Source organism: Mesoplodon densirostris, chromosome 13 (assembly GCF_025265405.1).
Source record: "Mesoplodon densirostris isolate mMesDen1 chromosome 13, mMesDen1 primary haplotype, whole genome shotgun sequence".
Taxonomy (NCBI): Eukaryota; Metazoa; Chordata; class Mammalia; order Artiodactyla; family Ziphiidae; genus Mesoplodon; species Mesoplodon densirostris.
In genome coordinates, this window is record NC_082673.1 from 32,470,854 (window position 1) to 32,542,942 (window position 72,089).

The window sequence follows — 72,089 nt, forward strand, 5'->3', positions numbered from 1 at the left end:
TATTTTAAAGTTTCATCATATCAAGTTAATGTTCTTGCTGACAAATTTTTCAACAGGAATGATAAGAACTTATTTGACTTATAGTAAACCTAGGTACCATAAAAGTATTGATATTACACTTAATGTTGATGACTCTAAAGACACGTCTATATTAATTAAAACAACACACTTAAACTTGATTTCATTCATTAAAGTTAATCTTAGATCATGTGATACTGAAATTCATTTGGATTAGTTTCTTTTATATTTGAGTTTTTATATAAGCACTTAATTTCCTTTCAGCCAAGTAAATAGAGTTATTTTATAAATTAATTTTAGCAATACCATATATCTAAAACACACCTATGTGGATACATACAAACACACAGACACAGAGACCCCATAGTTCCTATAACAAAATTTCAGCCATGAATCAGGTACAATAATATAAAACCCATCAGTTACAAAAGAGATTGGATTCAAATTGGGTTTCTGGCAGATGGAACAAATCAAGGTCATTTGTTTAGATGGCTAAATCCTTTTAACTATTATTTATTGAGAAGACACTTAAGATGTGTATTTGTTCTTGACAAGTCAAGTTCCAAATTAACTATCTATCTCTCTTTTGTTTTTTTCTTTCCCTAAGAGTTACCTTCCTGAAATTTGCATTTTAAAAAGATGGCCTACATAAGAGTTCCTAGAGAAGACCAGATATATGACTTTATATCTCAAAGGCATAAGAGGAGAAATGCAAGTTCCCCTTAGGAGGAAATTTTGTTCCCTTAAAGCCAGAATTTATTTTTTCAATACTTACAAGCCACTTAAGACAAATAGGGGAGGTTTGTGGAGTAGTAAAAGGATTGGTGGGCTTTGGATTGTTTCTGGAGACACACATATGGTCCTGTAAAGACTAGACTTATAAAACAAGGACAGCTGTTTTTTGTTGTTGTTGTTTGTTTGTTTTGTTTGTTTTGTTTTATTGCAGTACACGGGCCTCTCACTGTTGTGGCCTCTCCCGTTGCGGAGCACAGGCTCCGGACGCACAGGCTCAGCGGCCATGGCTCACGGGCCTAGCCGCTCCGCGGCATGTGGGATCTTTCCAGACCGGGGCACGAACCCGTGTCCCCTGTATCGGCAGGCGGACTCTCAACCACTGCGTCACCAGGGAAGCCCCAAGGACATCTGTTTTTAATTCCTCAAAGGATTGAGTGGCCACTTAAATGATATCGAAGGGCTGACTTACTTTTTCAGCTATGTTGGATTGTTTTCATTTCCCTCCTTTAGCTTAAGGGAGAAAGCCAAAGGAAAAAAAAGAAATCCAATCAGGCCCTCAACATTAGTTATGGTTCTGTTAGACTGGTAGCCTCCCCTCTTGGTAATCCATTTACAAAAACATTCGAGGATTCTCCCTGGGTTTAAAAAATTCTTTAACTATGGCCCTCAGTTTGGCCTTTGATCTGAAGAGGCTCACCTAGAGCCTCAGGTGGTCCCATTCTTAAAGGTAACCATTCAATAGTCTCTTCATAGTGGAACGGCAATTCAGAGGATTACTAGAATGGGTACTCAAATAAAGGGGGACAGAGGGGAACAGTACTTACATCAGTCTTGAAGTCTTTTGTTTTAGGTACCTTTTATATCAATCTTTCATTAGCCTTCTACAACAAATCCTTCAGTGAAGCCACATTGGAATTCTGAAACCTTTTGGGGCTTCTGCACACCAATTAAAATAAATACAATGTTTTATAAGATGAGAGGTATCTAAAATTTTAACAGTTTAGAAGTCTTTCCAATTCAAAGAATCCAAGGAGCTAACCCTACACATATTTTCTCCTGCTATTCTAATTTTAGAAAAGAGAAAAACTATTACCACTCTTATTTCCAGTAGATCCTGCAGACAGAGATCCAGCAGACTGGTTGCCATGGTAAGAACTTACCTTCCACTGGCTTTCTTTAACCGTGAACACAAAGTTCAGTTTTGGAGTGCCTAAAGAACCCTATCTTGGCCATTTCAGGGTGGGATTTCCTTTAATACCCAAATAAGTAAGTACTTGCAAGTATACATAAACCCAGCTGGTATTCCCCTGGGTGGCTATCTTCCCAGGAACTGTTTGGCCTTTGAGAAACAATTTTACATTAATAATTTGGTAATCTAATTCAGATATTAAATCTCATCTGAACAACTTTCTGAGGACAGTGTGGTAGATTGGATGTGTGCTTCTTCTGAGTCTAGCTCCCCAAGGAGTTGCCTTTGGGTTGGTTCAAGTGTCTCAGTTTCTCCCTCTGACAGTCTGAAACCACTGTGGGTGCTTCCAGCACTGGATGATCAGTCCTTATCTCGTGCATCTCTGGAAGAGCAGTATTTGCTTAATGATTATAGTGGGGTTCTCTGTGGGGACCTCACTGCATATCATGAGGATTGACCCTCAGATACTTCCACTACGTTCTTAGTCACCTAAGAACACCTTGTGGCTGGAAGGAACAAATACCCGTTGTTCTTCAGAGCTGAATGATTCAATCTTTCTTACCACTAACAAAAGTTTTGTTCTGAACATATATCAAATTGTTTTGTCAATTTAAGCCAAATTTAAAAAACCCAGCCACCTATGATTCCCTGAATCTCCTGCCCAGATCCCCCTAGGTTCCTGCCTAAGAAATGCACTGGTGCCCCTTAAGATTCCAAGTCTTAAGTAAAATAAAATAAAATAAAAATTTAGAATCATCACTTAAAAGCAATGAGATCCAGATATCAGGAGAACTCACCAGAACACCTGAGGAGTACTGAGAAACTGGTGGGGCTCAATGGGCCTATGCTGGTACCAAGTGACAGTTTGGGGTAGACTCCAGGTGTCCTCTGGTGGGTATCTCTGATATCCTGCCAACCATACCATGCATATGTCAATGAAAAAATTAATCAGTAGCTGATCTAAGAAAGAAAGGGAAATTTTTATTTGAGCCAACCTGAGGATTATAACCCAGGAGACAGTCTTTCAAACATCTCTGAGGACTATTCTACTCATTAGAGATCAAAGCACAGTTATATAAGTTTTTGAGACAAAGGGTTATATGTCAAATTACATATTGACCATTTCCACAATCCAGATCTAAATGTACAAAACAAGTAGTGGGCCATGATAACCCCTTACAAGATTAAGAAGGAAGGTTATCTCCTGCGGAGTTATTGAGTAGTAGATCATCCTGACCCTTTACAAGATTGAGAAGGAATGTTGGGGATTCCCTGGTGGTCCAGTGGTTAAGAACCCACCTTCCAATGTAGGGGACGTGGGTTTGATCCCTGGTTGGGGAGCTAAGATCCTACATGCTGTGGGGCAACTAAGCCCGCTTGCTCTAGAGCAGGGGTCCCCACCCCCCGGGCTGTGGACTACTACCAGTCCATGGCCTATTAGGAAGCGGGCTGCACAGCAGGAGATGAACAGTGGGCAAGCAAGCAAAGCTTCATCGCTTCATGTGTCGCTCCGCATTGCTTGCATTACCGCCTGAACCATTCTCCCCATCGCTCCCGTTACTGCCTGATCCATCCCCCCACAATCTGTGGAAAAATTGCCTTCTATGAAACCAGTCCCTGGTGCCAAAAACGTTGGGGACCGCTGCTCTAGAGCCCGTGCACCACAACTAGAGAGCCCATGTGCTGCAACTACTGAGCCCACGTGCCACAACTAGAGAGCTCACATGCCCTGGAGCCTGTGTGCTGTGGAGCCCATGCACCACAACTAGAGAGAAGCCTGTGTGCTGCAACGAAGAGTCTGCCAGCTGCAACTAAGACCCAATGCAGCTAAAAATAAACAAATAAATACTTAAAAGAATATATATATGGGGCTTCCCTGGTGGCGCAGTGGTTGGGAGTCTGCCTGCCGATGCAGGGGACATGGGTTCGTGCCCTGGTCCGGGAAGATCTCACGTGCCACAGAGCGGCTGGGCCCGTGGGCCATGGTCGCTGAGCCTGTGCGTCCGGAGCCTGTGCTCCACAACGGGAGAGGCCACAACAGTGAGAGGCCCGCATACTGCCAAAAAAAAAAAAAAAAATATATATATATATATATATATATATATATATATATATATATAGGGTTAGAAAAAAAGACAGAATGTTATCTCCTAAGGAGGTCTGGTTAATGCAGATACACAATACACATTAAAGGGGAGGGAGGAGGCTCATATAGGCAGATAAAAATTTTATGTTTAAATTTTTCTTGCCTTGCCATAAAATATTAATTTTATTTCACCAATAGCCAAGCAGATATAACCTATCCCATGCATGTTCTCAAGATAAAAAATTACTGGTCTTCAAGTAAGGAGGACTTGACAGCACTGTTTGTCACATTTTGTTCATCCTAAGTTTACGTGGTAATTGGAGTGACCATCTGTGTTAACTAATTGGTTTTATCCAAAGGACAAGTAAACTTCTCATATCTTTATGACGGGAGGTAATTTTGCAAGTTGGAGCTGGAGGTCCTCCGAAGTTAGGCTCCAACCTTCCCACAGAAACTAGAAGATGGGGTACTCTCTTTCTTGATAATTACATTTCTAAGAAATGGCCCCCAGGTCTCTGAGAAAGACATTGCTGGATTGTAAAGCTATCAAGAAGTTTAGTTAGCTTTATAAAAAAGATTTACATTCATTTCAAAGAGAAAGAGAAAGAATTTACAATTAAAACTTTTCTAAAGTTAATGCTCTAAAAAAAGGGAGATAACGGAGTTTTTCCCCTTAGTTTCAACAGGGAGAATTGTCTATTATTTTTAATTTGTATCCCCATTACTGTACCAAACTAAGTGGGACTGATCACCCTCTTCAACCTCTTCCCCTTGAGCAGAAGCTGTGAGGCATAATTTTGTACAAACAGAACTTGGTAAACTTATTTTGGACACTATATGTCAGGTTTTTGTAAAACTCTCTAACAAAAGTTTAAATAGCATTGAATGTAATTTCTAGACAATAATGCTTGAGCAGGAATTTTGTAAGTTTTTTCCCTTTTTTTTTTCTCCCTTGGAGTAGTTTATCTTCTATAATAATCTTGTTGAACTTGCTTAATAGTAAGAGACTGTGATTGCATGGGAAAAGAAAAAATCATTATATAGTGATGGCGGGGGGGGGGGGTTCCCCCTAATCCTGGGTTAACAATTGCCTTTCTCCATGTGCATGATAACAGTGAGCGTTTACTGGCTCTTTTCTATATGCCAGGCCCTATTCTAAGTGCTTTAAATATGTTATTTCATTTAAACCTGTATAGAACCTTACAAAGTAAACACTCTTCTTATCTGTACTTTACAGATAAGAAAATCAAACAGAGTTCATAACTTGCTGCACATTAGGCATCTAGTGAGACCTGTAGCTTGGCTTGAACCTCAGCAGTCTGACTCCCATATTTACACCCTACTAGCAATGGCTGCGAGCTGGGCCCCAGAGCCAGACAGCTCTGGGCTCACATACTATCACTGTTAGCTGGGAAGTTTGCCTAGTTGTTCTGTGCCTCAGTTTTTCAAATGGGGATAATAATAGTATAAACCTGTGAATGAAGAATGTTGCCTGCCATATCAGTAAACAAAGGATGTTACAGCCATAAAGCCATCACATTACAGCCACCCCTTACAGTGAGCCCTGAGGGAACTCAGGATGGAAACAGGCTGCCCACTGCCCAGCCCTCAGCTGCTGTAACCACCCCTGACAGTGCACCCTGAGAGGACTCAGGATGGGGAAGAACAGGATACTGACCCTGGTTGGTTACGGCACATATCAAAGGAATGATTTCAGTGAGCCCAGACTCTTGCATCTTCTCATACATAGAAAAGTGCTAAATTCCTTAACTTGAGATGTCTGGTTTTCTTTAATTAACAGCAATCTTTTGAAGTTCCTACTACCTGGTCTTTGTTGCAAAAACTCCTGTATATCCTGGCTCCTCCTTTACCCTTTTGGAGCAGTCTCTCAGAGCTATATGAGAGGCTGTGTCCTGGCTTAAGTCCTCAGTTTTGTCTGCCAAATAAAACATAATTCTCAACTTTTAGGTTTTGTGTTTTGTTTTGTTTTGTTTTTTTCAGTCGACAACCTCATGAAACCTCATGAGGATTACTGATATGTGTGCACAGGATGCTGAAGAGTTTGACAAAGAGAAAAAAGTTGAGAGATATTAGCTTTCATTAATAATATATCCTCAGTCCTTGAAGTCAAACCTCATGGCTCCAGCCTAACTGAAATAACTCACTGCATTTGGAAAGGTCTCTTTCTTTCATGCCCCCAGTCTATTCCTTGGTAGTGACTGTCAATGCTATAAGTTCTCTAAATTATATTTATGGTACTGGCTTTAGAAATGGCAACAGTCTCAGTGCTTACAAATTCATGCAACAAATGTTTCTTGAGGGCTCACTATGCTACCAGTCATTTGCTAGATATGGGAGATAGAAAGATAGTAAATAAAAGACACTCACCCCCACACTTCCCCTCTAATACAAAAAAGAGAGATGCAACTGCAACTGTGACAAGAGCTACAAAAGGGAAATTCAGGGCTCTATGAAAATGTAGAACAAGGTGGATTTACCTGAAGCTAGTAAACTTCAGGTCCCCTCACTTGCACAATCCTTCCAAGGACACAGAGCCATTTATTTTTTAGTAAAAGTTGCAAGATATCTTAACACTTGTGGTTAAAATAACTTTTCATTCCACTTCTGTTTGTCAAAACTCCTCTCCTGTTGGATGATGTTGGGGTGACCACCAGCAGTTGGGGGATTTGCTAAGAGGAAGTTGAATTGGGGATAGCTTAGACTAAATGAGAAATATTTTGTGATTAGTTGTCTCTTCTGTATAGGCGTAAGTAAATTTTAGTTGTACTGCTATAGGACTATCTTCCAGAAATATACTTTCTCTGTACCCTGTGACATCCATGTCTAGGCCAGAGGTGGTATTGAGATATAGATATGTCCCAACGTGTCCAGTCCTGGAAGAATATGAGGATTGAAGGAGAAGCAAAGTTTGAAATGTTTGAAGTGTATGGAATAAGAAGTTAGTATCAATTGTGTAAAATTGTAAGCAGAGGATATGGTTTCATGGATGCATAGTCATAATGGAAGTTTTCCTTTGTCAGAAATATTCAGCAATATAGTACTTACTGTTATGATGCACCATACTTTTTGTGTGTGTATGATGGGAATTGGACACAACAGAATTTATCAGAATTTCTGCCTATGCAGGATACAAATCTGTAGCAGTCCTATAAATAGCAAGTCTGTATACGTGTGCGGTCACATGATTTAGCACCCGAACTTTCTACTCCCTCTATAGAAAATGTGCTTACAAAATCTTTGATATATGAGGAGGTGATCAAAGACAATGCAGCCAAAAAAATGTAGGGGAAAAGTGTAAATAGTGGTATGGTAATTAAGCACTTAAGTAATTAAACATATTACCTTACTTTTCTGGATTGTATGAAATGTGTGATATTACAGATTTTTTTGACATTTGTAATTCGTTATGATTTCTTCTTACATTCTAAATTAATATTCATTTTTGTACCTAATTTGGTATTTTTTTTTCCTAAAGAAGGCTCCCAAAAGTGTGTAAGTATCAGATATCACCAAACTTGGATGCAACTCTAGCAGGGAGACCTAAACTAGTCCAGAAGTCAAGGTAACTTTCTGAGAAAATGACACTGAAGCTGACTCTTGATGTTGGAGGTCAGAGGCAGCCGCACTAAGATGGTAGTGTATTTATGTGTGTGTATGTGGGATGGGGATGGGAGGGAGAAAGTGTGAGGAACTGGGGTGCAGACGCTAAGGCTGAACCATGAGGAAGGATGGCAGAAGTCATGGTGTGTTCTTAGGCCCTGCAATTTCAAGAAAAGTTAAAAATTAAAAAAAATTAATATGATCATTTCTTTCGTGTCACATGCAAGACAGGTACAGTATATATGAATTTTCAACCCCATATTCAGGAGTGAAAGTAATATCATTTTACTTTATTTAAGTCCCATTCTTAGTCCTCATCCATCCGTCCATGATTGTGGGAAATTCAACCTTAGTCATCCTTAGAGTCCTGTTCTTTTCCTTCACTCTCAAGATCATGAGAAGGTGGGCTTTCTCTGAGGTATGTGTGTTAGTCCGTTCATGCTGCTATAACAAAATACCATCGACTGGGTGGTTTATAAACAACAGAAATGTATTTATTGCTCGCAGCTCTGGAGGCTGGAAGTCCAAGATCAGTGTGCCAACAGAGAGTCCCCTTCTGGTTTGCAACTGCTGACTTCTCATTGTAATACCATCGCTTTGGGGGTCATGATTGCAACATATGAATTTGGGGGGAACACTGATATTCACTTCATAGCAGCATGTGCTCTCCATCTTCTCCCAGAGTTTCCCTGTGGCATTGGTCTAACTGCCTACATTGTTAGTTAACTGGATAACTCACCCTGTATTGTCTGCCTCCCTTTCTTACTGGTATTCCAAAGTTCCCCAGTGAGTCAGTTGTAGTGGATCCTCCTCTCAGGATCTGCTTTGGAGGAACCCAACCTGAGACAATGAGTTAATACTGTAAGGACACTGTCAATGCCCTCCAGCCAAAGACCACCAGGGACACATCTATAGTTGAACCAGTTGGGTTTATTTATTTTTTTGCATCAAAGTAGGACACACACCATGGGATATCATGGGGTGTCTCTGAAAAAGTGTGTCAGAAAGGACCTATTATAGTATTTGGACTTGGCTGGATGGTTTGGGAGATGGTCTAAGGAAGCGGGGATTGGATACTGTCAGAAAGCACAGGCGATTCTATGAAGGAGAATCTCAATAAATCTTACCTATAGTGAGGGGAGACTAAAATGAAGTTAAAGTTGCAACTGGAAAAGAAATAGCCACTCATCTGGGCCAAGAGCTGGGCTGTCAGGTACTTGTGGGTGACAACCGGGAACTTGTTTTTGTCTGTGCTTAGACAAAATTGTGAAGTGGACTTGCTTTGTCTCACCTTCTGATCTCAGAGTAAACTTGTCTGAGGTTGGTATTCTGTGAGATGGTTTATGTCTAATAGATTAGCATGGTCTACCTGTGAATGCCAGGCCAGGTTCCGAAAGTCCAGTCCTGGTCTGCTTTTTAAATTTCTCAGCACTTAGAAAATGCAAGGCACTTAGTAAACTCTCAATGTCACATACCAGTCACCAGTCTGAAGTTAGGGCTTCACAAGCATCCTCTTTTAATCTTAACAATAATCTTGAGTTAGGTATGAATTATATTCACATTTTAGAAGCACGGAAGAAATGTGATCTGTGCTTATGCAGAATGTCAACAGGTACATTACATTAAGATGAAGAATGATAAACCAGAGATCTGCCCTTAATTCTGAAGTGAATATTATTAATCCCTTAGAGAGAAAAAGCAAAAGCAGGAGGGTCAGAGGCCCGCTGTCTCTCGGCAATAAGATAAAAGTCGATGTGTCCTTGGAAAAATCAAAGCTGCCCGGAATCTGCAACTTCTATTAGATTTCAGCCACTTCCCCTTAGGAATATGGAGGCTGTCTTAAATATATTATTATTCTGATGATGTGTGGTTCAGCTTGGACTTAAACATGCACTTCAGGAATAAACCTAAATTACTGAAAAAGCATTAGCCCTCCGGCAGTGTATACATGCCTTTTGTTTCTGCAGTCTTCAAACTTTTCTGGCACAGTAATTCGTCCACCAACACAAGGACATATAAACCGCCATTACCAGCCCTAGAAAAAACAATCCGGACAACAAAGGGAAAGACAGCAAGAAAAAGCGTGAGAGAGGCCAAGCGAGGCAGCGCCCTGGGGTTCAGACCCGGGTGCAAGGGCGCGAGGCGCCTCGGCCGCTAGGGCCTGCCCGCTCCCAGCCCAGCCCTCATAGCTCTAGGATTTCTGGCCCGCCCCCTGCGCCGCCCGCTTTTCCGGCCAGATGTTGGGAGGCTCTACATGGCGATGCTAGGCCGTGTCCTCTTTGCTTGGGGCCGCGGTCCTCGGCGGGTAAGGCGGCGCTGGACGGGCCGAGGGCCCTGCGCTTTCCCCGCAAACGCCCTGTCCGGGGGGCTAGCGGAACGAAGCGCAGAGCGTGGAGTCGCGTTACCGGGACGCTGGGAGCGAGGACAGGGTATCTCGCGGAGAGAGGACAGAGGACTGGGGTTTCTGGGGAATCTCGCGAGGAGCGGGAACCCGGGGACTGGGATTAAGTGGGAAGGTCGCTTTGTGGTGCTGTCGGAGGAAGTCCTGGTATATGTTTGTGTTTGGGGTGGGGGTGGGGGTGGGGGTGGGGTGGGGTGGGGTGGGGTGGGGGTGGGGTGGGGGTGGGGAGGGCACGCCGTGGTTCTCGCTGGTTCCCATTCCTAGTAGTTTCAAAGTTGTGTGTAAGTAGAAAGAGAGGACACTGTACACACCGGCCTTTAGAGGAGTGGGAGAGGGACGGGGTGGGGAGTGGGGGCCCAGAGGGAGCATTGGCCTTCTCTGTAGTTTTTTTTTTTTTTTAATGAAGGAATTCTTTCAAGTGTTAGTTGTTCAGTTAAACATTAATACAAACATATTCACATAAAAAACTTCCCTTCCTAGAGATAATGCTGGGCGAGCTGCATCTCAGGCTGGCTTCCACCACTTCCACTCTCATAATTTTGTTTTGTTTTGTCAATATCTCTCCACTAGACCAATAATCAAAATAAAGTGTGCAAGAGAAGACAGCTAGAAGGGGGAAGAAAGAGAAAGGAAAATAAAAAAGTCATATCCAAGACAGCCCCTTCCCCCAACTAAATTAAAAAAAAAATCTTAGTGAGCTAAACTAAACTAAACCAGAGTTCACAATTTCCTTAGCCAGGTAGAAAAATTAATCTGCCAACTGTGAAAAAACTTTTTTTTCAGTTAGAATGGGCAGCCATGGTTTTCTTTTTTGAAAAACATGGACAAATTCCAAATGTGAACACAAGGAAATGGTATAATGAGTCTCTGAAGTAAGAAAGAAATTCCTTTTAAAAAGTGAAATTTGTTCAAGGTTAGGGTTTTGTTGATACTGTTTTCTCTTATAAAGATTTAGGTTATAGGTTATTGTAAAAGAAAGCTACATTTTCAGATCCCTTCATAAAGAACTCTCTCATTTGAATCCTACCATGGCTCTGTAAAGAAGAAAAGTCTTCAGAGAATTTTTTTTTTATTAGTCTCTGCTTTACAACAAAGTGAATCAGTCATACATATACATCTGTTCCCACATCCCCTCCCTCCTGCGGCTCCCTCCCTCCCACCCTCCCCATCCCACCCCTCCAGGCGGCCACAAAGCACCGAGCCGATCCCCCCGCGCCACGTGGCCACCCCCCCACCATCCATCCACCCCACGCCCGGCAGTGTATACAAGTCCATGCCTCTCCCCCGCCCCGTCACAGCCCCCCGACCATATCCCAAGCCCACCCCCAGTAGGTCTGTGTCTCTATTCCTGTTTTACCCCTAAGTTCTTCATGACATTTTTTTTTCTTAAATTCCATATATATGTGCTAGCATACGGTATTTGTCTTTCTCTTTCTGACTTACTTCACTCTGTATGACAGACTCTAGGTCTATCCACCTCATTACAAATAGCTCAGTTTCGTTTCTTTTTATGGCTGAGTAATATTCCATTGTATATATGTGCCACATCTTCTTTATCCATTCATTTTTTTTTTTAAAACACAAATCATTAGGATTGTAGTAATAAGGTCACACAGACCGTATCCCAGCTCTTCTGACACCATTAGACAATACAGCATGAGAGGGAGAAAATGAACTCATTTAAAAATTAACTGTAATCTGACAGTTGTGAAATTCCTTTGCTTAAGAAAAATGGAAGTTTTGAGGCTGGGGGTTTGAAGGCAAGAGAGGCCCTTATAGGTGGTGTTTCTCTCCTTCCTGGCACATGCAGGCTTGGGTGTGAATTACTGGGAAAGGAAAAGTCTTCACATCTGTTAAGTGGGAGATTGTTCCAGGCAGCATAATGTTTCTGTGAGCAAATACAAGTTTTTTCAGTTAAAGCCCCTGATTTGAATATTTTAGTTACCAAGAAACTGAGAAATGTTTCCTTTGTCATACATCCTATTTATGAAGTGCTGTATTGTGCTGTTAGCTAGTAGGGTTCAGTTCAGTGTAGCGTTTAATGAGAACTGGCTCTGTGCCTGCCCTGGGGATGCAAAGGTTAAAAAAAAGTATGAAACTTGCTCTCAAGTTGCTCTCAGTTTTTTTTTAAAATAAATAAATAAATATATTTATTTATTTATTTATTTATTTATTTATGACTGCGTTGGGTCTTCCTTGTGGTGCGAGGGCTTCTTATTGCAGTGGCTTCTCTTGTTGTGGAGCACAGGCTCTAGGCACACGGGCTTCGGTAATTGTGGCACATGGGCTCAGTAGTTGTGGCTCGTGGGCTCTGGAGTGCAGGCTCAGTAGTTGTGGCGCACGGGTTTTTTGCTCCATGGCACGTGGGATCTTCCCGGACCAGGGCTCAAACCCATGTACCCTGCCTTGGCAGGCGATTCTTAACCACTGCACCACCAGGGAAGTCCCGCTTTCAGTTTTAATGAGGAAAACATTCACTCATTCAGAAGTTTATCAAGAAATGCTAATTAAGTGCCTACAAAGTGTTGGGCATTCTTTGGCGATCCTTACTTGAAAAGTATCTCTACCATCCTTGAGCTAATAGCCTCATATGTATTTTTCAAGTTATGGATAATAACTCATGAATGGACCTTGAAATAATTTAGTGGAACAAAATGAGTTTAAGAAAAATAAAGTGGAATGGAGTAGAAAATAAAATGGAATAGAGTAGAAAACCTAATGTAGTAAGGTTAAGTTTACTTTGTGAAACTTTTTTTTTTTTAATTTACTATTCTTCCCTTCATAAATTCATTCTTTGATATCTGTGGTGCACATTGCTTTTTCTTTTTCCTTTTTTTTAATCAAGAGTAATAACTACTATTTTTATAAAAATGATACCCGGCCAATATGAATTCAAGTAATATAGTTAAATTAAAACAAGCAAAGTAACACATGTTCCCAAACTGGCCACCCAGAAATAACTGGGGTTAACATTTGGCTAACATCATTCCAGGCACCTGTTTGTGCTGGTAAAAGGATGGGTAGATAGGCATAATTTTGCTTGGATGTATCACATTTATTTTTCCCATTGAACTTCATCAACATTGTTTCATTGTCTTCTGATGCTGATTATTGTCAAGAAGAAGTGTAAGGCCAGCTGGGTTTTTTTTTCCTCTTGTTTGTGTTTTGAGTTTTCTTTCTTTCCTCCCTCCCTCCCTCTTCCCCCCCTTTCTTTCCTTTCCTTTCCTTTCTTTTATTTCTCTCTTTCATTTTTCTATAGAGAAAGCCTAAGAAATCTTTCTTTACCCATCTCAGAATTTCGGAATATAAGCTTCCTGGAGGCAAGGATTTTCGTGTGATTTGTTCACTGTTGTATGCCCAGAGAGCACAGAGTAAATATGGAATATCTGTCACACGACTGAATGCATGTACTGTGTGGTGTATAAGGCATATTTCTTACTAGATCCTCATTCAGAATATGTCTGAAAAATGATATTCTAGTGGGTCATCACCAGACATCAACAGAGTGTGAAAATGCAGATGTTTATTAGAATGCATATATGAACAAAGCAGTGTGTGCCTAGAGGAGGCAGGGAAGGCTTCATGGAGGAGGTGGGCTCCTAGAGCTCACTTTTGAAGGAGTTGCAGTGTACAGGATCCCAAAGATAATCTAGATGTAAGGAATTGCATGTATCAAGAAGTGAAGAAGCATGACCTATTTTTAAAAATTCAAGTGTTTTGGCATTGTGGACTTTGCAAAGTATTGGAGTCAGAGAGAAGTTCATGGAGATGAGACGGGACAGGTTGCTGGGGGACCAGGGCATGGTGGGCTTCACTTATTTATGTGGCAAATTGAGCATTTACTATATGTTAAGCACTGTACTAGGGATATGAGCATGAGAAAAAGAGCTGATTCCTGCTCTCAGGAAGCTTAAGAATCTAGTAACATTATAGTATATTATGGTATGTGTTATGATGAGTGTTCTTGATCTTAGAGGGGGTACAAATAAATAACATCCCTCTTCTCCCGTCTGAAAAAACAGAGTAAAGATGGAGGCCAAAGTACCACTTGTTACAGTTTGGTATTAGAGCCAATTCTAACTGGATTTCCTGAATTAGGCAGACTTATCATCTGAGGAGGAACATTTGCTTTCTGAGGGCAGCTAGCTCCCAAGAGGGAGAAGGTTTAAGAAGGACTACTCATGCCCAATTATTCTCTCAAAATTTGCTGGTCAGATAAACCATTTCCAGGGGGACAGGGTGACTAAGGGGGCAAAAAGAAGCCTGGAGTTAAACTAACTCAGCTCCCCTCCTGGAGGGAAATGAAACATCAGGATTAGGGAAGAAACATTTCCCATCCACAGTGGGAGAAGTGTACAGTTTTAAGGAGTATAGGGGCTTCCCTGGTGGTGCAGTGGTTAAGAGTCCACCCGCCAATGCAGGGAACACAGGTTCGAGCCCTGGTCCGGGAAGATTGCACATGCCACGGAGCAACTAAGCCCGCGCGCCACAGCTACTGATCCTGTGCTCTAGAGCCCGTGAGCCACAACCACTGAAGCCCACGCACCTAGAGCCCGTGTTCTGCATCAAGAGAAGCCACCGCAATGAGAAGCCCATGCACTGCACCAAAGAGTAGACCCCACTTGCCGCAACTAGAGAAAGCCCGTGTGCAGCAATGAAGACCCAGTGCAGCCAAAAATAAAATAAATAAAATAAGTAAATTAAAAAAAATCACTTTAAGGAGTATAATTTTGGGGTTTTACATATAAGCTGGGACCTGAAGGATTAGTAGAAGTTAGTCAGGGGGAGGAGTAAGAGTAAGAAAGTTCTAGGCAGGAGAGTGGCCTATGTGAAGGCACAGACTAGATTATAGGTAGCAAGTAAGGAGGCAGGTGGTGAGAGACAGGCCAGGGAGCAGCCTGTGAGCCACATTAAGGAGTGAGAGCTTTGTCCTGAAGGCCTGGGAATAGGGGTGAGAATGGAAGCAACCTGGGTAATCTCTCCAGATGAGAGGCCATGGTGGCTTCAACTAAGGAATGGCAGTACATGAGAGACTTGAAGTCTGGTGATATTTAAAAGAGATATATTGAGAGGTCTTGATGATTGGTGGTAGGGGGTGAGGAAGGAAGATTGGGCCATGCTGAGGAGGTGAATGGCACCATCAGAATTGTGAGCAGGAAAGTATTATCATCAGGTGAGACTTGAGATGGGGATACTAGAGTGCAAGTATAAGTGATAAGGGTCTGAACTAAGGGCAGTTGTTGGAGCTATTTAGGACTAAAATGAACCGAACTTAGTGGTTTGGGTATGTGGTGTAAGATGAAGCCCAGATTTCTATTTTTGATCCCTGAGCTAAGGGAAATGCTACTCTCTGAGAGAGAGCATTTATGAGAGGGAGCCAGAGGGAAGAGAGGGGTAAGTGATATATCTTGAACATGTTAAAGGGCCTCTAGGACTTCCAAGCTGGTATACAGATAATTTGATTAAGTTATAGAGGTGGTGGTGAGAATGATAATTCTGTTGGGAGTATTTGGGAAGCCTCAGCCTTGAATGATGACTGTTGAGTGATGGTGGGGATCAATTTGTTGTTGTTGTTGTTGTTTTTTTTTTGGTGGGGATCAATTTGTATAAAGGTAAAAAGGTAGAAACAATTTGTGTTTGGGGAACCCTGCATATTTTGGTTTTTTGAGTATAAATTTCAAGGTGGAAAAGCAGAGGGAGATGAGGCTGGAGAGATGGACAAGAGCCAGGTCATAATGACTTGCTGTGCTGGGTGAAGCTAAAGAATCTGGACTTTATGCAGGGAGTCACTGAAGGATCTTAAGGGTAGAAGTACCATGAGCAGGTTTGCAGTACTCTGGAGCGCAGCATTGCAGATATGTTGGGGTAAAGGGAGACTGGAGGACAGAGACCACATAATGGATGATGTAGCATAGGCCCTTAGTATTTGTGAATGATGGAAGATAGGGACCTTTGAACTCAGGCAGTGGACGGAGAGTAAAGATACTGACAGGGGAGGTAAAATACATGGGACTTGGAGAGGAATGGAATATATTAGGTGAAGAGAAAGAGGATGTGAAGGAGTCCCTAGAGGGAATCACTTGGATGAATGGTAGCCTCAGAGCTCAAATATTAATGTGAAGAAATTTCAAAACAAACTCCCTTCCAAAACTATAAAGCTAACTTCGTAATGTTAAAAAAAATCTAGATCTCAGATTATTCCCCACAGGTCATTATAAAGCACATCAAAAAAAGGAGGGGAATTCTAAAGTTAGCCAGGGTTTCCTAGAGCTCATATTAGAAGGCATTTCATTGGTGTTTGGCAAACCTTAGTTTTTAAAGAAAATTCCAGGTAGAAAATAATCAGCAATCTTAGCTGTCCTATATTCTCTTCCTAAGATGATAACTTACTTTGAGATTAGAAATGCCTGTGTAAATATAAGTAAGTTAAGAGTAAGGGGACAGCTATACTTTGATCCCTTCCAGCATGGGGAAGCTCCCACATTGCCTTGCATCTAAAACAGTGATAGAAATGTAGGCTTTCACAGTTTGTGAAATGATGTTGCCGTTTACCTTTAGCCCTGATTTATTTTATTCTCTGTGCTTCAAAATTGTATTTCCAACTGCAGATTAGATATCTACACCAGAATAGTCCACAGGCATCCGAGGTGGAGCATTTCTAATACAGAACTGGTTATCTTCAGTTCTCCACCTTGAATCTTTTCGTGTCAGCCCAATCATTTCAGTAACAGCATCACTCTACATGCAGCTATTTAAACTAGAAAACTCTGTCATCTTCAGCTCTTCCCTTCTTGCTCACCATTTCCAGCTGGTTGGCTTCTGAGTTCAGGCTAATCAGCATGTTAAATATGTGTGGTAAATGTTGTCTTGATTTCTGCTGTCATTATTTCTCACTTAGACTAATGCCTTTTGTCTGACTCATATCTATTTCCTTCTAGCTCACAGTTAAATCTTATTCTTTCCAAAACACAAAGGCAATGCAAAAAGTAGCAGAGGTATTGAGGTGAAGCTGAGAGAAGTGGAAAAGGTTCTATCCACCAAATGGCCTTGATCAAAGGGAGAGACCTCTTTGTCTGCTTTTAGTGAAATAGGTCAATGTGTGCTGAGGTTGGACTTTGAGGCAAGAAGAAATAATTGGATCAGGCAATATTATGTACAATAGTAATTCACTATATCCTCATTTTCTGGGACCTTCCCATCTGCAAGTAATCTTATTTGCTAACTTCTTACCCCTTCTATGATGGCATCCAGTCTAAATCATCATCTCTTACCTGGCCTGGTATAAAAATATTATACTTACTCTCCCTGCTTTTAGTTTTGCCTCCTGCATTCCATTCTCAACTTAGTAGCCAGAACAATTCTCTAAAAACTTAAGGCAGCTCATGTCAGTCCGCTGCTCAAAACTTTGGAGAGTTTCCCACTTGACTTGAGTATAATTGTAAGTCCACGTAGTGGTTGACTCAGCCTGTGTGATCCAGTCCCCTTTACCTCATTGACCTCACCTCCTGTCCCTCTTTCTCTTCCCTCCTTCTACTTCAGCCACACTGGCCCTCCGATTCTTCCTAATGTGCTAGTCATGCTTCCTTCTCAGGGCCTTTGCTTTTAGTTTTCCCTCTGCCTGAAAGGACCATGCGACTCATCCCCTCACTCCCTTTAGGTCTTTGCTCAGATGTCACCTCGATGAGACCTTTGCTGACCACTCTATTTAAAATAGCAACACTCTACCCATATCCTATGCCTTATCTTTCCCCACAGCAACATATTAACTTTTAATATACTCTATATTTCACTTAATTTATCTTCCCTCCCGCCCAAAGATAATCTCTCTTAGGGTAGAATATTGTATCTGTTTTGCTCACTGCTGTATTGCCATTGCCTAGAACAGTGTCTGGGGCATAGCAAATGCTCAGTAAAAACATGCTAAAGATAAATAAAATGAGTTAACACTATAATCATAATATCATGTTTATCTCTAATACTTTTTCATACAAGCAAATTCCCAAATCAGAACAAACTCTTTTCAAGGGTTTGTTATGCTATGTTGTAAACTGTTACATTGTAGACACTTATTAGGAATTTCTATTTCAAATGCGATTATTTATACCTTTATAACCTTTCCTCTGTGAGGTTGAGAAAATGTTTTAAAATAATAAGAAAAGAAAGTTTATATGCAAATATCTTGCTTAATTTATCTTTCATAAAGTACCAGTTAAAATTCCCTATACAAATCAATACTAAATAAATAAAAATTCATCTTAGCGCTTTTGGGAAATTAGAACACATTTTTTCATTATTACTAGGTAATGATAAACTCACCAGCCTACTTGTGCAAATTTCCTGATTCATCATCTTAATGTAATAGTTCTGGAGTTGGTGGCAGCCTTAAGTAAAACTGCCATTTATGCAGATAAAGATTATTGTAAGTTGCTTGGATTATCATGCTTTGTCAAAAGGATACCAAAAAATGCATTGTCAACATGAAGGTAAACAAAATATAATGACTGGCACGGAGGATTACCAGATTTGCAAATTTATCTTTCACAATTATTTTATACATGTTTTCAAATTTTATCTTTCACTAACTTTTTTCCCTGGTTAAAAAATCAAATCATATTTATTGAATAGATTTTGAAATTACTAAGAACCAATCAAACTAACAAAAAGAACAAATAATCTTCCATTATCCCATCACCTAGACATACATAGTAACTGTGAAAGGTAATGAATGGACTCTGAAGTCAGACACATCTTCGATTTGAGTCTTTACTACTTATTATTATTTGTCTTTAAAAGTTAGTTACTTGACCTTTCTGTGCTTCAGTTTTCTCATCTATAAAATGGGAGTAACAATAGAATTTACCTTATAGGGTTGTTGAAAGTCCTTCATAGACCTGGCACATGGTAAATACTGAATCTACTACTAACTGTTGTTATTTTCTTCCAGTCTTTTTTCTAAGTATATATTTTTATTTATAGTTAAGAACATCCTGTATATTTCTTTTTTTACTTAACATCATATTATAAGCATTTTCTTGTTCAGTTTCTAGTTGATGAATAGCCTTATCCTAAATCAGTGACTACATTTCTATTTCTTTAGGGTAAATTTTAGACATCTCAGAACAACTAATGGCAGCCCATTTAACTTATAAGAATGCTCTAGCAGGAAATTATCGATTCTGGAATTTTAATCTTATAACCATAACCTGATGGGGAATATCAGATACCCGACTGGTGTGATCATTAAACTCAGTAGGAGCTCAGTGAGTAAAGAGAAGCAGTATACAAGGTCGTTATAATCTTGGTTTTGCAAGTTGGGCAACATACTTAACTTTTCTGGGCCCCTCCTGAACAATGGGATAAAAATAATACCTATCTCATGGAGTGGTGAAGATTAGTTTCTAATCCTGATAAATGGTAAACACTTAATGAATATTAGCTCTTTATTGTTTGTTATTATGGTTAACACTTAAAAGTTTGTTTTCATAATTAAAAGTGAGAGAATAGCAGTGATTTTGACAAGTAATATGAGAGTAAGCTGTAAAATATAAGATAGGGCAGTATAAATATTTTTCAGTTGAAAATGGTTTGATTTTTCCCCCCATTTTAAATATAACAAATATTTTTATCTGTTCTAAATTTATTATCCAGAAGACAACATAGGAAGAGGCATTTGGTTTAATAAATCTTATAAAGGACTTTTTATAATTTTCTTCAGTGATTCAAAGATGGAATGTGATTTTTATCCAAATTATTCTTGCTAAAAGACAAAAAGGCTTTATGTAAGTTTCTTTGAAGAATTTAAGCTAAATGCATAAACTAATAATGCTAGCATTTATAGAGTGCTTTCTGTGTGCTACACAATTTTCTAGGTTTATTATTCATATTAACTCATGAAATCCTTATAATGTCCTATGAGGAAGGTTCTGTTACTATCTCCAGTTATAGAAGAAACTGAGGCAAAAAGAGGTTAAATAACTTGCTGAAGGTTACATGACTAGGGAGAAAATTCTGCCCTGTGTAGTTGAGCTCCAAAGCCCATGCTTTTAACCACTCTACTGTTACTTAACATTCCAACAGAAAAAGAATAAAAATTGATTAAATACAGTACCAACATGTTTACAGTGAGTTTGTGTTAATCCAAGAATTTGATTAATATTAGAGTATGTTTAAAAAAATTCATATCTTTTGTGGGAATATAAGTATGCAAATTTCAATTCATTTTTTTCTTTTAGTTTTTTAGGTATGGAACAAAAATATTATATCAAAACAATGAAGATTTTCAGTCTAAATTCTTTCCACCCTTGCAAAAAGTGATGCTACCACCAAATAGTTTTCAAGGAAAAGTAGCATTCATTACTGGGGGAGGTACTGGCCTTGGTAAAGGAATGACAACTCATCTGTCCAGCCTAGGTGCACAGTGTGTGATAGCCAGCCGGTAAGTCAGTCTCAGCAAGTTGCCTGGCAAGAGTCTATTGAAGAATAATTCTGTGCCACAATATTGAAACACTATTTGCCAGGGTTGTTTGATTTGCGTCGTAATCTTCTATGAAATATCCTTTAGATTATTTAACTAAATCTCCTTGGAAAAAGTCAGTTATAATTTTTGATGATAGGGCATCCCTTGTGGCACAGTGGTTAAGAATACGCCTGCCAGTGCAGGGGACACGGGTTCGAGCCCTGGTCTGGGAAGGTCCCACATGCCGCAGAGCAGCTAAGCCCGAGCGCCACACTACTGAGCCTCTGTGCTAGAGCCCGTGAGCCACAACTACTGAAGCCTGTGTGCCACAACTACTGAAGCCCGTGCACCTAGAGCCCATGCTCTGCAACAAGAGAAGCCACAGCAGTGAGAAGCCCGTGCACCGCAGCGAAGAGTAGCCCTGGCTTGCTGCAACTAGAGAAAGTCCGCACACAGCAATGAAGACCCAATGCAGCCAAAAATAAATAAATTAATTAATTTAAAAAAATTTGTGATGATAGAAATAATGATTGATTATGGAACTGATGATATATATATTTCACAAATTCATTGATAGAATTTTTTCTGTATGTGAAGTTAAAAAGTACTATATTGAGGCTGCTTGTTTTCAGTGAGAGTGATTATAATTACTGATTCAGTGGATAGTTAACCTTGTACCAGGATAATGGATATAATGCTTCCATTTTCTATAAGATGGGCAGATATTTCAAAACAGCTGTTGTGATAAATGTAGGGAGGGTGAGACCACGTGGAAAGAATTTCTTATTTAGGCATGTCCCAGTACCTTATAACGATGTAAGTATAGAGGTTTAGAGACTGGTCAAAAAAATCTACCCCTTCTTCCAATTTTGAATAGTGTACAGTTTTTAGGTAGGCTAAGTAGTAACCTGAATGACAGGTCACTATGTAATTTACAGCGGGCAAAAGGAATTTCTTTCAGATGTTGTCTTTAATGCAAATTGGCCAGAACATTTTTTTTTTCATGTTGTAATGTGTCTAAGAGTGTTAAAATATTATTTTCTTTGTAACACTACATAATTTACATTATTTATTTTTTTCTGTTTCTCTCAAGAGCATAAGATTCTGACTGTATATAGTTGTCCAGACCCATCAATTTGATCTAAAATCTACTAACGTAGATTTTATACATAACATAGATTTTTTTATAGTTTAACGTAAGCTTACATCATTCCAGGAATGTATTTTCCTTCTAAAGCAGGCTTGGGCAAGGAAATACATAGAAATGAATATAATTAAGGAAATAATTTAAAATCTATGAGTAGATATAAAATAACTGGCTTAGAAGTAATTCAATAAATTAGTGTCACATATATGAAAATTGCTTAAATTTAACTTCTAGAAAATAAATGCATTCAAACTAACTTGTTTGTAGATATAGCTTTTCTATTGTCTCAAAAATTCATGTCATTAAGCTGTAGATTCTCTTTTTTAATTTATGATGTTAAAAAGAAAAATATAGCATGAAGTTATTTCAGAACTCATGCAAAGTACCATGTGTTTATTTCTAGAAAAATTGATGTTCTGAAAGCAACTGCAGAACAAATTTCTTCTCAAACTGGAAATAAGGTACATTAATAACAGTTACTTAAATCAGATTTAGGAATTATAGCATGCTTAAGTAATTTACTCATGCTCATGGATTAGGAAGTCTGAAAAAATGTAGGGTTCTTTTTTTCTCTTTGTTATTTTGCAGGTTCATGCAATTCAGTGTGATGTGAGGGATCCTGGTATGGTGCAAAGCACTGTGTCAGAGCTGATCAAAGTCGTAGGACATCCTGATGTAAGTGTAATGGTGATGAGGCAAAAGTATGAGGCCTTTGATGTTGATATCACCTACCAAGATGTATTAAGGAAATAAAATATTGATGTGAGCAAATGCTGTGTTAAGAAGCATCTATTTTCCATTGCTAGCAGAAAGCTAGCTCTGTTTAAATCAGGGAATAGATAAGGTGGACTGCTACACCATTTCCTTTCAGGAGTACTTAAAAAATACATTTACAATCATATAGAACAAACTTGATTTCACTTTATTTAATAAGATTATGAAATAAGAGCAGTTATCCAAGAGCACAATATCTAGTTTAAATGATTCATGCTCTTTGCTTTTTTTAAATAACTTTTGATTATCTCTGTCAGTGGAGGAGAATAATACAAACAAGGAAACCTACAAAAAAAATTCCAGATTTCTTCTTGTAAGACCTGAGATATGCATGGGTATTTTGCTTTTGTTTGGTTCACATATTGGAAAGAAACCATTTCTTCCAGTAGTCTCAAAGAGAGCACTTTTCTATGTTAAAGATATTTTCAGACAGACCAATAATGTATTATATTATTGGTGGAATAATAATATTCCACCGATAATAAGTGGAATCTTTATTGATATTGAAGAAGCAGGTCATCAACCAAGAATTTCATTAGCTAAATTAAGCCAAAATGATACCAGAAATTAAAGGCATTTTAATTAAGATTTCTTGAAATAAAGTATATCACATGGTAGATATGCTTAATCTATATTTATATTTTTAATAATAGACTCTACCCTAATTTTGAGATGGCGATTAGAACTCTAAAATTTGGTAAATAATAATAGGAAATTTTCACAGGCTCACAAAAGGTAAAACTGAACCAAATCTCATGGTATTTTTACATAGCAGACTGTGAACTTTAGCTTTATGATATTATTTGGATTTATAAGTTTCAAAAATAAAAGCCCTTTGGGGAAAATATTCTTCCTCATCTAAGTTTCTGTAACTTGCCTTAATCATTTATTAGATTGTGATAAACAATGCAGCAGGGAATTTTATTTCTCCCACTGAAAGACTGTCTCCTAATGCTTGGAAGACCATTACTGACATAGTTCTAAATGGCACAGCCTTTGTGACACTAGAAATTGGAAAGCAACTAATCAAAGCACAGAAAGGTATGTATATTTATTCTTTACATGTTTATTGGATCCCTACTTGTGCAGGTTCTGTGCTAAGCCCTGGGATACGTAAAAACGTCAATGACAGTGTCTATTCTTGTACAACTCATAATCTAGTGAGGAAGAAAGATACTTAAATAGTTACCATATGCACTTAAATAGTTACCATATGCTGTGATCTAAGCTATATTAAATGTTATGTTTCAAGTGCATTGGAAATCCAGAGAAAGAAATAACTAACTCTCCCTAGGGATGATTATCATGTTGAGGAACAGAATGCAATTTTAGCTGAATTTTCAAAGATCTAGACATGGAGAAGGGGGAAGGAAAGGAAATGTAAATGTCCATGGGAAGAAGCTTGGTGTGGGAAAAGCAGAAGGGTTTAGGGACTGGTTACAGATGGGAGGGAGATCAGTGGGAGATGATTATGGGAGGTGGGTTGGGTGTAATTGGGAAAGTTCCCGATACCAAAATGGGGAATTTGATGTTAATTTTGAGGAAATGGGGAATTAATTCCTTATGGCTTTTTCTTGAAGGTGTCTCATAAAGAATATGACTTGATTAGAAAGGTTACTGGGAACAATGTAGGGGCTAGAAAAGATTAGAGAGATCATTTAGGAGGGTCTTATTTTCCTTTTGTTAGGATAGATGGCATGGAGGATAAATTAGGAGATATTTAGAAGATAAGATCAATAGGCCTCACTGATTAGGTGAGAGAGTTTTTAGCTGGATTGGATAGTTGAGATGATGATGACATCAATGAGAAAACTGGAAGGAGAGTAGATTTAGAATGTACTAGAACATTTTTGTTTAGTACTATAGGAACAGACTTCTTTAGAAAAGTTCATACAATATAAATAGTGAATTTCGGCCTTTTGGCTAAGATCAAGTGTAATATAAATAGTGAATATATTTGTAATGTATTTATGTGGGTATATACATATATGTCTAGAACCAGTGTACATTTATTCATTTAACAGAAACTTACTGATGACTTTTGTGTACCAGGCCCTGTGCTGCATGCCCGCATGAGAGGTGACTAAGACACTGTCCCTGAGCAGGTTGTGGTTGGGACTTGAAGGATGGGGGTATTTTCTCAGAGAGGTTGGAGAGTATTCTGAACCAGGACAAGGAGGAAGAATCCTTGTGTTCCTTGAAGGATGTCCTCTGGAGCTTGAGGGGAATGGCATGGAGCTGACCAGTTTCCTTCTGTTGGTTCAAAGCCTTTGCCTCATTAGGTTCAATTTCTTCTTCTTTACAGTGTGGATAATTCTCAGATCAGCTTGAGAAAGGATGTAGGAACAGACAGAAGGATGCTAGAGAGGCACTAGTTTTTTTCCTACGCATGTGCTAATAACTTCCATCTTTTCTCCATGCACTCACTGAAATTGAAACCCCAGGTCACTCATTCCCATTACAGCAAAGTGGATATGATTGAAATTTGGAATTTACATAATTTTTTTGATTTTTTTTAAAGGGGTGGATGATTGGGAAGGGAGACAGAGAAGTGTGGGCTGACTTCTCTCTCTTCTCTGTTCTAGGATCCTTCTATCTCTTCTCACTCTGCCTCTGTCTGATTTTCTCTCTCCATACCTCTTACTCATTTCTCTTATTTGTTTCTCTCTGTATGTCTGTCTGTCTCTCTCTTTCTCTCTCTCTGTCAACTCTTCACTTTTGCTTCTGTTTCTTTCTTCATCTTGGTCTCTCTCACCGCTTGGTGTTTCTCTGCCTTGTCTCTTTTATTTCATCCCCTGCCCATCTGTGTTACTCTGGATTTCTGTCCGACTCTCCCTTCTTTTCTCATTATTGTCATTCATTTTAACATAGACTTTGATCTATTTTTATTCATCACATTGGTTAAAATTCTATGGGCTTCATTAAAAATACATTAGCTAAGGCTTCTTAAAAGATGGAGCCAGTTTTTATTCTTCCAAAATTCCTGTCGGTTATAGATGCTGTAACCTGACAGGGTTTTAAGGACTTGTATTAGTGAGCTGTGGAGAGTACAATGCACAGGGTCTTTTCTGGTATTGGAGCGATAGTCTAGGAACTCAGGTGCTAATGACCTCTGAGGTGTGTCAAAGTGGTAAATATGGAAGTCAGTTCAGGGAGCAGGCCATCTGTAATAATCTGTGATCAGAAGTATGTTAGGTGGTCTGGTATCTAGGAAGGCGGTCAAGGTAAGATATCCAGGAAGTCAGACTAGAAAATATAAGGGCACCAGCAACTAGAAGCCAGATGCTCACTTGCTGGGGACAGGAATTGGTGATGAGTTCCACTCAGAGAGGGGCTAGCAGATCACTGAAGATCAAGAGAACTGTGGCCTTAGCAGGGGCAGAGAAGCTAAAATTAGAGGGACACTGTTAAAGTATGTTTCTAGGCAGCACTGATGCAAAGCTAACAATTTTGAACAAATAAAAGATTTAGGAAACTCCTAAAGACCTTAGCCCAATGTGCTCTTATAGCCACAAAGGTCAGTAAATACATGGCTGATCCTTTCTGGGGAGGATTCGAAATTATCCTGCTGAGGTTCATTCATCACTAGTATGTCATGTATAAATTTAAAATTTTTAGTAAATAGTGTGGAAAAGAGTATCTAATTTTATTAAAGAATTGAGAGAATTTGCAATGAGGAAAGAGTAAAAGAATAATACAGAGTTTTATTTAAGAATCTAGTCATGAAGGACATGGATAGGATAAATATTGAATTTTTCCATCAAACCTTAGAGATCACTAGAAGCAAGAGATACCTCTTGAAACTCTTAAGAGGTTATTTTAACCTCTTAAAGTAGCACTATTATTTAAATAGCATTAATAATACTTTATACCACAATAGTGCTTTGTAATTTACAAAGTATTTTCATATACCAGTATAGAATCAGTATGAAATGCAAGATTATTATATGCTGAAATACAGATAGATTAAAGAAAGAGTAAATCAATGCATAATGTAGCTCTAATGTATATATTATTTTTAGTTTGCTAAATGGGAAGAAACATTTATATATAGTGAAATCCACAGATTTTCTATATATAAATTGATACAGAATTTTGATTGTTTTATAAATTTATACACTTAGGTAACCATTACCAAACCAAGACATAGAACATTTCTATTGCCTCCAAATGTTCCCTCTTGCCGATTTCTACTTATGTTCCCTCTTGCTGATTTCTACTTAATCCTCACTGTCTATGTTTTTAATCCATTTTTTATTGAGTTGTTTCTCTTTTTATTATTTTAAAAATTCTATATTTTTTATTGAAGTAACTGGTTTATAACATATATAAATGCTTCAAGTGTGCAGTATTTCTACTTCTACATACACTACAGTGTATTTACCACTAAAAATTTAGTTTCCATCTATCACCATACAGTTGATCCCCTATACCCATTCCTCCCTGCCCCTTCCCCTGGTAACCACTACTCTGTTCTCTGTATTTTTTTTTAATTGTTTTTTCCTTCCCTACATCACAGCAGCATCTTACCGTATCTATAGTTGAGTTTTTTGTTTGTTTTTTTTTACAATGTTGGGGGTAGGAGTTTTTTTTTTATTAATTTACTTATTTATTTTTGCTGTGTTGGGTCTTCGTTTCTGTACTAGGGCTTTCTCTAGTTGTGGCAAGTGGGGGCCACTCTTCATCGCAGTGCATGGGCCTCTCACTATCGTGGCCTCTTTGTTGCGGAGCACAGGCTCCAGATGCGCAGGCTCAGTAGTTGTGGCTCATGGGCCCAGTCGCTCCACAGCATGCGGGATCCTCCCAGACCAGGGCCCGAACCCGTGTCCCCTGCATTAGCGAGCAGACTCTCAACAACTGCGCCACCAGGGAAACCCTGTTCTCTGTATTTATGTTTTTGTTTTTGTTTGTTTTTTTCATTTATTTTGTTTGTGTGTGTGTGCGTGTGTTTGTTTTTTATAGTCCACATATGAGTGATATCATATGGTATTTGTCTTTTTCCATCTGACTTATTTCACTTAGCATGATACCCTCAAGGTCCATCTGTGTTGTCACAAATGGGAAAATTTTATCTTTTTATGGCTGAGTAGTATTTCTCTGTGTGTGTGTGTGTATGTCACATCTTTATCCATTCAACTCTTGATGGGCACTTAGCTATTTTAATATCTTGGCTATTGTAAATAATGCCATGATGAACACAGGGGTTCATATATCTTTTCAAATTAGTGTTTCCGTATTCTTTGGATAAATATCCAGAAGTGGGATAGCTGGAAAACATGGTAGTTCTATTCTTAATTTTTTCAGGACCCTCTATACTGTTTTCCATAGTGGCTATACCAGTTTATATTCCCACTAACAGTTTACTAGTGTTCCCTTTATTCTGTATCCTCACCAACATCTGTTATTTATGGTCTTTTTGATGATAGACATTCTGACAGGTGTGAGGTGCTATCTCAATGTGGTTTTGATTTACATTTCCCTGATGATTAGCAATGTTGAGCATCTTTTCATATGCCTGTTGGCCATCTATAAGTCTTCTTTAGAAAAATATTTATTCAGCTCCTCTGCCCATTTTTTAAATGTTTTTTGTTGTTGTTGAGTTGTATGAGCTCTTTATATATTTTGGATGTTAACCTCTTATCAGATATATCATTTGCACGTATCTTCTTCCATTCAATAAATTGTATTTTCATTTTGTTGATGGTTTCTTTTGCTGTGCAGAAATTTTTTAGTTTTTTTTTTGGGGGGGATTCTTTTTTTTTTTTAATTTTACAAATTTAATCAGTTATACATATACATATGTTCCCATATCCCCTCCCTTTTGCGTCTCCCTCCCACCCTCCCTATCCCACCCCTCCAGGCGGTCACAAAGCACCGAGCTGATCTCCCTGTGCTATGCGGTTGCTTCCCACTAGCTATCTACCTTACGTTTGGTAGTGTATATATGTCCATGCCGCTCTTTCACTTTGTCACAGCTTACCCTTCCCCCTCCCCATATCCTCAAGTCCATGCTCTAGTAGGTCTGTGTCTTTATTCCTGTCTTACTCCTAGGTTCTTGATGACATTTTTTTTTTCTTAAATTCCATATATATGTGTCAGCATACGGTATTTGTCTTTCTCTTTCTGACTTACTTCACTCTGTATGACAGACTCTAGGTCCATCCACCTCATTACAAATAGCTCAATTTCATTTCTTTTTATGGCTGAGTAATATTCCATTGTATATATGTGCCACATCTTCTTTACCCATTCATCCGATGATGGACACTTAGGTTGTTTCCATCTCCGGGCTATTGTAAATAGGGCTGCTATGAACATTTTGGTACATGTCTCTTTTTGAATTATGGTTTTCTCAGGGTATATGCCCAGTAGTGGGATTGCTGGGTCATATGGTAGTTCTATTTGTAGTTTTTTAAGGAACCTCCATACCGTTCTCCATAGTGGCTGTACCAATTCACATTCCCACCAGCAGTGCAAGAGTGTTCCCTTTTTTCCACACCCTCTCCAGCATTTATTGTTTCTAGATTTTTGATGATGGCCATTCTGACTGGTGTGAGATGATATCTCACTGTAGTTTTGATTTGCATTTCTCTAATGAGTAAAGATGTTGAGCATCCTTTCATGTGTTTGTTGGCTGTCTGTATATCTTCTGTGGAGAAATGTCTATTTAGGTCTTCTGCCCATTTTTGGATTGGGTTGTTTGTTTTTTTGCTATTGAGCTGCATGAGCTGCTTATAAAGTTTGGAGATTAATCCTTTGTCAGTTGCTTCATTTGCAAATATTTTCTCCCATTCTGAGGGTTGTCTTTTGGTCTTGTTTATGGTTTCCTTTGCTGTGCAAAAGCTTTTAAGTTTCATTAGGTCCCATGTGTTTATTTTTGTCTTTATTTCCATTTCTCTAGGAGGTGGGTCAAAAAGGATCTTGCTGTGATTTATGTCATAGAGTGTTCTGCCTATGTTTTCCTCTAGGAGTTTGATAGTGTCTGGCCTTACATTTAGGTCTTTAATCCATTTTGAGCTAATGTTTGTGTATGGTGTTAGGGAGTGATCTAATCTCATACTTTTACATGTCCCTGTCCAGTTTTCCCAGCACCACTTATTGAAGAGACTGTCCTTTCTCCACTGTACATTCCTGCCTCCTTTATCAAAGATAAGGTGACCATATGTCCGTGGGTTTATCTCTGGGCTTTCTATCCTGTTCCATTGATCTATCTTTCTGTTTTTGTGCCAGTACCATACTGTCTTGATTACTGTAGCTTTGTAGTATAGTCTGAAGTCAGGGAGCCTGATTCCTCCAGCTCCATTTTTCGTTCTCAAGATTGCTTTGGCTATTCGGGGTCTTTTGTGTTTCCATACAAATTGTGAAATTTTTTGTTCTAGTTCTGTGAAAAATGCCATTGGTAGTTTGATAGGGATTGCATTGAATCTGTAGATTGCTTTGGGTAGTAGAGTCATTTTCACAATGTTGATTCTTCCAATCCAAGAACATGGTACATCTCTCCATCTATTTGTATCATCTTTAATTTCTTTCATCAGTGTCTTATAATTTTCTGCATACAGGTCTTTTGTCTCCTTAGGTAGGTTTATTCCTAGATATTTTATTCTTTTTGTTGCAATGGTAAATGGGAGTGTTTCCTTGATTTCACTTTCAGATTTTTCATCATTAGTATATAGGAATGCCAGAGATTTCTGTGCATTAATTTTGTATCCTGCAACTTTACCAAATTCATTGATTAGCTCTAGTAGTTTTCTGGTAGCATCTTTAGGATTCTCTATGTATAGTATCATGTCATCTGCAAACAGTGACAGATTTACTTCTTTTCCGATTTCGATTCCCTTTCTTTTCCTTCTCTGATTGCTGTGGCTAAAACTTCCAAAACTATGTTGAATAATAGTGGTGAGAGTGGACAGCCTTGTGTTGTTCCTGATCTTAGTGGAAATGGTTTCAGTTTTTCATCACTGAGAATGATGTTGGCTGTGGGTTTGTCATATATGGCCTTTATTATGGCGAGGTAAGTTCCCTCTATGCCTACTTTCTGGAGAGTTTTTATCATAAATGGGTGTTGAATTCTATTGAAACCTTTTTCTGCATCTACTGAGATTATCATATGGTTTTTCTCCTTCAGTTTGTTAATATGGTGTATCACATTGATTGATTTGCATTTATGGAAGAATCCTTGCATTCCTGGGATATACCCCACTTGACTATGGTGTATGATCCTTTTAATGTGCTGTTGGAATCTGTTTGCTAGTATTTTGTTGAGGATATTAGCATCTATGTTCATCAGTGATATTGGCCTGTAGTTTCCTTTCCTTGTGACATGTTTTGTCTGGTTTTGTTATTAGGGTGATGGTGGCCTCGTGGAATGAATTTGAGAGTATTCCTCCCTCTGCTATATTTTGGAAGAGTTTGAGAAGGATAGGTGTTAGCTCTTCTCTAAATGTTTGATAGAATTTGCCTGTGAAGCCATCTGGTCCTGGGCTTTTGTTTGTTGGAAGATTTTTAATCACAGTCTCAATTTCAGTGCTTGTGATTGGTCTATTGATATTTTCTATGTTTTCCTGGTTCAGTCTCGGAAGGTTGTGCTTTTCTAACAATTTGTCCATTTCTTCCAGGTTGTCCATTTTATTGGCATATACTTGCTTGTACTAATCTCTCATGATCCTTTGTATTTCTGAGGTGTCAGTTGTTACCTCTCCTTTTTCATTTCTAATTCTATTGATTTGAGTCTTCTCCTTTTTTTTTCTTGATGAGTCTGGCTAATGGTTTATCAATTTTGTTTATCTTCCCAAAGAACCAGCTTTTAGTTTTATTGATCTTTGCTATTGTTTCCTTCATTTCTTTTTCATTTATTTCTGATCTGATCTGTATGATTTGTTTCCTTCTGCTAATTTTGGGTTTTTTGTTCTTCTTTCTCTAACATCTTTTGGTGCAATGTTAGGTTGTTTATTTTTAATTTCTCTTGTTTTTTGAGGTAGGATTGTACTGCTATAAAGTTCCCTCTTAGAACTGCTTTTGCTACATCCCATAGGTTTGGGGTCGTCATGTTTTCATTGTCATTTGTTTCTAGGTATTTTTTGATTTCCCCTTTGATTTCTTCAATGATGTCTTGGTTATTAAATAGTGTATTGTTTAGCATCCATGTGTTTGTATTTTTACAGATTATTTCCCTTAATTGATATATAGACTCATTACGTTGTGGTCGGAAAAGATACTTGATACGATTTCAATTTTCTTTAAATTATAAAGGCTTGATTTGTGCCCGAAGGTATTGTGTATCCTGGAGAATGTTCCATAAGCACTTGAGAAGAATGTGTATTCTGTTGTTTTTGGATGGAATGTCTTATAATAAATCAATTAAGTCCTATAAGTATCAATTAAGTCCATCTTGTTTAATGTTTGATTTAAAGCTTGTGTCTCCTTATTTTCATTTTGGATGATCTGTCCATTGGTGAAAGTGGGGTGTTAAAGTCCCCTACTATGTTTCTGTTATTGTCTCTTTCCCCTTTTATGGCTGTTAACATTTGCATTATGCATCGTATGTTGGGTGCGTAAATATTTACAATTGTTATGTCTTCTCTTGGATTGATCTCTTGATCATTATGTAATGTCCTTCTTTGTCTCTTGTTATAGTCTTTATTTTAATGTCTGTTTTGTCTGATATGAGAATTGCTACTCCAGCTTTCTTTTGATTTCCATTTGCATGGAATATCTTTTTCCATCCCCTCACTTTCACTCTGTATGTGTCCCTAGGTCTGAAGTGGGTCTCCTGTAGACAACATATATACAGGTCTTTTTTTGTATCCATTCAGCCTGTCTATGTCTTTTGGTTGGAGCATTTAATCCATTTATATTTAAGGTAGTTATTGATATGTATGTTCCTATTAACATTTTCTGAATTGGTTTGGGTTTATTATTGTAGGTCTTTTCCTTCTCTTGTGTTTCCTGCCTAGAGAAGTTCCTTTAACATTTGTTATAAAGCTGGTTTGGTGGTGCTGAATTCTCTTAGCTTTTGCTTCTCTGTAAAAGTTTTATTTCTCTTTCCGAATCTGAATGAGAACCTTGCTGGGTAGAGTAATCTGGATTTTAGGTTTTTCTCTTTCATCACTTTAAATATGTCCTGCCAGTCCCTTTGTCTTGCAGAGTGTCTCCTGAAAGATCAGCTGTTAACCTTATGGGGATTCCCTTGTATGTTATTTGTTGTTTTTCCCTTGCTGCTTTTAATATTTTTTCTTTGTATTTAATTTTTGAGAGTTTGATTAATATGTGTCTTGGTGTTTTTCTCCTTAGATTTATCCTGTATGGGACTCTCTGTGCTTCCTGGACTTGTTTATTTCCTTCCCTATTTTAGGGAAGTTTTCATCTATAATCTCTTCAAATATTTTCTCAGTCTCTTTCTTTTTCTCTTGTTCTTCTGGGACCCCTATAATTCAAATATTCATACGTTTTTTGTTTTCCTGGAAATCTCTATGACTGTCCTCAATTCTTTTCATTCTTTTTTCTTTATTCTGCTCTGCAGGAGTTATTTCCACTATTTTATCTTCCAGGTCACTTATCCATTCTTCTACCTCAGTTATGCTGCTATTGATTCCTTCTAGAGAATTTTTATTTTCATTTATTGTGTTGTTCATCCTTGTTTATTTGCTCTTTAGTTCTTCTAGCTCCTTGTTAAACGTTTCTTGTATTTTCTCCATTCTATTTCCAAGATTTTGGATCATCATTACTATCATTACTCTGAATTCTTTTTCAGGTAGACTGCCTACTTCCTCTTCATTTGTTAGGTCTGGTGGGTTTTTACCTTGCTGCTTCATCTGCTGTGTGTTTCTCTGTCTTCTCATTTTGTTTAACTTACTGTGCTTGGGGTCTCCTTTTCACAGGCTGCAGGTTCATAGTTTCCATTGTTTTTGGTGTCTGCCCCCAGTGGGTGAGGTTGGTTCAGTGGATTATGTAGGCTTCCTGGTGGAGGGGAAACTAGTGCCTGTGTTCTGGTTGATGAAGCTGGATCTTGTCTTTCTGGTGGGCAGGACCATGTCTGGTGGTGTGTTTTGGGGTGTCTGTGACCTTATTAGGATTTTAGGCAGCCTCTCTGCTAATGGGTGGGGTTGTGTTCCTATCTTGCTGGTTTTCTGGCATAGGGAGTCCAGCACTGGAGCTTGCTGCTTGTTGAGTGGATCTGGGTCTTAGCGTTAAGATGGAGATCTCTGGGAGAGCTTTTGCCTTTTGATATTACATGGAGCCGGGAGGTGTCTGTTGGGCCAATGTCCTGAACTCGGCTCTCCCACCTCAGAGGCACAGGCCTGGCACCCACTCGGAGCACCAACACTCTGTCAGCCACATGGCTCAGAAGAAAAGGGAGGAAAAAAAGAGAAAAGGAAAGAAAAAAACAGGTACATGGGGAGTTTTTGCCTTTGGGGAAGTCTGAGGTCTTCTGCCAGCGTTCAGTAGGTGTTCTGTAGGAATTGTTCCACATTTAGATGTATTTCTGATGTATTTGTGGGGAGGAAGGGGATCTCCACTTCTTACTCCTCCACCATCTTGAAGGTCTCCCGGATTTGTGTTCTTAAGGCCTTACTTACTACTCTGTCAGTCCTCAGCTCTACTTTGCCAATAGATATGTTGGTTACACCCCTGTCTTTTGAAATTGATATTTTATTTAAACTAAATTCAACCAATGCCTCTTGTGCCACTGTGAAAGACATATTAAATATGTGTTCAACATAGTATGATACCCTTCATACTTGGTTGTTTTTCAGAATCTTAAATTACTTAACATTTGAGTAAGAATATTGACCACATATCCACTATTATTTTTTTTAAAAATATATTTGTTTGGATTCTATTTAAAGAGAACAATTTTTCTTAAATTTTCCTTTTTTTGTGTGTGTGAGTATATTAATTGACAAAATATGTGACAGCCTACCCAGGTATTTTACTTGATTTTGGACTATCTTTGATCATTGAGTCACATAGATTACTTTATACCAGGAAACTAGAATTTCTTCCACATAAGACCACATATGAGAAATCTGTAGTGATTACTGCAACTTGTATAATTATTAAATACAGATATAAGATGCAATAGATGTTAGAATACTGAACAGTATTATTTATAAGTAAATGCTCTAATTTTAACTAAATTTTCTTCCTTCTTGTCTCCCTCAGTCCCTCTCCTTCCCTCCCTCTCCCCTCCTTCCTTACTTCCTTTCTTCTTACTTTTTTAAAACACCTAACATTTATTAAGTGCTTATTCTATATCAGGTTTTGTTCTAAGTGTTAAATATTTATGAACTCATTTAATACTTGTAATGACTCTGGAAGGTAAGTTTATAGTTATGGGTAGAAACTGAGGCACAGAGTTAGTCTTTTTTAATATATTGGTAGATGTTTTTAATTCTCACTTTTACAGATGAGAAAATATGGTTTATTAAATAACTAAGAAGTGTTAATTATCACTGTTAAAATTGATGATTGACATATTTTTTTTTTTTTATTGTCAGAGGTAGTCCAGGGCTTCCCTGGTGGTGCAGTGGTTGAGAATCCGCCTGCCAGTGCAGGGGATATGGGTTCGATCCCTGGTCCAGGAAGATCCCACATGCCGTGGAGCCACTAAGCCCGTGTGCCACAATTACTGAGCCTGTGCTCTAGAGCCATGGGGCCACAACTACTGAGCCCACATGACACAACTACTGAAGCCCACATGCCTAGAGCCTGTGCTCTGCAACAAGAGAAGCCACCACAATGAGAAGCCCACTCACCACAACGAAGACCCAACACAGCCAAAAATAAATAAATAAAATAAATAAATTCATTAAAAAAAAAAGAAGTGGTCCAGTAGGAAAAAAGAAAGAACCGTAGTTTAATTGAAGTCATTGTCACCTAGTTTATACCTGATACTTAGATGGTGAGTCTTGATATTTTGACCACTACTTAGCTTTCTCATCTGTAAAAACGATTGGATAATCAACTACTACTCCAATATTTAGTAAGCAAATAAGGTATTAGATACAAAAGTTTTGTGAAAAACATAAATTGCTTCAAAAATATTCATGTGCTTCTTCATGTATGTGAATGAACATATGGTAGCTTAGATAATTTAAAGAATTAGGTAGAATTAATTTTCAGAGACTCAGGGAATCTAAGAGTATGGAATAGTCAGAAGCAACCCAAGGAAGCTTGAATCATATGGACTGTGTCAGGGAAAGGCAAGGAGTGAACGGTTACTGTCTAGTCAGACTAATCATGAACAATGAAGGGGAAATAGAAAGTAGTTAAGAAATGTCTGTAAAGGAAATCATGGATAAGATCAGTGTCATTGGAAGTATGCCTGAGATGATCTTACCAGCAGCCTGAGAATATCTTACCAGCAGCCTTGTGCTAGAGGAAGAGAAGAGTAAATGCAAATAATGCACCAACCGAAGAAACTAAAAAAGGAAAGATCCTTTTAATCAATAGTTATGAAGAAACAGTTGAAGGCTTTGAACTAAGTAAAATACTTTATGCTATCTTGCAATTGAGTTAAAACAAATTATCAGAAAACACAAGGTTTTTAACCATCTTGCTGTTCTAGACACATAATGTGTGAACTGTAAACACAGAAATAAATTTTAAAGCATTCTTAGTTTCAATTCATTGATATTGAACTCAGCCAGTTACTTTTCCCTCATCATTCATCATTCAGTGAACCTCAGCCTGTCCAATCTCATGTCCTTCTGTAATCACCCTTTGTTTGGCTGCTCTTTTACATAGACTCTGAAAGAATCATTTTTCCTTAAGCCATATAGAATTGTCATGCCCAGCTTTAGTTCCACACCTCAATGAATGATGTCCTATTCAAAAGCTCTAATACACACTTCAACATTTAAAAACATGCTGCACATTGTTATTGTTCCATGTTGTAAGTCTCCTTTTCTCATCCATCAAAATTGGAAATGCTATTACCCATCAGTATACAATACTTCTGCCCCACCTGCAAACCCTTTCCACCCTTACTCCATTCTTCTCCCCACCAGTTCCTAACTCATCACTAAGCACAAAGGTGATGCTTTGTTTATGGAATGAAACATTTTTGAGACCCACAAAAAGAAGGCGAATTGAGGGCATGTTTAACACTACTTTAAATTATGTCCTTCAGCTTTACTATTAGGGGAAAAGAAGATGACGAGCCTTTTGACAAAATCAGCTGATAAGGAGGCAAATGCACCTTGTTTCAGAAGAAGGAAGAGTAGAGCAGGCATAGGATGAGGCTTTTCTTATTTGTCAGTTGTGTGAGTGCAAGTTGTATGCTGTTTAGATTTTAAAGTATAGAAGGACCATATGGGTACATTTCTGTGTATTGCGTCTAGGCCTTCCTTAGAACAATGGGTGCATTTTAAGACTGTTTAAAAACACTTTCTTAGTAATGAGTTGGCATTTATTAAGGCAGTGTTAATATCCTTTTAAAATCACTTTTTGCTAGAGTTACTACTTTGATACAACATTTCTACCTCATTTATTAAATTTTCTTATAGAAACTGTGTACCTTACTTTGATGTTTTGTGAAGATAATGTAACGGTAAGGTGATTTGGAAATTTTGGAAAGGAATCTTTTTTTTTTTTCTTTTTAACTATATAACTGGAAATTTCTTTGAGAGGAAATTTTATGAGTGTAGGCTCTGGATCAAACTGCCTGGTTCTAGTCCTGATCATACCACTTATTAGTAGTGTGAACTTGGGAAAACTACCTCTCTGTGCCTCAGTCTCTTTTGTAAATAGGAGGATAAAGATAGAACCTTCCTCCTAGGATTGCTGTGATGATTAAGTGAGCTAGTGCCTGTAAAGTGTTAAGAATAGTGCCTGGCTCAGACTACTACTCAGTAAGTATTAGCTATTAAAGAAAATGTTAGATTCCTCCAAGATAAGTGTATTTTTACCACCTGTTTTACAAGGGGACCATAAAGTATCTGAATGTAAGGCTATGTCCCTATGTCCCATAGTTAAAATAGACTAGAAAAACCGGAGCTCTGATACCACTTATTGTAATTAAACTTTTAAGTTTCAACCTACATGAAGGATGTATTTATGTTAAATGTTCAAATGAGATGTCTTCACTTAGTAGATAATATTCTTTTAAAAAGAGTTATACTATTTGTTTTTAAGTTATATGATCATCCTGTGAATAACTTTTAGAGTGTTGATGACTTTTAGATTTAAATTCAATTGAGGCTCTTATCAAAAAGTGGCTAAGAGTCCTCTGTGCCTTCATCAAAAAGAGAAGTGAAGAGTTTGCTCTTCATGTTATGATTGTCAGGAAGATTAATTGCTGGCAATAACAGTAGAAGAGTTAAACCTGCAAACAGTAGCTCACCTGTGTGCCTAGAAAGTACAAGGAGTTCAGGTTTATTTACTTGTAGTATGTAATGCTTGGAGAGGCAAAGATGAGGCTAAGGGGTGTGGACTTTACCCTCTGGAACTGGGTAAAGATAAACTGAAGGATCTTAACAAGAGATATATTCAGAGTGGTGATTGAAGCATGATTAATGACTGAGGGGAGGCCCCAATGAGGAGAAGTGTTGAGAAAGAAAGAAGAGAGAACCAATGAGGGAATGTTCTAGTCTCAGGAGATGTGAATCAAAAACACAGGTGGAGGAGTTTACTCTGGATACTGAAAGAGTTGATAAATGATGTTGAGGGCCCTGGTGAAATTGTAGATGCATCTTTCCAATGGCATTTACCTACAGTTTGGAACAGTTTTAAAACTCCCTCCTTATAAGAGTGGAGAAGGCCATTCTGGTATTAAGAACTGCAGGGTGGATGTTTGAGAGAATGTGTGGCTAGGAACTGAGTGTCTGATTCATGTAATAGTCTAGGCTGTAAATAGAAGAGTTAGACTAGGAGGGAACTATAAGCCTAAAGAATATGGGAGATAAAGCACCCAGAATTTATAATGAAGTCTCAAAGAGCACATGTAGTATGAGGATGTGAAAGATCTGGAAGGACAGAATACGGAGAGTAACACATTGCATTTAGTATTTTGGAATGATGACAAAGTTCAGGTTGTGGCTAAATTGAGGTAGCACCGAAGGTCATGGAGCTGTAAGATTTATGATCTTGTCCACCTGAATGTTGAGATCTTCCAGATTGTTGAGAGAAATTGGCTTTGAGATGTGGTTACAGATATTTTTGTAGGTTTAAGGCCAGGAGGCAAATTTTAATGAAAATGGCAGAGTAGTTGGGAAGTCAAAGTTAACATCAATTGAAGTTACAAATGGTGGTTAAAGAGCTGGATATTATCATTTTCAAAATGGGACTTTTTGCATGAGGGTAAAAGAGTAATAGGTAAAATTGATAGCAATGATTAATTAGTGAGTAATCTGTAGAATGTAATGACATTTGCTGGAAACTCCCTATTTTCCTACTTTACAGTGATAAATCTGGGGCCCAGAACATGGAAGTGATTTGCTCAAGGTCACACAGTTATAGAGCTAGTAAATAGTAGAATCAATGTTTGAGTCAGATGTCTTTAAACTACAGTATTCCATCTCTACTGAACATTGGAACTGAAATTTTTATTTTAATTTTCAAAATTTGTATTTAAACCAGATTTTAGAGCTTTTGAGTCTTTTTTTTTGAAACTGGCACATAATCTTACACGTTTTATTTAATAGTGTGATTTTTAGTGTTTCTTTGTTACTACTTTTTTCCATTTTGAAATAGTTAAGGATGGGCTAGCATAATATTTATTTTATTTATTGCTCCCTTTCTCTATTTTCTTAACTTTGCTAACATAGGTTCTATTTTTGTTGTCAGCACTGGGATATTAGAAACTTGCCATTTACAAACCTCTTCTGTAGGTAATTTTAATTTAAATGATTAGCCTTCCTATGAAAAGAAAAAAATATATCTGTGACTGACCCTGGGAATCTGGGAATTCTTTACTTTGAGCTATTAACACCACTGTTCATTTTTTGAAATCCAGCTGTTAATTGTTTATGCAGCATTCATCCTATTGGAACACTGCAATTTCAAATGTTTGCCTCTTTTTTACACTCGGGGTAATTAAAAGCAGCAGTATCTCATTCTAAGCAGTGGGCTACCCACATCTTAAATAAAATCTAGAGAGAAAGAGAAGAGGACGGTAACTTTCATTTCCAGTATCTCAATTACGTAATAATGACTTAACTCCTCCTTTCCCACACCTCAAGAAAAATTGCTGTTAAATCTGAATAGGAAGATAGAGCACATTCTATTGGAACACTGGCATTACATAAGTAATTGTCACTTTTAAAAGTAGTTTTTATAATTTTGTTGTAAGATGATGCAGTTAGCATCTGTTGTCAGTGTACTGTAATGGTGTACACTAAAGTTCTACTTCCTCTTCTTTCACAGGGTGAATTTGGAAACAAAGTAATTTTCAGAGATCTGAAAGACTGAGCTTGATATATTAGAAAAAGTTACCATAATGCCTAACATAACTATTCTTATTTCTCATGTCCTTAAAATGGTACTCCTGTCCCCTCTTCCACTCCCAATGTTTTCCGGGTTGTGCTAAGTTTTGTTTCTACTCTGGGGTGTGTGGAGGGAAAGAGAAACAAAATATGTCAAAGAGAAAAAAAACTTATCTGAATATTCTTTAAATTATTTTCCTTGTAGTCCTTCAAACTTGTAGTCTTAAATTTCTTAAAGTATCTACTGTTTCATAAATTATATATATATATATATATATATATATAGTTTGATTCATTTGCTAATATTAACTTACAGTATTTTCAGTGTTGTGGCTAAGTAAGAAGTAGAAAATCACTGATTTTTCAGGAGCTAAATATTATTATTTTAAATTTTCATGCAGTCAATTTACTGAGAACCCACTATGTCCCAGGCAGTGTTGATTACTGGCTGTATTTTCCTCTTCTGTACAATATATCCTTGTTGCTTATTTTATACATAGTAGTTTGTGTCTCTTAGTCCGATACCCCTATCTCACCCCTTCCCCTTTTCCTCTCCTCAGTGGTAACCACTAGTTTGTTCTCTATATCCATGAGTCTGTTTCTGTTTTGTTGTATACATTCATTTATTTTATTTTTTAGATTCCACATATAAGTGATAACATACAGCATATGTTTTTCTTTGACTTATTTCCTTAAGCATAATACTCTTTAGGTCCATGCACGTGTTGCAGATGTCAACATTTCATTCTTTTTTATGGCTGAGTAATATTCCATTGTGTATATATATACCACATTTTCTTTATCCATTCATCTGTTGATGGGCACTTAGATTACTTCCATATCTTGGCAATTGTAAGTAATGTTGTTATGAACATTGTGGTGCACGTATCTTTTTGAATTAGTTTATTATTTTTCGTCAGATACATACCCAGCAATGGAATTGCTGGATCATATGGTAGTTCTATTTTTAGTTTTCTGAGGACTCTCCATACTGTTTTCCATAGTGGCTGCCTCGATTTACAATCCCATCAACAGTGTACTAGGGTTCCCTTTTCTGCACATCCTCACCAACACTTGTTATTTGTAAACTTTTTGGTGATAGCCATTCTGACATGTGTGAGGTGATATCTCATTGTGGTTTTGATTTACATGTCTCTGATGATTAGCATTGTTGAGCATTTTTTCATGTGTCTGCTGGCCATCTGTATATCTTCTTTGGAAATATGTCTTTGCCCATTTTTTAATTGGGCTGTTTGTTTTTTTGATATTGAGTTGTATGAGCTGTTTACATATTTTGGATATTAACCCCTTATTGGCCATCATATTTGCCAGTATTTTCTCCCATTCAGTAGGTTTTTAAGTTTCATCCATGGTTTTCTTCATTGTACGAAAGCTTTTAAGCTTAATTAGTTTCCATTTGTTAATTTTTGCTTTTATTCTTTTGTCTTAGGAGACACATCCAAAAAAAGATTGCTGTGGTTTATGTCAAAGTGTGTTCTGCCTGTATTCTCTCCTAGGAATTTTATGGTTTTAGGTCTTTTTAGATCTTTAATTCATTTTGAGTTTATTTTTGTATATGGTGTGAGGAAATGTTCTAATCTTTTTCTTTTACATGTAGCTGTCCAGTGTACAATATCATTTGAAAGGTCTTCATCTGCTGATTCTCTGTTTTGTGTCATTTCTGAGAGTCTTTCTATTATCTGATTTTTCTCCTGGTTGTTTCTGTGTCTTTTTATGTGTAGTAATTTTTGGTTGCATGCTGTGAATTTTATGTTGTTTATGTTTATATTTTATGCTGTTGCTGTTGTTGTGTGTGTGTGTGTGTGGTGTCCACATATGTGTATGCATTTTAATTTCCCTTTGAATTAAAAACTTGTGGATCAGCTTGATCAGTTCAGTGTTTATTTTTAAGCTTTATTTGGGTGAGTCTAGAGTAGACTTTACTTTTGGGCTAATTTAACCCTCCTATTAATGCACAGCCCTTCTGAACTTTCCACCGAAAGACCTGGATATTCAACAAAGCTGCTCAGACTCACTTATCTCCCAGCCCTATGTGTACTCTGGGAATTGTTCAGCTTATGGTTCCCAGGCAGTTGTTCTTTGCCTGGCCTTATGGAATCTTATCCTAAACACATACAGCTTGATGTTTGGCCAGAGACTCAAGGATACACTATGCAGATTTATGGGGCTCTATCTTTACATACTGTTCTCTTTGGGGGAACTCGCCTCACAAATTGCAACTTCCTCAGTCTCTCTAAAATCAGATCTGTCTCCTCAACTCAATGATAATGCCTTATTTGGCTATTTTCCTACTCCTTATGCCACAGTCTATATGACATATGTATATAGTATAATATAGAGTATGTAATATAGAATATATAATATGTATATATATGTATATGTAGTACATACCATATAGTATATATACAGTACCTTTAGGCAAAATCTGATCTTAGGGCTCATTACATTTGTTTTTCTTCTCTCAGGAATTGCCATCTTTCCCTGCTTGCTAAACAGTATCTGAAAATAGTGGTATCATATATTTGATACAGTTTCTTTGTGTTTACAGGAGGAGGACAAATCCATGATGCTGGAGGCAGAAGTCCCTGCTAATTTAGTTTTGGTTCCGATTTATTCTTATAAATGTGTTAATGGAAATCCTGTCCAGCTGACTATGCAGGGTATAATAGGGCCATACCTTTGAGATTTGAGCCTTGGTATTGACTCACCTGGTATATAATTTTAATTAAGCACAGACTGGACCATCCTGAATGGCAGCAAGATTACTAGCAAAGATGTAGCAATATTATTAGATTACTCTTTCATTAATTTAGGCTTAGTGAAGTTTTGAAATATTCTTCAGTTTTTGTTATACCCTCTTGAATTAGATCCCATTATTATAAATAATGTTTTCCTGATGTGAATTGATTTAGCTATATTGTTAATTACTGTATCATTTTAAAATGTCAGGAGCATCGTTTCTTGCTATTACAACCATCTATGCTGAGACTGGGTCAGGTTTTGTAGTACCAAGTGCTTCTGCCAAAGCAGGAGTGGAGGCCATGAACAAGTGAGTACTACTGTGTTAATCCTGTCACTGAAGATAAATAATGTGCTTTGGTAGCTTGTGTAACTAAATTCCTGCTTTCTAGTCTCTTTCCAGAGAAAAATAAAACAAAGACTAATTTGGATTCACCAGGAGACATTCTATTTCATGAATAAGTCCTAGTTGTCTACAGCAGCACTGTCCAATAGAATTTTCTGCAATGATCAAACTGTTTTGTAAATCTGCAGTATCCAATAGCTATATGTGGCCATTGAACCCTTGCATTCTGGCTACTGTGACTGAGACACTAAATTTTATTTAATTTTAATTACTTATCCAGTATGACTGTGTATTATAAAGTATGAGAAAAAGTCTGATAGGAACTCAGACTAGTGTATCCATGCATCTTTACTAGTGCCCCCTCTGACCTCTCTTAAACATACCTTCATCCTTTTATTCTACCTACTATACACGATTAATAGAACTAACATAGGCCGTGACCACTTGTCAGCTCTTTTGGCCTTTTCTCAGCAGCATATGATTGCTTTTTGAATCTGTTCCCCATTGGCCTTTTCCACTGTCTTAGTTGTAATGTAAGGTCTTATCATTGCTTGTCTTGCTTACTGTAATAACCCCATAATATGTTTCTCTGCTACCAGTTTCTTTTCTCTTTATTTTTTATTCACATTCCCACCAGACACATCTTTCTAGAAATGTATATCTGCTTATTATAATGCCTAGCTAAAAACCTAATATCATTTTTCTATTACTCTTTGGAATAAAAGCCAAAACTCAATATGGTATTCTAAACAGACTTGTCTCTGGCCTTTCTTTATTCATTGACTTACTTGATAAATATTTATTGTGCATCTTTTGTGTACATGGGATACAGGGATATGATAGTGATGGAAATAGAACAGTCCTCATTCTCACCTGAACTTGCATTCTTTTACCATTATTCCTGTGCTTTTAATTACCATCATTCCTGTGCTCTATATTTTCTTAAACACACCACGCATTTTTATATCTCTATGCCTGGGTTATGCTGTTGTTGGAATTTGCTGTGGTATTTTGCCTCCCTTCAGGGAGTTTGTATCACCTCCTCTGGGATATTTTCTTTCATTTCTCTAGAAGAGAATTAACCATTCTCTACTCTTTGCACCCTTAAAACTTTGTTTATTCCAATCTAGTGAGAAGACTAACACATTAATAAATGCCATCCAGTGTTGTAGATTCTAAAATGAAGGGGCAAAGAGAAGGGCATTGTAGACTATTTTTAACATGTCATTAAAGCTATATGACTTCCCCACTAGAATGAGTGTTCTGTGAGAGAAGAAAGCATATCTTATTCGTCTTTGTATACTCATTGCTCAGCAAGATCGGGTACATAGCTGGTGCTTAGTTCTTGTAGAACTACATAATTCTTCTCTTTTTCGAGTAGTCTCAAGATTCTTTTTAACATTTAAACCAGTAATACACATTTGTTTGAGATACAAAGAAGTTATACTTTACTCAGCAGTTTAGTTTGGATAGAGATAATTACCGTTTTTGGGGGGTTTTTTTAAGGTCAAATGGTATTGGAAATAAGGGATTTGAACTTGACTATTTTGGCACCATTTGTACAATATTTGTTTTGTCGAGATCTTTGACTCTTGTTAGAGGTTTCAATTTCATGTCTTTTAAGGACTATGCTTCTGTGCTGCTTTTTTGGTATTACTGTGTAGTGAATTGCACATAGCAGATGCTCAGTAAATGTGTACCTTCCTCCCCAGCCCTCTTTCATATTTTGTAGTACACAGTCATACCAGATAAGGTCTTGTAGGTCCCTGAATACTGCATGTTGTTTATGCCTTTGTCCTTTACTCACACTGGCCCATATGCCCGGGCTGTCTTCTTTTCTCCACCCTACCTTCTAAGATCTCCCATCCTCTTCTTTCCCCCTTACTCCCACAAAAAACTCCTAATCTTTCTTCAAGTGTCAGCACAATTATCACCTCCTGAGGGAAGCCTTCCATGTACTTCAGGAAGGCATAGATACTTCTTCCTTTAAGTAGTCTTAGCACATATTACACAGTTTCCAGGATAGTAGTATCTAGTTCATTATACAACTAAAGTGACCTCTCTTGAGAGAGGGACCATCTCCTGAAAGCAGGGCTGCCTTTCTTTATTTGAGGCTATTGGCATATAGTAAGCTCACAATAAACACCTGTTGATTGAAAAACAATAATGGTTAACATTATTGAGGATACTGTACTTAGCATCTTAACATGCAGAGTGAGCCAGTGAGGTGGATTCCTCATGTTACAACAGATCTTTTTTTTTTTTATTAGTTTCTGCTTTATAACAAAGTTAATCAGTCATACATATACATCTGTTCCCACATCCCTTCCCTCATGCATCTCCCTCCCTCCCACCCTCCCCATCCCACCCCTCCAGGCTGTCACAAAGCATCGAGCTGATCTCCCTGTGCTCTGCGGCTGCTTCCCACTATCTATCTACCTTACGTTTGGTAGTGTATATATGTCCATGCCTCTCTTTCGCTTTGTCACAGCTTACCCTTCCCCCTCCCCATATCCTCAAGTCCATTCTCAAGTAGGCCTCTCTTTCGCTTTGTCACAGCTTACCCTTCCCTCTCCCCATATCCTCAAGTCCATTCTCAAGTAGGTCTGTGTCTTTATTCCCGTTTTACCCCTAGGTTCTTCATGACATTTTTTTTTAATTCCGTATATATGTGTTAGCATACGGTATTTGTCTTTCTCTTTCTGACTTACTTCACTCTGTATGACAGACTCTAGGTCTATCCACCTCATTACAAATAGCTCAGTTTCGTTTCTTTTTATGGCTGAGTAATATTCCATTGTATATATGTGCCACATCTTCTTTATCCATTCATCCGATGATGGACACTTAGGTTGTTTCCAGCTCCGGGCTATTGTGAATAGAGCTGCAATGAACATTTTGGTACATGTCTCTTTTTGAATTATGGTTTTCTCAGGGTATATGCCTAGTAGTGGGATTGCTGGGTCATATGGTAGTTCTATTTGTAGTTTTTTAACAACAGATCTTGAGAATATAAACTAGGTTAAAAGAGCTAGCACTAGAACACATTTATCTGCTGCACCTATGAATAGAGATAGCATGGCTTTTCTTCTTAAGCCAGTTTCCTTAATAGCTTGGAAAGTTTTTCACAGAATGCTGTAAACTCTGCTCAGCTCAGTAATTCTGTTAAGACACACAGCTACTACTTCCCTAGCAATCTAGTAGGTGCACTACAAGTACATACCCAGGATAGGTATGGTCTTGGACTCTGTCAAAGGTATCACTCAGAAAAGCAGTTTTTATGTATGATTTGCCTGAAAGAGATGCAGCCCATTTCTCTAAAATGCACCAGTGGATTAATCAGATTTAACAGACTGTACTTGGAACACAATGCCTTATAAAACATTGCTTTATAAAGCATTGTTAATGTTAATGCTTATCTTAGTGTTAATGCTTATCTTAGTGTTAATGCTTATCTTAGTGATTATCTTATTACATAGAGCTTATGTTATGCTTTATAAAACATATGCTTTATAAAACATTTATAAAACATTGCTTAGTGATTATCTTATAATTACATAGAGCTTATGTTATGCTTTATAAAACATTGCTTTATAAAGCATTGTTAATGTTAATGCTTATCTTAGTGATTATCTTATAATTACATAGAGCTTATGTTAATGGAGATCTTATAATTACACAAAACTTATCCCTTTGTATCTATTGCAAGGATACAGTGTCTTAAGGACATTACTATACTACACAATTTTCCTTTTATACGTTTTCTTGGAAGAAATGTTTTATTAAATTTTTTTGTCGGAAACAATTGTGTTTTTCCTGAGAGATTAGCTTGCTTTTTTCGTTATGGGCAGTGTGAATTGTGTAACTGATTAGGCTTACCTTTTGCATAGCATCATGGAAGGAGTAGATACAAGTTTTTGACCTGCCTATTATAATTATATGGAATATCACAATACATTTAGTTATAAGTTTCATTCTCGACTTCTTTATATTTCCTTATCCTTGTTTTGTTTGTTTTCTTTCTTTTCAAGTAATTTTATCTTCTTCATTTGCATTATATGTATTCCTTAAGTTACATTAAATCATTTTTTGAAAGTAGATTAAGTATATATGCATGCAAATATACATATGAATATAAATTTCTAAAGTAAGTTTAGGTAATAAAAGTTAGACATATCAAGTAAGCTTTTTTTAAAATTTATTTTTGGCTGCATTGGGTCTTCATTGCTGCGCATGGGCTTTCTCTTGTTGCAGCAAGTGGGGGCTACTCTTTGTTGCGGTGCACGGGCTTCTCATTGCAGTGGCTTCTCTTGTTGCGGAGCATGGGCTCTAGGCGCATGGGCTTCAGTAATTGTGGCACTCAGGCTCAGTAGTTGTGGCTCTTGGGGTCTAGAGCTCAGGCTCAGTAGTTGTGGTGCATGGGCTTAGTTGCTCCACGGCATGGGGGATCTTCCCGGAGCAGAGCTCGAACCCTTGTCCCCTGCATTGGCAGGCAGATTCTTAACCACTGCACCACCAGGGAAGTCCCAAGTAGGCTTTTAAAACAGGTTGCTTCTTCAGGGTTTCATGTTTGCTATTAGAGTTCTATTTTGCTTCAGGGCATTTAGCAAGATTCTTTTAGATTCTTATTTCCTTTTTAGCTCAGTTCAACAATTGTATTAAAGCCTATTTAGACATGATATGGTTAATATTTTAAACCTATGTAATCCATCTCTTACTCAATTAAGGCACTTGTAATGTTGCAAACATTGTAATCTAATGTACTATGAGTAAAGTTACGTTGAACTTTATAAGTGCAGGACTGAACTCCAGAAAATGTGGGGGAGAGACGTGAATCTCTTCCTTCTTTATGCTAAATAACGATACCCTTTTCAAAGGTGTGTATTGATATTGGACTTCGTTCAAAATGTGAATAGTAGGTCATCTAGCCTAGTGCTTAAGGACACTAAAATGTAAATGGTAGATAGTACAGCAGAGTGTGATTAAGGACACAAACTCTAGAGCTAGACTGCTACAGGTTGACTCACTAGCCATATGACCCAGAGCAAATGATTTAACTTCTCTGTGCCTCAGTTTCCTTGTCTGTAACAGGGGGGATAATAATAGTACCTACCTATTGGAGTTGTAGTCTCTGGCATTTAATAAGCATGCAGTCTTGGTTATTAGTATTTTTAATATATAGTATGATATTTTAGAATCTGTGTTGTTTATTTTAATTTTTAGGTCTCTTGCAGCTGAATGGGGTAAATATGGAATGAGATTCAACGTGATTCAACCGGGGCCTATAAAAACCAAAGTAAGTTTTGGTTTGCTTATGATCACATTTTGAGTGATTAAGGCGTGAAAGATAGTAGATAGATTCTGATGTGTGCAGGATTTTCCATGATACCTTAGTTTGGAGCCCTGGTGGAAGGGAAGAGGGTTTTGCCATTATCCAAAATAAGAAATAAGGAGATGGGCAAGAATACAGCAGCTATACAACTCCTTGATAAGGTCTATTTCAGTGTCGTAATCTTTCTGGGATCTTTTATGCCATCAATTTTGGCATTTTGTCTGATTTGCTTTAATGATCTGTTATTGTGTTATATTTCTTAATTTTTACTATATTTTAAAGGTTCTTACTTTGACATCCTTTTTTAAAATGGAAATGTAACTATATTTTAAATTTAAGAGATGCTTTAGAAATTTATCATATAAGCTTGGTCTTGTTATAGGCAACACTTTCTTTGACACATGTCTGTGCCTTTTCACTTTCAAACACTGTTATGCACATCTTCTAGTTCCCATGTCTCTCTGATTAAAAATCCTGATGGCATGCATTTCACCTGAAATCAGATATTGCAACTCATAATTATCACTAATGCTGTTACAGATGTTGCTTAAAAGGTTCACAGGTTCTCTGTTCTCTCACATTACCCCAAATGACTTCACTCTCATACTTCTTTTTGTTCCCCTGTAAAGCAAGAATTTATAATCCCAACTGGGATGTTTCTCTGAAGGCCCAGGTGAAATTTGCTAAGTTGCTTCTGTTGTATAAACTGAAAATAATGCAAAGGAGTATTTGGCTTGTAGATGGTTCTGGGGTATTAAATATTAATATGGAGATGGTTGTATTAATTTATTTAGCAGTTTGAAGCGTGGAAAATGGAAAGAAAAACTACCTGAGTGAGTGAAACTTGACTGAATATCTTATTTGTTTGGCACTTCTGTAATAAAAAATAATAAAATTAATGGAAAAATAATTCAAAGGCACATATTAAAACACATGATTCAGAATAGCACTGTGCTAAGCACTATCTTATATATAGTCATAGAAACTTCTTTCTAGGACCTCAGTATCTAGGAAAGATCATCTGCATTTTGTTATTTATTTAACATGTATTTACTGAGTGCCTTCTGTATGCAAAGGTGCTAATAAGAAAGATACAAAAACATTTGTGACAGATGCTTGCCATCAAGGAGCTTTTAGTCTAGCAATATAGGTGTAAGTTTTATGCAAATAACATGCATATAGTTTTAAAGAGATTAAAAGAAAATTGAAATATAGAAACTCTCTAGCAAGCACTGATAGAACCCGGATTGGGACCTTTGTCTACCGTTTGTCTTTGATGCTTTATACCTGCCTAGGGAGAGCTGAAGTGCTCACAAGGAGCCTGTGTGTGCTTGCTATGTCTCATATCTGTGTTACTGAAGAGAGTTGTCACCTAGACTTCCAGGCACTGGTAGAGAAAAAGCCAATTATTCTTATTAATCAACACGCATGCATACTTTATCTTGGTCTGCTCCTTTTTATCATTAACAGAAGGCAGAAATTGTTTGGCAAATTTAGTTATGGTTTTTCTCTCTCTGGAATCTGCTTGAATTTAATATACCTACATACTTTTTTCTTCCTTTTCTATTATTTTGAGAAGAAAGGAGAAGAAAAGGAATTTCCTCTTAAATATTTCCTACTTGAATCATTTTCCTGTGTTTACTAAATCAAATGACAGTAGCAGCCCTACCTCCACCACACTAAATTTGTACATATTTCGGAGTACTTTCATATGCATTTTCTCATTTCTCAGACAACAATTTTGTAAGATAGCTAAGACAGGCATCCTCATTATACATATGAAGAAACTAAGGTAAAAGTTATATTTTCTAGTGTGTTTTTAAACATCTTTATTAGAGTATAATTGCTTAACAGTGGTGTCAGTTTCTGCTTTATAACAAAGTGCATCAGTTATAAATATGTCCCCATATCTCTTCTCTCTTACATCTCCCTCGCTCCTACCCTCCCTATCCCACCCCTCTAGGTGGTCACAAAGCACCGAGCTGATCTCCCTGTGCTATGCAGCTCCTTCCCACTAGCTATCTATTTTATGTTTCGTAGTGTATATATGTCCATGCCACTCTCTCACTGTGTCCCAGCTTACCCGTCCCCCTCCCTGTATCTGCAAGTCCATTCTCTAGTAGGTCTGCATCTTTATTCCCGTCTTACCCGTAGGTTCTTCAGACCTGTTTTTTTTTTCTTTGATTCCTTATATATGTGTTAGCATACAGTATTTATTTTTCTCTTTCTGACTTACTTCACTCTGTATGACAGACTCTAGGTCCATCCACCTCACTACAAATAACTCAGTTTCATTCCTTTTTATGGCTGAGTAATATTCCATTGTATATATGTGCCACATCTTCTTTATCCATTCATCAGTTGATGGACACACTTAGGTTGCTTCCATGCCCTGGCTATTGTAAATAGAGATTCAATGAACATTTTGCTACATGACTCTTTTTGAATTATGGTTTTCTCAGGGTATATGCCCAGTAGTGGGATTGCTGGGTCATATGGTAGTTCTATTTGTAGTTTTTTAAGGAACCTCCATACTGTTCTCCATAGTGGCTGTATCAATTTACATTCCCACCAACAGTGCAAGAGGGTTCCCTTTTCTCCACACCCTCTCCAGCATTTATTGTTTGTAGATTTTTTTTTTCTTAAGGAGAGTTTAAAGATGCTTCCCCCTTTTTTTTTTTTAAGATGTTGTGGGTAGGAGTTTATTAATTAATTAATTTATTTTTGCTGTGTTGGGTCTTCTTTTCTGCACGAGGGCTTTCTTTAGTTGTGGCAAGCTGGGGCAACTCTTCATCATGGTACGTGGGCCTCTCACTATCATGGACTCTCTTGTTGTGGAGCACAGGCTCCAGATGCGCAGGCTCAGTAGTTGTGGCTCACGGGCCTAGTTGCTCCGTGGCATGTGGGATCCTCCCAGACCAGGGCTCAAACCCGTGTCCCCTGCATTAGCAGGCAGATTCTCAACCACTGCACCACCAAGGAAGCCCTGTTTGTAGATTTTTTGATGATGGCCATTCTGACTGGTGTGAGATGATATCACATTGTAGTTTTGATTGGCATTTCTCTAATGATTAATGATGTTGAACATTCTTTCATGTGTTTATTGGCAGTCTGCATATCTTCTTTGGAGAAATGTCTATTTAGGTCTTCTGCCCATTTTTTGGATTGGGTTGTTTGTTTTTTTGATATTGAGCTTCATGAGTCGCATGTATGTTTTGGAGATTAATCCTTTGTCAGTTGCTTCATTTGCAAATATTTTCTCCCATTCTGAGGGTTGTCTTTTCATCTTGTTTATTGTTTCCCTTGCTGTGAAAAAACTTTTAAGTTTCATTAGGTCCCATTTGTTTATTTTTGTTTTTATTTCCATTTCTCTAGGAGGTGGATCAAAAAGGATCTTGTGGTGATTTATGTTCTGCCTGTGTTTTCCCCTAGAGTTTGATGGTGTCTGGCCTTACATTTAGGTCTTTAATCCATTTAGGGTTTATTTTTGTGTATGGTGTTAGGGAGTGTTCTAATTTCATCCTTTTACATGTAGCTGTCCAGTTTTCCCAGCACCACTTATTGAAGAGGCTGTCTTTTCTCCACTGTATATTCTTGCCTCCTTTATCAAAGGTAAGGTGACCATATGTGCGTGGGTTTACCTCTGGGCTTTCTATCCTGTTCCATTGATCTATATTTCTGTTTTTGTGCCAATACCATACTGTCTTGATTACTGTAGCTTTGTAGTATAGTCTGAAGTCAGGGAGCCTGATTCCTCCAGCTCCGTTTTTCGTTCTCAAGATTGCTTTGACTATTTGGGGTCTTTCGTGTTTCCATGCAAATTGTGAAATTTTTTGTCCTAGTTCTGTGAAAAATGCCATTGGTAGTTTGATAGGGATTGCATTGAATCTGTAGATTGCTTTGGGTAGTAGAACCATTTTTCACATTGTTGATTCTTCCAATCCAAGAACATGGTATATCTCTCAATGTATTTGAATCATCTTTAATTTCTTTCATCGGTCTTTTATAATTTTCTGCATACTGGTCTTTTGTCTCCTTAGGTAGGTTTATTCCTAGATATTTTATTCCTTTGTTGCAGTGATAAATGGGAGTGTTTTCTTAATATCACTTTCTGATTTTTCATCATTAATGTATAGAAATGCCAGAGATTTCTGTGCATTAATTTTGTATCCTGCTACTTTACCAAATTCATTGATTAGCTCTAGCAGTTTTCTGGTAGCATCTTTAGGATTCTGTAAGTATAGTATCATGTCATCTGCAAACAGTGACAGCTTTACTTCTTTTCCAATTTGTATTCCTTTTATTTCTTTTTCTTCTCTGATTGCTGTGCTTAAAACTTCCAAAACTATGTTGAATAATAGTGGTGAGATTTGGCTTATCTTGTTCCTGATCTTAGTGGAAATGGTTTCAGTTTTTCACTATTAAGGACGATGTTGGCTGTGGATTTGTCATATCTGGCCTTTATTATGTTGAGGACAGTCCCCTCTATGCCTACTTTATGGAGGGTTTTTATCATAAATGGGTGTTGAATTTTGTCGAAAGCTTTCTCTGAATCTATTGAGATGATCATATGGTTTTTCTTCTTCAGTTTGTTAATATGGTGTATCACGTAGATTGATTTGCGTATATTGAAGAATCCTTGCATTCCTGGGATAAACCCCACTTGATCATAATGTATGATCCTTTTAATGTGCTGTTGGATTCTGTTTGCTAGTACTTTGTTGATTTTTGCATCTATGTTAATCAGTGATATTGGCCTCTAGTTTTCTTTCTTTGTGACATCTTTGTCTGGTTTTGGTATCAGAGTGATGGTGGCCTTGTAGAATGAGTTTCAGAGTGTTCCTCTCTCTGCTATATTTTGGAAGAGTTTGAGAAGGATAGGTGTTAGCTCTTCTCGAAATGTTTGATAGAATTCGCCTGTGAAGCCATCTGGTCCTGGGCTTTTGTTTGTTGGAAGATTTTTTTTTTTTTTTTTGGCGTTACGCAGGCCTCTCACTGTTGTGGCCTCTCCCGTTGCGGAACACAGGCTCCAGATGTGCAGGCTCAGCGGCCATGGCTCACGGGCCCAGCCGCTCCATGGCATGTGGGATCTTCCCGGACCGGGGCAAGAACCCATGTCCCCTGCATCGGCAGGCGGACTCTCAACCACTGCGCCACCAGGGAAGCCCCGTTGGAAGATTTTTAATCACAGTTTCAATTACAGTGCTTGTGTTGGTCTGTTCATATTTTCTATTTCTTCCTGATTCAGTCTTGGCAGGTTGTGCATTTCTAAGAATTTGTCCATTTCTTCCAGGTTGTCCATTTTCTTGGCATAGAGTTGCTTGCAGTAATCTCTCATGATCCTTTGTATTTCTGAAGTGTCAATTGTTACTTCTCCTTTTTCATTTTAATTCTATTGATCTGAGTCTTCTCCCTTTTTTTCTTGATAAGTTTGGCTAATGGTTTATCAATTTTGTTTATCTTCTCAAAGAACCAGCTTTTAGTTTTATTGACCTTCACTATCATTTCCTTCATTTCTTTTTTATTTATTTCTGATCTGATCTTTATGATTTCTTTCCTTCTGCTAACGTTGGATGTTTTTTATTCTTCTTTCTCTAACTGCTTTAGGTGTAAGTTCAGGTTGTTTATTTGAGATATTTCTTGTTTCTTAATATAGGCTTGTATAGCTATAAACTTCCCTCTCAGAACTGCTTTTGCTGCATCCCATAGGTTTTGGGTCATTGTGTTTTCATTGTCATTTGTTTCTAGGTATTTTTTGATTTTCTCTTTGGTTTCTTCAATGATCTCTTGCTTATTAAGTAGTGTGTTGTTTAGCCTCCATGTGTTTGTATTTCTTACAGATTTTTTTGTGTAACTGATATCTAGTCTCATAGCGTGGTCAGAAAAGATACTTGATATGATTTCAATTTTCTTAAATTTACCAAGGCTTGATTTGTGACCCTAGATATGATCTATCCTGGAGAATGTTCCATGAACCCTTGAGAAGAATGTGTATTTTGTTGTTTTTGGATGGAATATCCTATGAGTCCATCTTGTTTAATGTATCATTTAAAGCTTGTGTTTCCTTGTTTATCTTCATTTTGGATGATCTGTTCATTGGTGAAAGTGAGGTGTTAAAGTCCCCTACTATGATTGTGTTACTGTCGATTTCCCCTTTTATGGCTGTTAGTATTTGCCTTATGTATTGATGTGCTCCAATGTTGGGTGCATAAATATTTGTAATTGTTATATCTTCTTCTTGGATTGATCCCTTGATCATTATGTAGTGTCCTTCTTTGTCTTTTGTAATAGTATTTGTTTTAAAATCTATTTTGTCTGATATGACAATTGCTACTCCAGCTTTCTTTTGATTTCCATTTGCATGGAATATCTTTTTCCATCCCTTCATTTTCAGTCTGTATGTGTCCTTAGGTCTGGAGTGGGTCTCTTGTAGACAGCATATAAATGGGTCTTGTTTTTGTATCCATTCAGCCAGTCTATGTCTTTTCATTGGAGCTTTTAATCCATTTACATTTAAGGTAATTATCGATATGTATGTTCCCATTACCATTTTCTTAATTGTTTTGGGTTTATTATTGTAGGTTTTTTTCCTTCTCTTGTGTTTCCTGCCTAGAGAAGTTCCTTTAGCATTTGTTGTAAAGCTGGTTTAGTGGTTCTGAACTCTCTTAGCTTTTGTTTGTCTGTACAGCTTTTAATTTCTCCGTCAAATCTGAATGAGATCCTTGCTGGGTAGAGTAATCTTGGTTGTAGGTTTTTGCATTTCATCACTTTAAATATGTCCTGCCACTACCTTCTGGCTTGCAGAGTTTCTGCTGAAAATTCACCTTATGGGGATTCCTTTATGTGTTACTTGTTGCTTTTCCCTTGCTGTTTTTATTTGTTCTTTGTATTTAATTTTTGATAGTTTGATTAATATGTGTCTTGGCGTGTTTCTCCTTGGATTTATCCTTTATGGGGCTCACTGTGCTTCCTGGACTTGATTAACTATTTCCTTTCCCATATTAGGCAAGTTTTCAGCTATAATCTCTTCAAATATTTTCTCAGTCCCTTTCTTTTTCTCTTCTTCTTCTGGGACCCGTATAATTCGAATTTTAGTGTGTTTAATATTTTCCCAGAGGTCTCTGAGACTCTCCTCTATTCTTTTCATTCTTTTTTCTTTATTCTGCTCTGCAGTAGTTATTTCCACTATTTTATCTTCCAGGTCACTTATGTGTTCTTCTACCTCAGTTATTTTGCTATTGATCCCTTCTAGAGAATTTTTAATTTCATTTATCGTGTTGTTCATCTCTGTTTGTTTGCTCTTTAGTTCTTATAGGTCCTTGTTAAACATTTCTTGTATTTTCTCCATTCTATTTCCAAGATTTTGGATCATCTTTACTATCATTGTTCTTAATTCTTTTTCAGGTAGACTGCCTATTTCCTCCTCATTTGTTAGGTCTCGTGGGGTTTTGCCTTGCTCCTTCATCTGCTGTGTGTTTCTCTGTCTTCTCATTTTGCTTATCTTACTGTGTTTGTGGTCTCCTTTTCACAGGCTGCAGGTTCGTAGTTTCTGTTGTTTTTGGTGTCTGTCCCCAGTGGCTAAGGTTGGTTCAGTGGATTGTGTAGGCTCCCTGGTGGAGGGAACTTGTGCCTATGTTCTGGTGGATGAAGCTGGATCTTGTCTTTCTGGTGGGCAGGTCCACGTCTGGTGGTGTGTTTTGGGGTGTCTGTGGCCTTATTATGATTTTCAGCAGCCTCTGTGCTAATGGATGGGGCCCTGTTCCTGTCTTGCTAGTTGTTTGGCATAGGGTGTCCAGCACTGTAGCTTTCTGGTCATTGAGTGGAGCTGTGTCTTGGCATTTAGATGGAGGTCTGTGGGAGATTTTCCCCGGTTGATATTACATGGAGCTGGGAGGTGTCTTGTGTACCAGTGTTCTGAATGTGGCTCTCCCACCTCAGTGACACAGCCCTGACTCCTGGCTGGAGCACTAAGAGCCTGTCCTCCACACGGCTGAATCACTGCAGAAACGTTCTGGAAATGAAGCATGGTATTCTCCTAAGCCCATTTAGAAATACCTTGGAGGAGAATCATGGAGTCCCTCCAATCTAGTTTTTCTTTTTCCTTGTGTCCTTTCTAGTGGTTTTTTAAAGGTCAATATTGGCTAAAATGAATATGGAAGAATTTGGCAAACCTCTCTGTTGCTTACAAGTACTAAGGTATGAACAGGCTGCCATAGTAACATTCCATTTACTGCAAATTTTGTTTCTTAAATAGGAAAGAGGTTGTATTAAAAAAAAAAGCAACCTAATTATTTTCTTAATTCCTAAGGGTGCCTTTAGCCGTCTTGACCCAACTGGAGCTTTTGAGAAAGAATTGATTGACAGAATTCCCTGTGGTCGGCTAGGAACTGTGGAAGAACTTGCAAATCTTGCTGCTTTCCTTTGTAGTGATTATGCTTCTTGGATTAATGGAGCTGTAAGCATTGTTGTCTCTCAACTTTTTTGGGAGGTGGATTTGGGGTGGGGAGGTGGATTGTAGAACCAATCCTGACGATGTTGAATGTAAATATGATTTAAAATATTTAATTAGCTATATTTAGTATATTATTTATAATATAGAAATATTAATATATATTGTTTAGCTTATGGAATTGATTCATTGATAAATTAATTTTATTAAATGCAAATCACTCTGGTAGACATGCCTCTAAGATGAACTTTAAGATTGGGTATAATTTGAAATTGTAGAAATGATGGAGAGAGGACTTTAAAGAGAGTAAATCAATTTTGGTTTAGTCATCAGTTTTGTCCTTAAAATTTAGGCTTTGATTGAAAGTGCCAAGGAAATATTCTATCCAGTTAGGATGGAGAAATGACTAATGGTTCAGAAACTTTTTAAAAGAAGTTAGTTTCACAGCTTTTATTATTATTTTTCAGGTAATTAGATTTGATGGTGGTGAGGAAGTATTTATTTCAGGGGAATTCAACAGTCTGAGGAAGGTAATACCATTTTGTGAGTATAATATAATATTGGCAGTGAGGATACTAAGCTTTAAAAACACACAAGAAACTCATTAAATTGACTTTTTCTTTTTGTGGTAGGTCACCAGGGAGCAGTGGGACACAATAGAAGGACTCATCAGGAAGACGAAAGGCTCCTAAGACTACTCCGGCCTTCATCTTGGTTATAATGGAAATTATACAAACTGTCTATAATCTTTTGAATATTTTCAAGTCTAATAAATTGTTACATAGCAAACATTGAGCGTGTATTATATGCTAGGCCAATGGTAGGTAGATCTTGTATATTAAAAGATAAATAAGATGGGATGTTGTCCCTTTAAAGAATTTTTTAAAAATAAAAAGAGGAAAGTGAGTGAAGGCTTTTTTTTTTTTTTTTTTTTTTTTGCGGTATGCGGGCCTCTCACTGTTGTGGCCTCTCCCGTTGCGGAACACAGGCTCCGGACGTGCAGGTCAGTGGCCATGGCTCACGGGCCCAGCCGCTCCGCGGCACGTGGGATCCTCCCGGAACGGGGCACGAACCCGTGTCCCCTGCATCGGCAGGCGGACTCCCAACCACTGCGCCACCAGGGAAGCCCGAGTGAAGGCTTTTGATAGAGGTGAAACGAGACTGGAAGTGCAGAGAAAGGAACAGATATTTGTAACCTGGAAAAATCAGGAGTAACTTAATGGTGAAAGTAGTATTTGAATTATATATTAAAACCATGTCTTTGGTGATGGTGCCTAAAAGAAAGTAGAGGATTTACAGTAAATCTAATGGACTCTTGTCTTTTCAGTGTATTTCCTTTTCATTGGACTTATGAATTGTCTTCATTAGATAGCTCAGTATTAATTCAAATAAGTTCTTGCCGGGACCTATTTTGTAGCCAGACATTTTATTTGGTACTGAGAATAAAACATGAATAATCTACAACCTTTGCCCTCTTAAAACTCATTATCTAGCAGGATAGATAGACCTGTAAATAATTATTTATGATTCATTGTGATAAATATTCCAGCAGTGTTATAGTGTGGAGGGGGAAGTAATTCAATCTGTCTCCAGAGTTTAGGGAAAGTGACACCTAGGAGATAGCATTCCATCTCAGCTTTTAACATATATATTCTCTATGAATTTATGGTTACCAGGGGGTGGGGAGGTGGGGAGGGATAGACTGGGAGTTTCAGATTGACATGTACACATTGTGATATTTAGGATAGGTAGCCAGTAAAGACCTTCTGTATAGCACAGGGAACTCTGCTCAATATTCTGTAATAACCTAAATGGGAAAAGACTTTGAAAAAGAATAGAAAAAAAAATTTTTTTAAATAAATTGTTGTTATAAAAAAATTAAGTGTACTGGAATAGGAAATGCTAAAAAAATAAAGTATATATTCTCATGTAGAGAAGATGAGCAAAGCTCATAAAATATTTTTATGTATAATTTCATTTCATTCCATATTTGGTTTGACTAATTTGTCATCCTAAGAATCAAATAATAAGAAAGCCACAGTCTCAAGCTATAATTTTGAGTTTATATGAAAAATCAGTATTTTGCTTTCATAGGAATCACTCATTACATGCTCACTAGACTGACTTTCCCAATTGCCTGAATTACCAAGAGAGGGGACCAGCTTCTATCTTACCTCCTCTGAATAGATCTTCAAAGGAATCTAGTTTTCCTGTTTGAATTTATATGCTGTAAGCCTGATATGCAAATCCTTATTACATTGACAGTTAATTTTGTGCATAAGTTACATTAAATTGTGTACATAAATGGTTTAGAATGAGTGGCCTTGATATTTCCAATAATTTTGCCTTTCACTGGGGTACCATACCCAGTCTCCATTTTACCTTTAACACTAACCATAGTTTTCCTCTCTTCTATCTACATCTTTCTTCTTTATTTTTAAATTATCAATACTTCTTGTGGTGTAGGAAAAAAAAAGTGCCAGTAGTTATATAAATTACCTTTTGTAAGTTTCATCACTTCTTATTTTCTTCATGATAAAATTCAGGATTATAATATCTGTTTCACAGAGTTGTTATGAAGATTAAGTGAGATGAAACAAAAACACCACGTAAATGTAAAGCACACAAATTAAAGACAAGGCCCTCCTGTTTTTCTACTCTTTGATTTTTAAGACATGATTATCATAGAAAATGTGAGAATACAAAAGAATAAAAAAATTTAAAACTAACTTCCTAAAGAAAACTTCTATTAATACTTTGGTATATTTATTTCAACCTTTTGCCTTTTTTCATTTAATTTTTATTTTTTATGAAACTAATTTGTTTATATAATTTATATAGGGAAGAGTACTACTGAAATCTCTGCTCCAAAGCTATCTTCCCATGTAACTATCTTCAGCTCTTTTAACCACTTTTTTGTCTGTTTTTTTGGTTTTTTTTCTGGAATATACATTCTTCCCCATCCACTAATTCTACCAATATAACCATATCCCTATTTTTGGTTAAATTTATATTCAGTGTTTATAGTTTTATAACTTTATTAATATTGCTTTTTCCTCAATGTTTTCTCAACTTCCCTACTTCTTTTTAACAGTTGAGATTATATGATAAGTCAGAACCTGTTTCTCATAAATAAAATATTTTTTTATATTTCATTGTTTATATGTATCATACTTTGATTTTTTATTCTTAGAATTAGTTTAAAAAATTTTTTGGTATAGTATATAAAACTGTGATAAAGCTTTTAAAGACCCTTGATACACATTTCCAAATTGCTATTCCTGAGATTTGTATGGGTTTAAAAAACCCTGAGCTATGTGTGCTAGTGCCAATTTCAACAAATACCTACCAACATGGGGTAGTTTCACTTTCAAACTATTTGCCAATTTCATAAGTAAAAATTGATAGCTCCTTCAAACATTTAATCATTAGTGATAATACTTTTCTATACTTAATGTCCTGTTTGTCTTTTTACTTCTTAATGGGGTATCATAAAAATTTTGTCTTGTCTGAGTTTGTATACAAATTTTTCTTCCGTTGATCATCTCTTAGAGTTTGCTTCATTATTGTATGTTATTACAAATGATGAATTAAGAAGCAAAGCTTGCAAGCATGGCAGGGAGGACCAGAAAAGAGATCATGGTAATATTATTTGACTGAAATTTCTTCCTAAGAAAAATTTCTTAGGAAGTCTGAAAGAGAAACAAACATTATTGATGGATAGTCACTATATTTTATGACACAACACCTTTGGGCTGTAACCATATCAGTGTTTTACCATAAGAATTATTACTTTGTCACACTACTTAGTAACTTCTCTACGAGTTCTGCTTCTAATGAGTTAACAGAAGAGTTAATACTCAGAAAATTAAAGTGAGGATTATTGGTAACAGTATCACTCATCTTAGCATTAACGTATGAAGACATCCCCAGGAAATGTTTCAGGTAAGGAGTAACAGCTATTGTTACTTTGTTCTTGTGGAAAACTAAAGCAGTGAGAATTTAAGTGACTTTGAAAAATAGAATTTTAGAGCTGGAAAAGTCTTAGAAGATAGTACTCTCAACCCCTTCATTTTATAGTTAAAGGAACTGAGGCTCAAGGAAGTTGTGACTTGGCCAGGGTCATATAATTAGTCAAGCTCATGTCTCCTGCTCAACTGGACCAGTTTCTTGGGATCATAATTTAAACCAAGAGACAATAATAGGGTCTTTATGAGATATAGTTCTATTGCAAAATCCTTCTTCAAAGGAAAAAAGCCCATTAATTTTGGGGTGGGAGGTGTTCTTGATCAATTTTATTTTGTTGTAATTGAACATAAAAATATTTATTAGACTTTCATAAATTCATTCTCAACCTCAATCCCTTTAATTTTCTTCTAAGGTCTTACATTTCTCAACTGTACAGTAAAATAATCCTTGGGTTTGGAGACAGAAAAATGGTGCTTAGTATAAAATCTCAGCGCCTTAACACTAGCATAGGTGATCTTGCCTGCTCTGCCTTATACACACTTTCCCCTCACACAGGCTCTGTCACAGCAGCTTTCTTTCTGTTCCTTAGGATTGTTCAACCTAGGGCCTTTGCACTGGCTGCTTACTTGTCCTATGAATGTATTTTTCCTTATCTTTATATGGCTGGCTTCTTCAGAGAGGCTTCCCTATATCCCTATTTGCACACCATTAATTTTTAAAAACTTTTAAGTGACCTATGATTTCTAAAAGTACTCAAATCATGAATTTTCACAAAGTAAATATGCTTTTATAACCGCTAACTAGGTAAGAAACAAAATATCACCAGGAATCCAGAAGTCTCGCTTATGTCTCCCATCATTACTCCCTTTCTCTCCCTAAAACTAACCACTATCTTGACTTGTAATCTCTAAGCCAAGCTGCTTTTGAAGTTTATATAAGTAGACTTACACAACATGTATTCTTCTATTGCTGGCTTTTATCTGTGTAGCAATTGCTTATGCATTTTCATTGTTACATAATATTCCACTGTATGAATATACCACAATTTATTTGTTCTGCTATTGGTGGACATTGGGTTGTTTCTAGTTTGGGCTATGTCAAATATAATGCTGCTATGAGCCTTTTTTTTTTTTTTTTTTTTTGGTGAAGATAAAACATAGAAGTGAAATTGTGGGATTGTGAAGTGTGCATATGTTCAAATTTAGTAGATACCGCCAAATAGCTTTTCGAAGTCTTCACAACCTCCCATCAAGCAGTGTGTAAAAATTTCCATTGTGCCACATCCTCATCAATACTTAGCATTCAAAAATCTCTTTAACTTTAGCCTCTCTGATGAGTGCATGGTAGTATTTCATTTATTTTAATTTATATTTCTCTTGATTACTAATAAAGTTGATTAGTTTTTATTTTGGATATTTAGATATGCTTTTATTTGTGAAATGCCCATTCAACTTTCTTATATATTTTCTGTTGTGTTATATATAAACATTATTTTTAGGAATAATGTTTATATATTTTGGATATGTACCTTTGTCAGTGTTACAAATTGTTGGAGGAGGTCATCGAGAGGACGTGACTGCAGGTCGACTCAAGAGCTGAATCTAGGCTCCTCACTCCCTCCCTCATTCTGGAATGTAGATTGAGCCACCGTTCCCACAGCCAGAGCTATTTCAAGGCAGTAGCCTTGAGTGAGTAAGGTGCTGTTGAGACCATCTGGATTGAACTCGTGACTGAACCCAGTTTAAAGGCTCTAGAAACTTTAAGATTCTGGTGGGCAGGTGTAGAGATCTACTCATTTTGCACCCAAGCCAAACTTTGTACATAGGTTTCCTTGCTTATTAAACCTGCCACCTACCAATCTGGAGTGGTCTGACTCTTTCTTAGGTCTCTCTTTGTCCTCCATGTACCGGGACCAGTTTCAGATTTCACCTGGGGAACTCTCAAGGTTGTGAGCCAACATAAATATCTTCTCACACTCTGATGTTTGGTTTTTCAAACTACAAACAAATTTACTCCCTTAATAGTATATTTTTGGGAACAGATTTCTTAATTTTAAAAGAGTCCAATTTCTCAATCTGTTTTTTCATAATTGGTTAAGGAATTTTCCATGCATCAGGTATTAGAGATACTCTCTTGTTGTCTGCATATACTTCCCATTTATGTTTAATAATAATATACTTGGAATGAATTTTGTGATATGAGGTAGGCATTATATGAGCTATCTTCCATTTGCCTTTTCAGATTCATCTTCCATTCTTCATTCTGTTCTCTGCTCCAGGGGGCTGGCCTGTCACTTATATGTAATTGTGACTGATTTAGCTGAGTTATAAGAATTTTTTTTCCTGGTAGTACTCGGGAGTTAAAGTCCACCATGATAGGCCAGGTGCTGGATTTGTGGCCATTATTACTGTGAGCACTCTAGGAAGTTCCCTCAGATATACTCCTATCAGATTTTTTTCTTGTTGCTTTTCTTTCTTTTTCCATGCTATTATTGTAAGAGTACAAAACCTGGTCTAGTTATGGTGTATACTTTGTAATGGATAGTTGTTTTCCTACAGATGAAATGTAGGAAAATTCTATATATTCTTCCTATTCCTCTGGAGAACGTCTTTCATACAGAAATATTTGATTATGTCTGTTGGGCAAAGAGCTACAAATATTTGGATTTTTTGAGGTTTCTTTGCAAATCTTAACGCCAGAGACACATATTAATTCAATGAGGCATCCAATAATGCACTGAGTCAGGCAGGTTTACATTTATTTAGATTTCCTAGGCTGTAATAATTTCAGTAACCTACACTTCCCCTGAATTGATCATGGGCTACGTATTCACTGACTTTTTGAGGAAGAAAACAAATATACAAGATTATTAGAGTTATTTTCCTTTTTATTTATTCTTAGTAGTTAAATTCAGCCTAAGGTCAGTGCTTCCATTTACACACTAGAAGCAAAGCCAGTCTACTACTGCCATCATATGAGAAATTTTATTTTTTGGCAATCTCTTTTCTGTTCATTCTTGGGGGAAAGAGATACCTCACTTTTTTGTTATTTATATGAATTGAGAAAACCAGTGCAGAATTTATAGAATGGGGACATTCAAAGTGACCCAGAACCATTAACTCTTTGGCAGTAACTTTATAAATTTCAAAGAGACACATCTGGGGCTTCCTTGGTGGCCCAGTGGTTGAGAGTCCTCCTGCCGATGCAGGGGACACGGGTTCGTGCCCTGGTCCGGGAAGATCCCACCGTGGAGCGACTAGGCCCCTGAGTCATGGCCGCTGAGCCTGCACGTCCGGAGCCTGTGCTCCACAACGGGAGAGGCCACAACAGTGAGAGGCCCGCGTACCACAAAAAAAAAAAAAAAAAAAGACACATCTCTCATAGTTCCCTGCTTCACATCAAAAAATGAGAAATCGCCAACCATAACATGTCAACTATAACCAGTATAGTATATTCTAGCTACAAATATATGAAACTGTGACTTGGATGTGGGTCAAAAGAATGTTTTAGAGCCACCCTTGCTAAATAAGATAAATGATTGCATTAGCATTTCTCTTGAGATGTTCTTTTTAACTCATTGGAAACTATTCGCAGATAGAAATAGAACTATTTTGAATGCTGATCTCAACATGAAATATAGAATTCACAGAATACACAAAATTATTGATGATATAACATTCAACAATCAGGGTGCTATGAATTTTAAATTAAAATTCAATTATGTAGTAAAAAAGATTTGTTGTAGCTAGAAAAGAAAATATTTTCAGAGGCAGCAGTTACCCTTGGTGGAAATGAACAGTTCTACATAAAAAGGAAATCCAGGAAGAATGCAAACTAAACACCAGGATACCTGATATATATAATTTAATCAGATAGTACATAGACTTGACATAAAAACAGCAGTTTACTAGAATAATTATTGTCTGCAGCACATGAAAACAGTTTAGAAAATGGGTTAAGGTCATACTCTTTGACAGTAGACTCGTTGGAAATACAAATGTAGAATAAGACAGATTTATGCATCGTCTGGTGCTGCCTTTTCTTGTCATCAAATCAACTTGAACCAATAGATTGGTGTGGATTCAAGCAATAGGTGTGTTGTTGATTAATTGATTAAATCTTGCCTAGTGAGACTGTTAACCTCATAGAGCCACAGTTAACTAACTATTTATTGATATTTTGGTATTTTAGATGCAAAAGCACATTTCTTCTAATTGGAAACACAGCTTAGAACTACTTTGTGGGGCAGACTTACAATTGTCTGAAATAAGAATGCTTGGCTTGTTATATATAATTCTTCTATTCAGTGACAAATATGCATTTACATATCAGAGACTAGGATTTTAGAGATTAATCCTGGTGGAATTTTTAGGGAAATCTTGTCCAACTATATTTATGGAAGCAAGAATATGTTAGATTATTTTTTTTAATTGAGTGTGTTGACTGGCCTAAGCATAGACATTCTCCTTTTCAAATGTACAAAAAATGTACATTACAAAGAGCATAGAAACAAACTGAAAAGAGTGTGCCACACATCCTGGATAATTATCTATATGCAGTTAAATTTACAGATACAAAACAAAATACAGCCTATTCCCTTATAGTGCACAGTTATTTTTTAGATACAATGTACCGCAGGTAAGTGGTCATGGGCATCAACTCTAGTTGTCCCCAGCAGAGAGAATAAGAGCAAGATCCGTTCGGTACAGCTTCCCTCCATCCGATAAAGCCATTATGCTTTTCTTGTACGTTGGAATATTATTAATATCCAGATCCTATATAGAACATAGAATGTATTATAATCCAGTTAAACATGGAAGTGAATTAACCACTGTCAAGTGATAAAATGTGAGACGAAACTGCTTGTTACATCAATCCATCAAGAAAAGAGCTGGATTAAATTCTTATACAAATGTGGATAAATCACAAGGTTGTTTTTGAAATCTATTTATCACAGTTAAACACTGATTCAGGCCAGTACCAAATCAGGTTAAGAACTGAAATCTACTTCTGCTCCTCTATAAATTTTTAAAGTAGATTCTCCAAAATGGATGTGAGGTTGCTTCTAGATGGATCCATCAAGTCTGCTTAAGAAGTAAGTGTGGCAAGGTAACTAGATTACCTGTTTATTCTTCTCACATAGATCCTTCAGTAAAGCATCCAGTTCATTTTCATCTATGTATCCATTGCCATCCTAAGGGAGGAGTAATAAAACAGTATATAAGCAAACTCATCCATAATAATGGAGAATGTAGTAAATTGGAAATAATTGAAATCCTCAGAAAATCTTCCTACTGCAAACTTGGCAGATATTCTAACCTCTTAGGTCAGACCCTCAAATTTTTAACTGTTCCAAAGTTCCAAAATAGATATGAATTCCCTCTCATTCAGCATCATATATTTGTAATATACTTTGAAATTTTCAAAGTGATTTCACATTTAATATTTCACTTTATGTTAACAATATCACCACCTCCTGTTGAAGTAAGTAATTAATCACAAATATTTTCATATGAGTGAGGACATATAGGCTTGGGGAAGCTATATTACTGGCTTGATGTCACATCAGGCAGTGGAAAGGCTGTACTAGAGCCCGCAGAGGACTAATTTGGTCCAGGAGTAGAGAAATTAGAAGAAACAAAACATGTTAACTAGTGACATCATACACAACCTTTCCTCACACACATGATCTTACCATCTACTTAATGGGAGGATTCTGTTGGATATTTTCATCTAGCTTAATCCTCATTCTACCCTGCAAAGTGAGTATTATTATCTCTTGGTTACAAATGAGGAAACTGAGGATCAGAGGATTTTGGTATCTTATTCAAAGTCTCACAGGAGATAAATTGTTGCATGGGATTTGAATCAAATTTGTCTAATTTGGGATATAACATAACTCATTTCCTATGACAAGAATAAATTGGCTGAGTAATTTTAATAGCTCATGTTTCTTTTAATATAACCTTGAGTTTGAGGTTAACCCTTCCTGAGCATTTTCCAAATTTTTCTAAAGAATCAAATTATAGATAAGAAATTTTTTTTACCTGATCATATAACTCAAAAGCTTTATTGAACTCTTTCCCACACATTTTGACTCCCTAAATGATAGAGAAGAGAGCAAAGATTAAAATGCAACTATTATATTCCATTGTGTTTCCCTTGGCAAATATCCCACATTCTAACCTTTCGAGAAAAATATTATTTATGGTAGAGAAAAGGAGAAATACCTGAAATTTAAGAAGAAAATTCTCCTGAACTGGCAGTAACCTTTTGAGAGAAAAACATTATATTAATACATTAGATTTTTGACAAGGATCAGCTTTTTATAATAATATTTTCATAGTTCATAAACTCACCTGGCCATCTCAGTTAATTCTAGTTTCCCATCATTATTTGAATCAAACAATTTCAGCTGAAAGACAGAATGCATTACTGTAGCCATTGAAGAATTATTTATTGCATTGAGGAGAAGGAAATTCAAAATAAAGCAGTTTGAGTTATCAATTACCTATATAGACAGCAGAATTCTAGAAACTAGCATTTATTAAACTTCCAGTGCAAAATTTCTATTCTGTGACCTGTGTCAATTGCCAAAATTTATCAGAACAATATAGAATAGTCAGAGTAATAGTGATCTTAGGCTAGGCTTCTGGAACATAATCATTTATTTTTCTTGCAAATATATGTTTATATGTATCAAGATGTGGGAGAGATGGTGTTTGGCAGTACATAGCACATCCTGAAACTTTCCAAATAATAGTATGAAAATTAATATTTAATTTGTTTCTCTCTTTTACAGCATCAAAGAGTACAATCAGAATAAGCAGATAATATGAATAAATCCTCAGAGAATAAATTTTTGAGTAAGTTTGAATTGTTTTATTTTGCCTTGGGTACTAGGTACTCAATAAAGCTCCTTACCTCCCCATTGCACTTACGTATACATCATATACCAAGACATAACCAGGTATAAACACATTCATACCCGTATTTGGGAAGCATTCACATTTTAGAAAGTTGCAACTACTGTTCTAATATTTTATATAGAAGGACTACGTATAAAATAAAATATATAAAATATGTGAAAAAATGTCATTATTTTTGTTTTTAAAGAAAGGAATGTGATCATAAAGTATATAGGTTTGGTGAGGTCTCTTTAGGGAAAAAAGAAGGGCATTCTGTGGTTTGAGATGTTCTAACAATCCTTTGTAGGAGGTAGATTTTTTCAGGATCTGATACTGATGTAACATTTTATAGTCCATTGACTATAAAAGTTCTAAATTGTCACAGTGTCTACCAAGATACTGGACACCAGATCACACAGTTTAGTGTCCACAGGGAAATATTTCCCTACAAATATATTTAAATTTTAATTAGTTCTTGATTAATCTACTTCCTGGATTTGAGCTTGTTTATGACATTTAACCAGATAGGCCAGGCCAATTCAACAGGGGGAAAACTCCCATTTGAGTGGTTTTAAAAAGGCTGCTTCAAATTTCTACTTGGAAAGGAGTCTTTAAGTAGACATCATTTAAGACTGGCACAAAACAGAAAATTGATAAATGTAGGTTATTGTCCATTTCCCAAAAGTTATTCAGAGTGTAGATCTGCCCATTGTAACACGTGTATGTTAGTGATGTGGTAAGTGGCAATGTAATGAGGAATTAAAGAGGGCACTTCCTTACAGTGAAAACTTTTTTGATTGCTCTGAAACTAAAGATTAGTCCCACTTTATAATAAATATCACTGTATAATGAATAGGGCAATAATAAAGTTCTAGTGGGTTTTTTTCCCCACATAAAAGTAGGCTGACAGACTGAAAGTAAACCTCAGTTACATCAAATATGATCAAACTTTTTATAAAATTATTTCTCAGGAAAAAATTCTAACTCCTTTATTGGTCTAAAATAACATAATTTTTATAATAGGCACTTATGTTTTACAAGTTATTTATTTATATCAATGAGGTAAGAATTCACTGTACATTTATAGTACTTAAAGTGTGTATAAATATATGTACTGATCTGGATAATTTAAAACTGTCTGAATTTCAAAAATTAAACAATTAAAATAATGTTGCCAAAATACTGGGCCATGGCTTAATCAGTTTGGCAAAGGCTTTTTCCTCATAGTCCTAATGCTGTGAATCAAAATGAACAAACTTTACTCACTTGGAAGTTAATTAACTTCATGGGCACTGTATTATTTTATCTGGATATTTATAAATTTATTTGTTCATTCATTCTTCAAACATTGTGCTTATGTGTAAAGCAATTTTCTTCACTCTATTAGCAGTATTCTAAAATAGTTCTTGGTTATACTATTTACCATAGCATCAAGCTCAGGGTATATTTGGATTTCATCACCAAAAGCACCAAGACAATATTCCAAAATAACAAGAATCAAAGGAAAGAAGGAGGAAATATCCATTTTTAGTCACTGAATGAATAAGGTAGCCAGAAGTTTTCTCAAAACTCTAACAAAATCAATAATTTCCTAAGACATGATAAAAATGGATTCAGAATCTCTATAATAAGTGAGGTTTTGGTGATGTAATTTATATATCTATAATGTAATTTACATATATATGTGATATAATTACACTGGTTTGTAAGAAAAACAAGTGATATTTTGATAGATGAAAATTACCTACCTCCACAAGAAAGGGAATGCTCATATGCTGAGCCTTAAAACCAGCCTTACAATACACTTGTAGCATTCAGCCTTACAAGGTATAAGCATCCCTAGGTATTTCACTTTTGCAGTGAAATGATACCTATGTGCATGTGATGCCCACACCATGGCTTGTTTATTTCATCCTGTGTAGACTTGGGAATTAGCCAGAATACAGTAATATTTCATAGGCTCTTGGCTGTAGTCTTTTCAAGATCAGTCTTACCATTAGGTCTGTATACTCAGCTAGTTTTTTATCATCAACAGTCTTGTTTGCTTTTTCCAGCAGGTCCTTTAGGAAGTTCTGTTAAGACAAAAAAGTCAGATAAATTTCATCAATAACAAACAATCTGCTTTCATTTCAGCCTGCCTTGAAATGGAACACCCCAGGAATACAAAGGAAGTCTCTTTTTGAGGGTAGAACCGTGTAACGGGAGGAGCTTAGAAGGGAGGTACTCTTGGCATTCCAGCAGTTCTCTTTGACTGAAAACTTATCTGTCACAGTCTGTGCTATGCTATGCTATGCTTTTATGATTTCAATTAAAGAAGTATCTGGATTGTGCACCATGTGGGAATCAGAGTAAAAACTTGTAAAACCAGCCAGCCCAATGGAGGCATTTCTACCTAATGGTATTATCAGTAAAGAAGGTGGAGACCTACCCTTAATTTCAAGTGCATTTTCTGCCCTCACAAACTGTATTTCCACATCAGTTTATAGCCAATATGAAGTACATTTCACCAGAGGGCTTTTAGGCTTGATACGGTACAAACCACCGTGGTTACAATGTTTCAGCTGACTGTTCAAACTAAAACAGTTGGCTGCAGATGTTACCTAATCTTTGAAGGATATATGAATCACATCAAAGTAGAGATTTATGTGGGAAGGATGAAAAAAGATGATTATTAATTTGACAGTTGAAGTTTAGGAGTGAATTTAAATTTTTTTACCAGAGAAATAAACTAAAGCTTTATAAAAACTTGCCATATAAATGACAGTGTAAGTACTTAATATAAAGTCTTTCATTTTGTCTAGTGCTGTTGGTTTGCAACTTCTTTATTTGTTCAGAAAATGAATTAATGCAATTATGGAAAACTGAGCAGATATTATGTTCAGACATTATTGAAGGATAGGATTTCTTCAGTTTTGTAGTTGTTTATCTCCCTCCCAGATTTTCTAGCTCTGCTGGGCTGATTTAACTTCATTATTTTCAAGGAAGGAGACCTTTTTCTTGGTTTGATAAATTTAATTTCACTTCAAACATTCCACTTCAAATTCAAAGTAAAGCATGGAAAACTCAAAGTTATCTGTTGGGGGATGAATTTTACTTTTGAACCATATGAGGCTTTTGTCAGAGACTAATTGGGTTAAAAATCCTCATCAGAGACTAAAATGGTGGTCACAAAAATAGCCTGGGAGAAACCTCGGGATGCTGAGATTCAAAGTCGTGTCTGAGAGCAAGCAATGTTTTACTCTATTACGGATCTTAAAATTAGCTTTCTTGAAAGATCCATTAAAAAAGAATGCCAACTTATCTTCAAAATTCCCCAGAGAGGAGTACTTCTATTTAGAATCTCTTCTGAGAATAAAATTTAGAATAAAGAAGGCCAGTATTGGAAATGAGCTAAAGTTTCATTATGAACTTGAAATGATTTTTAAAAGAATTTTTTTTGGTCCAATAGAATAAAAACACAATAGTTTAACTGTCACCTTGTGGGTAACCTTGTGGGTTGCTGAGTTGCATATTTGTGAAAGACATTGTTTTTGGTGATTTCACATGAAAAATGCTTACATTTCTAAGTGTTTTTATTTTTTAAGGTGTTATTACTATTATTTTCCTTTCTTAAAAATTTTTTTAAGAAATTTAAAAAAATTATTTTTTTCAGCCATGCCACAAGGCATGTGGGATCTTATTTCCCCTACCAGGGATTGAACCCGTGCCCCCTGCAGTGGAAGAATGAAGTCTTAACCACTGGAGGGCCACGGAAGTCCCTGTAAGTGTTTTTAGTTAAATATGTTTTAGCAATTTTGCAGTGGTACAAATATATGTAACTCAAACCATGTTAAACTATGACCAGGAAACTGTGTTTGTTATTCATGTTTCCCTACATAATAGCAGAAGATGTAGCTCTTGATGACTGAAGCTTGAAAATGTTTGTCCTTGTGGGGAAAAAAAAACATTATTATCATTATCAGATATTCTGTGTCCAAAACCAGGTTCTTTTCCCAGGCAGCTGTGTACTCTTTAAAAATTATCTAATCTCTCTGAATTTCAGTTTCTCTGTTTGTATAATGGGAATTATAATACCTCCCTTGTAACTTTTCTGTGAGGATTAAATGTTAAAATATACTTTAGGCATCTAGTACTATGCCTGCCACATAGTAGGTGCTCAATAATTATTAATCTGCTTCCCTTTTAGTTACTCTATACCATGAAGATAGAGAAAATAGTGTCTTCCAGACTGAGAAGTATTGAGGTGAATTTAAAGAAATGACAGAAAGATGCTTCTATATTTCTGAAGGCTAGTAAATTATTGAGTTCATGAATAATATAATTTATACTGTGCCTGTATTTCACAAAATCTTCCATGTGCAACATCTTACTTGATCTTCACAATAAAGCTGAAAGGAAGGTATTATTACCCCCACATAAAAGATGAAAAAAATCAGGCAGAATGATATAGAGATTTGTCCAGAGGTAAGACTTGA

General features: G+C 36.9%; 2 protein-coding genes across 5 annotated transcripts in view; one reads left to right on the forward strand and one right to left on the reverse strand.

Annotated features, from left to right (window-relative positions):
• The first annotated feature begins 9,870 nt into the window (after positions 1-9,870).
• On the forward strand, positions 9,871-57,526 carry DECR1 (2,4-dienoyl-CoA reductase 1). Of its 3 annotated transcripts, none has more exons than XM_060116362.1 (10): positions 9,871-9,954; positions 20,283-20,485; positions 22,057-22,114; positions 22,242-22,328; positions 23,321-23,468; positions 33,715-33,814; positions 48,180-48,252; positions 56,597-56,743; positions 57,205-57,280; positions 57,370-57,526. In XM_060116362.1, the coding sequence occupies exons 1-10, from the start codon at positions 9,904-9,906 to the stop codon at positions 57,456-57,458; spliced, it is 1,032 nt and encodes a 343-aa protein (XP_059972345.1). In that variant the 5' UTR covers positions 9,871-9,903; the 3' UTR covers positions 57,459-57,526. The 3 variants fall into 3 exon arrangements, with proteins under 3 accessions (XP_059972345.1, XP_059972344.1, XP_059972346.1); XM_060116361.1 differs by lacking the exon at positions 33,715-33,814 and adding an exon at positions 42,821-42,920; XM_060116363.1 differs by lacking the exon at positions 33,715-33,814 and adding an exon at positions 42,821-42,920 and having other exon boundaries at positions 57,205-57,267.
• Positions 57,527-65,367: 7,841 nt separating this feature from the next.
• Positions 65,368-72,089, reverse strand: part of CALB1 (calbindin 1) — a 20,938-nt gene continuing 14,216 nt past the window's right edge. For both annotated transcript variants that reach the window (XM_060116130.1, XM_060116128.1), the window contains 6 exons: positions 69,609-69,686; positions 67,066-67,121; positions 66,937-66,976; positions 66,754-66,807; positions 65,829-65,900; positions 65,368-65,481 (listed from right to left, as the gene is read on the reverse strand). In XM_060116130.1, coding sequence (XP_059972113.1) covers positions 65,368-65,481; positions 65,829-65,900; positions 66,754-66,807; positions 66,937-66,976; positions 67,066-67,121; positions 69,609-69,686 — 414 coding nt within the window. The remainder of the gene's footprint in view (positions 65,482-65,828; positions 65,901-66,753; positions 66,808-66,936; positions 66,977-67,065; positions 67,122-69,608; positions 69,687-72,089) is intronic.

What these genes read in the sequence shown, in the direction of transcription:
- DECR1 (XM_060116362.1), top strand. Translation starts at nt 9,904, where the DNA reads ATGGCGATGCTAGGCCGTGTCCTCTTTGCTTGGGGCCGCGGTCCTCGG. An exon ending in CGGGGCCTATAAAAACCAAA is followed by an intron (nt 48,253 to 56,596) that starts GTAAGTTTTGGT and finishes TTAATTCCTAAG; the next exon opens with GGTGCCTTTAGCCGTCTTGA. An exon ending in CTTCTTGGATTAATGGAGCT is followed by an intron (nt 56,744 to 57,204) that starts GTAAGCATTGTT and finishes ATTATTTTTCAG; the next exon opens with GTAATTAGATTTGATGGTGG.